Below are 72,089 nucleotides of genomic sequence, written 5' to 3' on the forward strand. Positions count from 1 at the left end.
AGCCAATTCTCGTCTAAATTCCATTTTCACCTTTTAAATAATGTTTTAATAGTAACTTCGGTAAAAATTTAAATAGTTTTAAATATACATAATAATTATATATTTTGAATATATATTACCAATCTTGATGAAAGATCTTGTGGTTCTTTCGATGGTAGAACCGTAGAAGTCTTTGATTTCTTTAGTCGAAAACAAAGGTCGATTGTTTTCATTTGGAGCCGTTAACATGGCATTTATGAGACCACCGGTGCTTGTCCCAGCAATTACATCAAAATAGTCTGCTATTCTTGCACCCTCATCATTTGCCAGTTCTTGAAAAAATAAATCATAAATAAATATTGTGATGGTCAACGCTATAAGTTTTAGTGGTTGCTTAATCAAATCTTAAACAGTTAGTAATGTTTTCGAACATTGTAAACCAAAAGCAATCTTAGAACAATCAGAATGAAACCAAACTTTGGCTTCACTTTGGTTTCACGGTTTAATATTATTACAAAGATTAAAAAACAAATACACAATGCCTAAAAAGTTAATAAAAAACCCTAACACAAACCAAACTTAAAAAACCATTTTTAGACCTAAAAACACCAGAGAATATAACCTAAAATTATCCATCCAAAATACAACAAATAGACCTAGATTTACACACAGCAAAATATAGCCTAATAAATAACCAAAACCCTAATTTTTCGAATCAAAGAGCAGCAGGATACCCACACGCAGAACACCGGCTCTTCTGCAAATGTCACGTAGCAGGATACGACACATAAGTAAGAATTTTTTTGAATCAGTGTGAGAAATTGAGAGGACTTACGGTGGTGGTTGTTCCGAGCGGTTGTGGTGGTTGCGAACGGCGGTGGTGGCTGCAATTGGGGTCTCCGAGTCTCCGGTGAAAGGCTAGATCTGAATGGAGAATGCATTGAGATTTGTTTATCGATCTGATGTTAATGAGAAAGGTAGATCTTGAATCTCCTTGGATAAAAACCCTAGATCCAGATCTGGAACCTCTAGAGAGAGAGAGAGAGAGGAGCAGGGAAGCGGGATTTTGAAATGTTTTGAAATGAATGTGAACTGATGTATCCTTGTGTTTTTTTTAAGTGGAAGGGTATAAGTGGAAAGTGATGTTTTCTGATGTTTAAAAGACTTGTACATTATGCTTTAGGGGTGTTTTAAGGGAATTTCAATGACCTTAAGAAGTCCTTTGGATATGCTTATTAATATATTATAGATAAAATATCCTCTGTTTTTTCATTACAAAATTATGGTATAACTGTGAGATTTTGCACATCCACCATAAAAACTCACCATCCAGCGCCGCCCACTCCCAACCCAAATAATCACATCCTCGATTTTCTAATCACAAACAGAATTTCAGATGGAGTTGCCAGATCTGATGATTCAGAACCACCATAAAGTTTCCAGTCGTTCATCACCACATCGGAAAACTCACCTCCGCCGCCTTTCATCACCCCGACGTCCATCAAACCCACATCCGAAAACTCACCATAAAACCTGCCTTCCTTCAAACCCACATCAGAAACACCATTAAACACGTCCATTACCATATCAAATCACCATCAAACCCGTCATCCATTAAACCCACATTGGAAAACTCATCGTCGTTCATCACCATCAATCCCATCGTACCACCACTTCCTCTGCCATTCATCACCACCAATAGTAGTTGTTGTATTGTTTTGTTAAGAGAGAGAAAGTTAAAGGTTGTGTTTTTAGAGAGAGAGAGAGGGGAGACTTTGAGGAGGGAGTGCTGGGAGTAGATTAGTTGAAAGAGATAAGGAAGAGATAGAAAGAGATGTAGAAGAGATAGAGTGAGGATGTGTGTTTGTTTGTGTGTATATATAATTATAAAATGGGTAATTTAACTTGTAAATACATTGTGCATTATTGACTTGTACATTTGGTGTAATTGACCAAAATGCCCTTAGAGTTAACAGACATTCTGGACGGTGTTAGAAATTTGGACTCAAATGGTTAAGAAAAGTGGCTATAGGAACTCAGGGCGTTAAATATTTTGATTTTGGACTTAGGTGGTTAAAACACTCAAAACACAAGTACTCAAAAAGTAATTTACCCTATTTTAAATATCACACTCACAATATATGGTTGAAGAGATGTGAATGCGCTAGGAAACCATAAAAATATAAGCATTTTTTTGTAACTTTTGTGTCCCAAAGAGAAAAAAAATTGGATTGGGAATCAAACCAGGTTTTGAAACTGAAATGGACCTAGTATTAAACCTGTTTGGACCTCACCCAACTTGTATGGTTTAAATTGAGTTGTAATCATATACTTTATAACCGGTTTAAACCCCATTTTAGTTAAAGACTGGTTTCAATAATGTTTGACCCAACATGACCTAGTTCTTACCCGAATCCGATTTAAGCTCACTAGCTCAAGTTGGGTTGAATTGTCTCCCGAATCATTTAGTAATTTGTCTATAAGACCATAGGTTGTGGTTTAACATTCCACCTCCATGTAAAACTATTACGTTAGCACCACATTATATTTGACATTGTTTCTACTTTCTTTCACTGCAGGGGGTGTGGTTTCACTTTCCATTGTCACATAATATTTTTTTTAAAATACAAAGTTTTATTTTTAACAATTAGTAAAACAAAATTGAAAACATTACATGAATGTATTAAAAAATGTTATGTAAAGTAAGTAAAATACATTACATAATAAACATAATAAAAACAATACATAGATGTTGAAAGAAAGTTTGAGATCATAAGAAAATTTGAATTTGATTGTAGTGTATAGCATGGCTTAAATTCTGGTTGAGCGGATATATATAAAGTGTAAAGGTAATTTAGTAAATATATATATATGGGAAAGATCCACTAAAAAGTGGTTTTTGCCTAAGTAGTCTAAGGAGGATTGTGATAATGACATGTGGCACTCCTAATAAGTAGGAATGAAGGGCATTTTGGTCCTTATAAATAGGAGTAAAAATGACATGTGGCAACCCTTTTGTTTTTTTAAAAATACAACAAAAAAATCTAGTACAAAAAAATTTAGCACAAAAAATCTAGTACAAAAAATATAGCACAAAAAATGTAGTACAAAAAAATATAGCACAAAAAATCTAATACAAAAAATATAGCTCAAAAAAATCTAGTACAAAAAAATATGGCACAACAAAATTCAGCAAAAAATGTAATACAAAAAAATCCAGCACAAAAATTGAGAAAAAACGATTTAAGACAAAAAAATTTAGCACAAAAAATTTAGTACAAAAATATAGTATAAAATCCAGCACAAAAAAATGTTATACAACATAGAAATACAAAACTTTTTAGTGGGTTTTTTTAGTCTTCATATTTAGCAATATGGTACTCAAATTAAAGATAAAAAGACGCTCGATTTTACGGTGAAATTTTTATGAAAAAATAATGTCGTATAAAAAAGTTATGAACGTTTAAAAAATGGGGGTAGAATATGCACGTGCCTTGCATGTGGAGAGAGAAAGTCCATAAATAGGATTTTCCCAATATATCCTTCCACTTCTCATTTCTCCTACACTTTCATCTTAACCATTGATTTGAAAAATGAATGACTAAGATTACTTCACATCCTACTTAGGTAAAATAAACTTTTTATTTGATCTTACCCCTATATATATATATATATATATATATATATATATATATATATATATATATATATATATATATACAGGATCAGGAGAGAACGCCTCAAAATGTGAGAACGATTCTCAGCCACAAGATCTTAGTGGTTTGTGGCTGAGATTGATGCGGTGACATTTTTGTAAATAATAGGGGTCTTGGAACTACCAGGAGGGGGTAACATAGGAAGATCCAAACAAAGATGCACATGTTAATCACATGCCATTTTCCCCCATCATATTTGAACGACAATAACTTTTTTATACGTGATTATTTTTCGAAAAAAAATTACACTATAAAACTCAGCGTTTTTTTATCTTTGCAACGAGTATACTGTTGGTATACTTTCGAAAAAAAATTAACTGGGTTTTATGGCGTTTTAGACTAGGTATTTTCATGGCGTTTCTGAACTAAGTGTTTTTATGGCGTTTTAACTAGGTATTTTCATGGCGTTTTTCTGAACTGGGTGTTTTATGGCATTTTCAAGTGAGTTTTTTCATGGCTTTTTTCTGAACTGGGTGTTTTATGGCGTTTTACAGTACAAATTATGATTTTTCTAAGCTCAAGAAATATTAATTTAGGCGGTTAGACACATAAACCGCACAAAAATGGTTTTTTTGAGCTGTTGTAAATTATATCTAAAAAAATAGTTTTTTTTGTTATGGCGTTTTAACTTTTAACTAGAAGCTGGCTCAAAAAATGGTTTTTTTGAGCTGTTGTAATTTATAACTCAAAAAAATAGTTTTTTTTTTGTTATGGCGTTTTAACTGGGAGCTATATGTCTTAAAAAATGGTTTTTTTAGCTTTTGTAAATTATAGCTCAAAAAAATAACTTTTGAGTGTTTTATGGCGTTAAAAAAATGGTTTTTTGAGCTGTTGTAAATTATAGCTCAAAAAAATAGCTTTTCTAAATTGGGTGTTTTTATGGCGTTTTATTTGAACACGCAGTTGATGTGAGTGTGTTTTTTGACAATATTACCCTTTAGTGTAATTTAAAATCAATGGCACATGTCACCACCAAAATCGTTCTCACCGTACGTTCTCACACTTTTCTTAATCCTGACCATATATATATATATATATATATATATATATATAGGATGAGGATCATTACAGAACACTAATTATTGGGAGAACATAAAGAACAACTCTAAATCACTAAATTTTTGGATTTAAGGTTCATATTTCTTAAATTTTATGTTTCTTGCATTCATATGTGTATTATATGAACACAAAAAATCATATATTATTCCCTACACAGAGTCTACATACATGTAGGTAATTTAGCCTACAGATAACCTACATGTGTGTAGGTTATTTAAACACTGAAGATTTTTCATATTTTCTTTTAAATTCTAGTGTGAGATATAATAAATCGTACATTTATAACATTTTCTTTTACTTTTTAGCTTTTTAGGATTGAAAAATTGAGTGAGTCATTTTGTTCTGAGTGTTCTCACAATATTTAGTGTTTTGCATAGAACTTTCCCCTATATATATATATATATATATATATATATATATATAGGGAGTCGCTAAAATGAAAACCACCCCCAGTTGTAAGAACCATGAGAATCAGTCTCCACCAATCAGGTTTTGACAACAGAAAGGGTAATTCATTTTTCACCTGTTTTGTCTCCTCTCTCTCTTGTTTGTCCCTCTTTCCGGTGATAGTTACCCCACCCCTCGGTTCCCCTCTTTCCGACGACAACCACCAGCCAAACACTCCTCCTCCCTCTATGGTGGCGGCGCGTGATGCCAGTGGTGGAGTTTACCGGCCGGCCACCCACACCCCGGTGGTTGAAAATCACGGCGACGACGATGAGGGTTTGTGTGATATAAGAAGTGGGGTTCCTTTTTCTGTATTTTGGGGATTTTGTGATATAAGAAGTGGGGGTTCTTTTTCTGGTTTTTGATCCGGTCGTTAGTAAGTGGTTGGTCGGCGCCGAAACACGTTGGTGGGAGGTGGTTGGTCGGCGGTGGTGGCGGGGAAGGGGGTGGGTGATCTGATGGCTCGGGGGAGAGAGGCTGTGGGTGATCTGCCATCTCCGGTAACATGTTTTGATTTTCTTTTAATCTCTGTTGTTGGTTTATTTCTTTGAATCTGTGGGTGATCTGCAACCCCATCTCTGGCCCTGTGTTTTTGGTGGTGGTTTCGATGATGCAGGTGTGTTTGTTGTTGATTTTTGGTTCTGATCTTTTTTCCTTTTTTTATGTTGATTTTTGGTTCTGATCTTTGTAGGGAGGTCGTGGTCGGTGGCGTGAATTTTTGCTGGCAACTGTTTTTGGTAACTGGTTTCGGTGATGTGATCTTGTTGGGGGTTTGATTCTGTTGAATATGGTGCTTTTTGAATCTGTTCAATCTGTTTGAATCTGTTGAATGTGTTTTGAATGATGTTCATCAGGTGCTTTTGAATGTTTGAATATGTGGGTTTTGATCCGTTTTGGATTTTTGGGGCGTGATGATGCAAAAAAAAACCTCGTATATTTTGATGACGAGGTCGCGGCAAGGATGGTGGAGGGTAGGTTTTTTGAACCTGCAACCCTACTTTTGCAGCCTCTGATTATCGGAAAATCTGAGGCAAAACATCGTTTTTTTTAAGATTCCACTCATTTTTTTTATTTTTGTTTGTTGGGTTTTTATTTTTTTGAGGCATTGATGATGACAACAATATATCTGAGACACCTCCCGAGTTTGCGATTTCTGGTGCGTTCATTTTTGCGTAAAAAAATTTTTGTAAAAAAAAAATTAAACTGTAAACATTTTAACGTAAACCGTAAACTTTTTTAACGTAAAACGTAAAACGTAAAAAGTAAAAAGTAAAAACTTCTACGTAAAACGTAAAACGTAAAAAGTAAAAACTTCTACGTAAAACGTAAAACGTAAAAAGTAAAAAGTTTTAACGTAAAACGTAAAAAGTTTAACGTAAAACTTAAAATGTAAAAAGTCTAAACAGGTTAACGAAAAACATAAAACGTAAAAAGTGTAAAAACGGCGCGTAAAACCGGGAAAAAAACGCACGTAAAAACCCGGTTGCAAAAAACGGCGTGAAAAAAACGGGGCGTAAAAAAAACGGCGCGTAAAATGGGCCGTATGAACGGCGCGTAAAAACGGGACATAAAAACGGGACGCTAAAACGGCGCGTTAAAACGGGACGTAAAACGGCTTTGTAAAAAACGTGACGTAAAAAACGACGCGGAAAAAAACGACGCCTAAAACCGGGCAAAAAAAAACGGCACTGAAAAACTACGGTCGCAAAAAACGGCGTGAAAAAACGGAGCGTAAAACGGGTCGTAAAAAACGCGCGTAAAAAACGGGTGGTAAAAAAACACGCGTAAAATTTTTTATAAAAAAATTTGATTTCAAAATTTTTGTTTAATAAAGAAATCTGATTTAGAACAAAAATAATTAATGTAATAGGACAAATTTGTAATAAAAAACAATAAACTTAGTAAGACAAAAAAAACAAAATTACTTAAATACCCTTTTAGATTAAAATATTAAAGACATAATAAGACAAAAAAAAATTAATATTACTTTTATCTACTTTTAATCTCATCCATCCATTTTTAAGATCTAACGGCCAGAAAGTGATTCCCACGGTTCTTACAACTGGAGGTGGTTTTCATTTTAGCGATCCTCTATATATATATATATATATATATATATATATATATATATATATATATATAGGGGGAGGTTCATTTGAGAAGAAAATTAAATTGAGAAGAAATAGAACAAAGGGTATAATTGTAAAACATTAAATAATTTTTCTCTCATCTCATTTATTATTATCTTTGATTAATTAATTAGTCATAAAGACTATCATCCTCCACACTAAAAATTTTGCCTACACACATTAAAATTCACCCTACACGTTTTGAAATTTATCCTACAAATATTGAAATTTATCCTACATAGCTCGTAAACCATCCTACACACCTCGTAATTTATCCTACACTCTAATTTAATTTTTTCTTCTTTGAAAAAATATATTTTTTTTGAAAATAAGTTATAAATTTAATGTAGTTAGTTATTTATGAGGAAGACTACCAATTAATGATTTATCTAAGTTTACCAATATGCCCTTACACTAATATTAAATACAAAAATTAAATGAAGTAAAATGAAGCATTCTTATTGGTTAAAATTTCTTCTTTTTTATTCTTAAAAAAAATTTCTTCTCATTTGAACCCTCCACTATATATATATATATATATATATATATATATATATATATATATATATATATATATATATATATATATATATATACATACATACTTGTCAAAAATCATGGTATAGAACATAATCACATCTCAGAATACCCAAACTAAAGAGTTTCCCCATTTATTCAACAAATATTAAAAGATGATTATAATGAACATAATTCAGAATGAATAAGGGTGCTACTTTCTACACCCCCCCTATTTACTTTTTTCACCCCCCTCCTCTCACATACTTACAGGTGGGGCCTGCGTGGGACCGACAATTTTCCTCTCACAAGGGGGGTGTAATCAGGAAGGAGGGGGGGTGTGTATAGAATGGGCCATGAATAACTCTCTCAACTCTCACAACCATAAGATCCCTTTCAACGCATATAGAAGATTCCTCACACGGAGAACAAATAAACATACTTTTTGTTTGAACGGCCAGATAAAAATTATTTTATTCATTGTAGCAAGATGCTACCACCATACATACATAAAGTTAACACCAATACATCAAAAGATTACATATACCACTTATCCACCAACGTTGAATCTACTTCAATCTTCCCATGTTAATGCCGCCATCTAGCCCGGTTCTTCACTCATAAGTACGCTATTGCTTTAATTTCATCTAGAATCATTGTAGAATTCGGCTCTGTTTGTTCGAACACGTCCTCGTTCCTCGTCTTCCATATACTTCAAATTGTTACCAACATAACCGCATACAACGCTTTTTTCTTCCTGCTTGAACCCGAACTAATCTCGTGTAACGTGAGTAAATCCTTTATGTCGAATGCTATGATCGGAGTAATCATACACCAACCCGCAATATTCTGCTATTTGTGCAAATTGACATGAAACAAAAATATAATCACTAGTCTCATCGTAATTTCCAAACAAAACACACGATCGACTCTGCATCGGTATACTCCGAGCTGCTAAAGCACACTTAGTTGGCAGTTGTTCCATCTCCGACCTCCATGCTACAATTCCTACCTTTTCGGGACCCAATTATTCCATTCAAAAACTCTATCAGGACGCACGCGATTAACCGATCCCGATATCTTCTTAACACTCGCAACATTAAAATTACCCGACCCCTCATACTTCCAATACCACTTATCAGTACCGAAAATCGTAGCCATCCCACCAATCAAGCCCATAAGTTGCTGCAATTGGGTATTTTAGGCCCAGGCCCACCGAAACTCCAAACCTGTCTCGCTAGTCCCCATTCGGTCAAGCACCATACAATCTTTATATTTTCCTACTTTAAATAAGTCCGGGAACTTTAAATAGAATGGAACCGGATCAGCCCAACTATCTAACCAAAAAGAAATGTTTTTACCGTTTTCCAGAACCGCTGACGAAGCATTACTCAGATCAATATCGGCGTCTAATAATAAATTCCGAATACTAGAGATATTTTTCCAAGGCCCGGCGACAGATACTTTTGTTGGAATATCTTTCCATCCTCTTGAGTTGTGATATATTGCCCAAACTATACGTCTCCACAATCCTTTTTTTTCCGTTTTAAGTCTCCACCACCATTTTGCCAACATTGCTAAATTTGCATCCCTTAGTGTGTGACAATTGTCAAATTTGCATGCATTCGTACAATTATTAAACAATGATTAGTGCTTAATGACTGTGTTGAATTACAATTAATTACTCGAGTTGCTTTTTGATTATTGCCATATACATACATGTGCATCATATATTGCAAATGACATATCATTACTGCATACAAACTTTGTTGATTCGAATGATGCACGAAGCATAGGCAGCACAGTTATCAGACAAATCAGAAAAATGCTGACAGAGTTCAGTAAATAGACAGACATTGTATTAAGACACAGTATGAGCCAGAAACCAAGTACTACACTAGTATAGTGTGTAGGAACGCAAGGATCATAAATCTGCCTTCCTAGTGATAATTTAAGTGCCGGAAAGTGCCTAAAACTCACATAAACTGCAGAATTCTACAGAAAATCAGCAAATTCAGCATTTAAACACACTTATATCATGCAGAAATATGGTTAAATGGTCCTGAATGCTTCCCTAAGTGTCGGGAATTGAAACTGTCATAAATGGGTACATAAAGCACACGAAACTACATAGTTTAGCACCTTAACGAACCGGTAACCAACCGGACACTACCCGAAACATCAAATTTCCACTAGAAGCATTGTTTAAAATTATCAAGCTAGTTATGATCCCCGAACATTATAACACACTATATAAATATCTAATAACTAAATCCCTAACTAGACACTTGAAATCTAACTATTAACTAACTAATTAGTTGAAACCTAGCCTATACCCCCCCCCCACCTAGTTCACGGCCCATGATGTGGGTCCCACTATTGATTTTATTTGTTATAAAAATAGATCATGTTTCCTCTTTATTAGGCATAAGAACCAATGGACTTGAGGAGTTGAAGTTTATCAGTTAAACCTTAGGTTCATTACCTTCATTTTATCACAAGTTCACCACACCAACACACTTCTCTCCTTCCTCCTCCCCATAGCTACGGCCGAACACCACCCCCACTCCATCATCATCATCATCATCATTCATCTTACATACATTCCACACATATACAAGGGTGTTAGAAGGTGCACAAGGAAGCTAGGAGCTTTCGGAAGTTCAAGGACCTTCACCATTTGCGTTTATCCTCTTCTTTTCTTCTCTTGATCATCCCTAGCCTTGAGCTAGTGGTAAGAACACTAATATCTTAATTTTACATTTATTTAAGTGGTTAAAAGATGATACATGATGTTAATCTTGAAGAACACTAAGAATCAAGAGAATGAAACATGAACATAAGCTTAAATCATGAAGAAATCATGTTGTTTAGTGTTATTATGATACTTGATGATTGATTGTTTATGAAAATGATGAAGATCATCATATGATCTTGCTAGATCATGATTAAAAACATAATCTAGTAAGATGAGAGGATGAAAATGTTAAAGATCCATAGATCATCCTCAGATAAATCATGAACTTGAAAGAATATATTGTTTTCTTGTAAAATGATGATTAAAGTGAGTTATAAGTCTTGTAGATCTAAGATTTCAAGGATGATTTTTCAAGAAATCAAGTTAAAAATACAAAGTTTACTTAATCTTGGTTCTTAAAGAAATCAACCACGTTTTTAGAGGTTAAACAAGTGTAGAAACACATATGTAACAAGAAAAATCCAAGAAGAAACATTTTTAGAAAATGTGATTATAAGTTGTAAAGAACTAACTTCTCTAAAAATGAAGATTTTAAAAAATCAACCACACTTTAAATGGTAACAAGACTTACTAAATACACTAGTAAGTTACTACACATTTTTATAAATTTTCAAGTTCATGAAGTGCTAGTTTATGCTTGTTTTTGGCATGATTGGTAAGTGTAGATTGTTTATTGTTGATTGTTGATTGATTGTGTTGATTTACAAAAGAAAATGATATGCCTTGAAGGCATGGAAACCTCCATTTTTAGGGGAAACTATGGCAAAATTTTTCTAAAAATTAAACACTTAGAAAAATGTTTCTAAACAAATATTTTTACAAGTATATTTCAAACCATGGATTTTCACATAAAGTTGCCATAAATTTTGTTACAAAAATTATAAATATTGGAGGTTGGTTTTTATAAATAAAAGTGACTAAATATGTATTTAGGAAAATATATATTTAGATGTCACCATGTGTGAGATTATTTCTAAATTATGTGTATTAGTTATATTATTTTAGAACTTGAAATAATATAACTCATCAAAATACCAAAAACTTACAATCCAAAATAATACCAAAATCCCAAGAATATGAATATACAAATTATACCCAAATTATAGGTGAAACCGAACAAAGGAATATAACTTACAAAATATTCCGGAAATTTAGTCATAAGTATATTTTGGTAATAAGTATTTTGGACACCAAGAGAACAAAAATATGATTTTTACAAGTATTACAAAACATATCATATTTTGACAAGGAGAAATATATTATTTTTGGCAAGTAAATATATATATATATATATATATATATATATATATATATATATATATTTTTCTTGAAATTATTAGAAGATATATTATTTTGGGAGAAAACATATATTTTCTTGAACAAACATGAAATACAATATTTTTGGGGTGAAAGATATATTTTCTTAAATAAACTTGAAATATATTATTTTTGGATGAAAACGGAATTTATATATATTTTATAAGTTAGATTTGGAAATATATTATTTTTGAAATTTGCATGAAAATACAATTATTTTTGCCAAAAGGAAAAATTATAAATAATTTTTCTAAGTAATATTTCTCAAAATATATATTTTGGAAATATATATTGATGTATTTTTATTAAAGATACTATTCTGGAAAAGTTAATACAGAAATTAAGTATAAGGATACCTAATAAACACAATAAAAATACGTATTTTTGTACGTATAAATACACTTCGGAATACAACACCAATACTTGGCAAAAATATACAAGTATAAGAATATGAATGCAAATACACCCATCCTTGGGAAGGATATACATGTATAAATACTTGAAAAGTATCAAGTTAAAATATATTGTTTTAACTATTATTCTAAAAGTTTAATAAATATAATTTAAGTTAAAATATTTTATTATTTTAACAAATAATTATATAACTTGGAATAATATTGAAGACTCAAAGAAACGTAACTCAAAGACACTAATTAATACTAAGTCAAGGCACGACCCGCTCGTCTAATAGATCATAATACATTGTAGGTAGTCGTGTACACCCGAAGGAGCTTTGAGTTACAGTTGATTACGAAGAACGCAAAACCGTGAGTTCATGTCCCCTTTTTCTTTTAACTGTTTTCAGTTTTATAACTTTGGGGGTGAAGTACATGTTACAAGCTGTTTACAAACGTTCATATGTGGTATGGTTAGCTAAGGAAAGGTACTGCTAGATCATGTGAATGGTGGGTACAACGCTTAAGACCATTAATCCTCGTAGTAGGACCAAGGGACATGAGTGATAGATCTATTTGGGTGTAGCGAGCCCACACCCATGCGGACCGGGGTTTGGCCCATGAGGTGACTATGTTCACAAACTGAAGCCCGGTGCAAAATCTGCTAGGTTTGAGTCTTCCTGCATCACGTCACACATATTAATGGCCTTGCAAACCATTAATGATCTGTTTTCCGTGTTTGCTTTCATACCAGGATTTTACGAATACATATTTACTTACAATGATTACAAAGTTTATTCGAGCTCACACACTAAACACATGAACTCGCTCAACTTTTGTTGATGTTTTTAAACTACATGTATTTCAGGAAACTAAGAATGGATCTGGCGGGCGTTGAAGGTTTCAAGTGTTGTTAGAAATAAAAGATGTCATCCGGTGTCGAATGGTTTGGAGTGTGTATCCTATCCTGGATAGGATACATATTTCAAAGCCTAGTTTTAATTAGTGTCTTTTGAAAAGTCCTTATGGAACTTAAAATCTGTCGGTGTTGTATTCTGAATAAGAAGTCTGTGTTGTGGGAGTTAAAACAATGTTGCATGTAATGTTCTAAAACTTTTCTATGGATGAACATCTTGGTTTTATCATATAGTTGTTTGTTATGGTTGGATGCAATGATATTAAGCAAGTCACACTAAATCACGCTTCCTCAAAAGTCAGGGTGTGACATAGTGAGCCGAAACCCAACCCCGTATTTGACCGGAGCAATAGTTTTATCCCATGCCACCCAATTCATTCTAGCTTTTTCTTCCGACCCTCCCCAAAAGAACACCCTTCTGATTCTGTCTAGTGATTCCAAGACTTTTATTGGCGCTTTAAATAATGAAAAATAATATGTAGGTAGGGAATTCAATACTGATTTTATTAGTGTTATCCGTCCACCATATGATGGTGTTTTTGTTTTCCATAGTGAAGCCTACTTTTAAATATGTCGATCACCGACTTCCAATTTTTTGCAAGGTTCATATTAGCACATACTGACAGACCAATATGTTTAAATGGAAACGTACCTTTTTTACACTTCAACATATTTGCCATATCTTGTATCTCCTGATCATTCACCCTGATCCCATAAATACTACACTTCGCCAAATTTACTCTTAACCCCGAAGCCAAATAAAAACATCTCAACAACCGCCTTAGATTGCTTATATTTGACTCAGACCACTCTCCAATAAACATTACGTCATCAGCATACAACAAATGAGATAGTGACGGGCCTTCATTAGAAAACTTTATCCCATTAAACAGTCCCACCAAAACGGTTTTCTTCATAATTCCAGACAATGCTTCCATTACTATAACAAACAAAAATGGGGACAACGGATCACCCTGACGCAGCCCACGAGAGCAATCGAATTCTCTAGTCGGTGACCCATTAACCAAAACCGACGCTCTAGCAGAGTATAGTGTTGCCATTACCCATGCTCGCCATTTACTCGGGAAGTTCATTTGAGCCATAATCGAATCTAGAAACGTCCAATTAACCGAATCATAGGCCTTATTGATATCTACTTTGAAGTACATCCCCCTCCGTTTAGTCTTCTTTAACCAACTCAATACTTCATTAATCACTAGTGGTCCATCCATGATATTTCTTCCAGCCAAAAACGCCGATTGTTGTTCCGAAATTAAATTCCCCAATACCCCTTTGAGCCGATTCACAAGCACCTTTGAAATCACTTTATTTACCACACCAATTAGGCTTATTGGCCTAAAATCTATTGGGCGAACCGGATCCTTTAGAAAAATAAACATATTAGAACTATAAAAGAAAAATACCACATAATATTAACTCATTAATATGTATAATAATAACACTTATGACATGTTACTTTTAATACCCCCTTCCTACAGATCAATGATTAAACAAATTTGAAAGATTTGATTTTTCACAAAATGGTTCATGTTTTAGAATAGACAAGCCTTTAGTTAATAAGTGTGCTACTTGTTCCTTTGAACTTATGCCCACTGTCTAAATAACACCTTTGGCAATTTTATCCTTTAGAAAGAACAAATCCAACTCAAAATGCTTAGTTCAATCATGAAACATTGGGTTCGCTACAATTGACAATGCAACCGCACTATCACAATATAGTTGAACAGGTAACTGAATCACAACACCCAGTTCACCTATTAGATTAACAAGCCACATTATTTCACATGCCATTGCACGCAAAGCCCTTGAAATAATGGTTTTTTTTTATTTTTGCTTTTCCAAGATACCAAGTTGTTTTCCAAGAACACAACAAAATCAGTAACGAACTTTCTAGATTCAACATATTTCCCCAATCTGAATCACCAAACCCTTTCAACACTAAACTATCACTCCTATTGAATATCACACCATTTCCAGGTGCCTTTTCCAAATACCTTAAGAGCCTGAATGCTAAAATTAAATGTCATTCTGAAGGACTATGCATAAACTGACTCAAGAAATGCACAGTATATGCAATGTCAAACCTAGTTTGTGAAAGATATATCAGTTTACCAATCAATTTTTGGTAAAAGGTTATATTAGTCAAGGTTTGACATTTGCTTTTACCCAAATTAGACCATACGGTGTGGAGAGGCTTGAAAATTAAGCGTGGTTTGACACATGAACGACACGAACGCGCGTTAGTAAAGTGGCGTGATACATAAAACGGATTTGATAAATAACAAGTTACTTTGTGAAATGATACAGAGAAAATTAACATGAATCATTGTAACATCCAAGGCAAATCCCAGATCGGTTGTGGCCTAGAGATATTCTTGGTTCATAAAAAATGTCATGCTTCTTAAAAGACCAACACGTTTTGGGCTCATTGGCTGTGGAGCACATGAAAACTCTATAGTTAAGCATGCTCAACTGTGAGTAGTACCGGGATGAGTGATCTTCGGGAAAGTCTCCATCGTGGCAACCAAAAACAATCCGTAAGTTCCGTATTAGCAACCCATCAGGAGAAAGCAGACAATATTGGTGGTACAAGAAACCGTATGTGACAAATGGTGTCAGAACCACTCTTGTATCATTCGGGATGGTGAGGACATACCTCATTAAGGACAACGAGTCCCGGGGGGGGGATTGGAACAATACACAAAAGAATAACCAACGTATTTTGGCGCGTTGGTTGTGGAGTATTGAAAAGTTCCACAGTTAAGTGTGCTCAATTCAGAGTGGTACCAGGTTGGGTGACCTCCTGTGAAGTCTCCACCGCGGAAACCAAAAAACAAATTCGTGAGGTCCTGGATGGGCAACCCATCGGGGTCAAAACCGACAATATTGATGATATGAGAGGCTGGATGTGTACACTGTTGAGTGAGCATTATATCACGAAAATGTCTGACTTATTCAAATATGGCATATATAACTATACTTAGTACCATAATTAGACTAAAACAATTTTAACACAACACTGGTGCCGAAAAGGCTGCATGTGTGATTATTCAATGTATCATTAGGGGTGTTCAAAAAAATTCGGATCCGAAACCGAATCCGAAATAACCAAAAATCCCTATCCGAAATTTCGGATATCCGAAAATCGGATAATCCGAATTTTCGGAATCGGATTCGGATATGAATTTCAAAAATTTCGGTTAATCCGATTATCCGATATCCGAAACCTAATTATTTTTTTTTATAAATATATATAGTATATGAGCATTATATTAAGTTTGAAGTATTATAAAAATTAGTAAAAAAAGTAGTAAATAATTGTACTCGTGTGAATTTATGATTGTTTTTTGTTTTAAATTTTGGAAATTTAGAAAATCGAATATAAGTTTAGTTTTAATCTATACACGAAACGCATTTTTTGATTTTTTTTTATAAATTCGGATATCCGTTTGGATATCCGAATCCGTATCTGAAATTTCGATCGGATATCCGAAATTTCAGATACGGATTCGGATATCAATATTCACTATCCGAAATTTTCGGATATCCGGTTTCAGATATCCGAGAACCGGATAATCCGATCTTGAACACCCCTATGTATCATACATTCAAGTGTGTTGGTGAACACCGAATGAAATTTGATTTTAGGTGCATTATGATATTTCTTATACACTGAAACTCGCTAAAACTTCTTTGACGCAGGGGCGGACCTATGGGTATCCCAGGGGTAGCCCGGGATACCCCTCAACTTTCCCGACGAAGTGTATGATTTTCTCTTCTCCGTTGCTTTATGTAATGGATACCTTTGAGCATATCCACGAAACCGTGGAAGAATAGTAAAACTGAAAGATAAGAGATCAAAGATGGATAGCATTATGGTGGATTTTGTGTTTTCCGGCAAGGAACTGTTAACAGGGTAAGCATTGAGAAGATGACCTATTATTTTAAATTTTAATTATATATTAATGTTTTGGAAAAAGGCAGTACAGAAGAAAGTTTCTGACAGCACGCATTGCTTTATGTACTTTATAGTTTATTTATTGTTTATTAATTTTTTTATAATGAATGTTTGTGTTAATTTTACACCATAAGACCATGTGTAGTGGTAACTTGTTATAATGCCCCCACCATGGGGCATTATCCGACACGTGGCAATCCAGTCAGCATGGGGCATTATAGCATAAAGTGGTGTAGTGGTGATAATGCCCAAATAATGCCCCTTCCAATTATTAAACAAAAAAAAAAAAAGCAAACACATGGATGGATGGTGATTGGCTAGTCAAAGTTGTCATACAAATGCTCACCATTGATTGGTTCAACAAACATATGCACAGCGTTTTAATTGAAACGCCCAACCAATTTTTTTTTCAAATATAACGCCTCAAAACGCCTAGTGTAGTGGGGGAGGGGGCGTTTTGGGGCGTTTTTTTTTCAATTTTTTTTTTAAAAATAACGTCCCACTACGGGTGGTCTAATAAACTAATAAAGTTTTTGTATAATAAAAAAATACATTATATAAATGTACTGCTTTGACGTGTAGGTATGGCATGAATGCATCGGTATTATGCTAACGTATGTTTTTGAGCATGTATTTTTAGGAATTCATAAGTGAGAACTAGTATAATTTCTCACTGACTTGATATACATAAAGATGAAACCCAGAAAATCACGTCCAAATGAAACAAAATTATCTCAAAAACAACGCAGGTACAATCAAATTTCATTATTTAGATTTGTAAAAAAAACAAACAGAATCAACAATTGAGATTTTGGAGTAATGAGTGAAGAAAAATACCTGTTGATCGGGAAAGAAGTTGATGAAGCGTATGGGATTGTTGTGGAAAACGTTGGGAAATTAGATTTTGTGGTAAAATTGGATTGCGGCCTCCGATATTTCTTCTAAGCCTCGTCTAAGTACCGTTTCAAATCGAACCGTTTCGACCCGTACCGTTTCGAACCGAACCGTTTCGACGCGTACCGTTTTGACGTGTACAGTTTCGACGCGAACCGTTTCGACGTGAACCGTTTCGACGCGAACCGTTTCGACACGACCCGTTTCAACCCGTACCGTTTCGAACTGAACAAAATTGCCCCCTGATGTACAATCTCTTTAAAAACATTTTTAACCAACCCGACCCGAAACCCGTTCCGACCCGAACCCCTTTCGAGCCGAATCCGTTTTAACCCGAACCAAAACAACCCCTTTTTTAATTGCACTATTTTGACCCAAACCCGTTTTGACTTATGACTCAACCCGACCCGTTTGCCAGGTCTAGTGAGAACTATAAAGATCCCTTTAACGGTGCGTAGAAGGCTTGACTAAGTGGAGGAATAGTGGAACGTCAAGATTTGATAAATCATCATGACATACTCCAGTTAGGATATGATGAAATCCTAAGTGACTCCATATATCATTTTAATTTTGATAAATTTGGTGTAATATTCAAAGTAGATTTATTGGTTGTATTACTATGCTACTAGGTTATAACATCGTGTATTACACGATGTAAGTAACTAAACAATTAAATAGTTAATAATGAAAATTTAACAATGATAAAAACGATATTTTTAAGACGTTTTTCTGATATCCAAACAAAATTGTGATATGTATGATCGAAACTTGTGATATTTGTCAAGTTTATAAATATGAAAGTATTTGAACCATCAATTAGAAGACAAAGTGTATCATTGACTTTCTCACGAGTTTTACTAGTCATGTGAACATACATTTAATAACCCGAGTTTTATTTACATAATAGTGGTCTTAATTTATTAGTTCTAAAAAAATGTTGAAATGTCTGGATTAAGCATATAGCAGTTAGCCAATTAGATAAACTTATAGGTACAAATTAATATTTAAATTAATTAGATAAGTATAAATTATCGGATATAACTTTAAAATTTAAATATCTGTACGTGAGTTGCATCTTTAAAAGATAGTTGTTTTTGGATAAATTTATTAGTATGATAAATGTAGTTATTATTCTTCTTGCATTTTAAATAGTTATTTGTAATTTATTAATTTGAAATACTAAGTCATATTTTCTGCTCATTTCAAGAAAAATCACAGATGGTAAACATGATACGAATAATTAAATTAAGCTTAAAATAATAGTGTTTATTTCTATCATGTGATTAGTGCAAGCATAGTAAAATTTCCCATGTATTAGAACATTAACTAACTATAATACAATTACCAAAAGACGATTTTAACTTTTGACTCTTTTTTTAATCTTTCTTGAGTTTTCTTTTTCTTTTTTTTTTAGTTTTTGTTTTTTTCTTATACTTTTATCCTTTAACTTTAACATTTTTTATACAGTTAGTAGTACTTACTTTCAAATGTCTTATAACTTATTTTTAAATCAAATTCCGTCTATTTTATTATTTAACCACGTGTGTTATTATGCAAGCAAAAAACATACGAGTATGATGAATTTTTTTTATTCGTATTATATATGATTAAAGTCATATATTTTATGGAACTTTATCCGTATCCATAATTTCTTAAATGTTTGAACTATATATTAAATTTTATAATTTAAATTAAATAATAATTATCTATAATTAAGGGTGGTCTAGAAAAATAACAAGTGTCCTTTATTGGTTTCTTTTATTATATAGTATACATTCTAAAAGAATGAAAGATAATGTGGCACTATGTGAGGGGGGGAGGGTTAGGGGAGTGGGGGACTATGGGAAACCTATTAAATTCTATCGAATGGTAGAGAATTGTTATGTGTGATCAATTGTACTATATAAACCTTGTGAAATATAACATATTTAGGATAGGTAATGTAAATGATGAAAATTCGAAGTTTGTATACCAACTTCTTTAAACTAGTAAAAAGTAGGGGTGTTCAAGATCGGATTATCCGGTTTTCGGATATCCGAAAACTGGATATCCGAAAAAAAATTCGGATAGTGAATATTGATATCCGAATCCGTATCCGAAATTTCGGATATCCGATTTTCGGATATCCGAAATTTCAGATACAGATTCGGATATCCAAACGGATATCCGAATTTATAAAAAAAAATCAAAAAATCTGTTTCGTGTATAGATTAAAACTAAACTTATATTTGATTTTCCAAATTTCCAACATTTAAAACTAAAAACAATCATAAATTCACATCAATACAATTATTTACTACTTTTTTACTAATTTTTACAATACTTCAAACTAAATATAATGCTTATATACTATATATATTTATAAAAAATAATTAGTTTTCGGATATCGGATAATCGGATTATCTGAAATTTTTGAAATTCATATCCGAATCCGAATCCGAAAATTCGGATTATCCGGTTTTCGGATATCCGAATTTTCGGATACGGATTTTCGGATATTTCGGATTCGGTTTCGGATCCGGATTTTTTTGAACACCCCTAGTAAAAACCATTAAGTTTACAAATTGATTAACTTGGATATAAGTTTTGTGATGTCAAATAAAAATCGTAAATACAAGCCCAAAACAATTTCCTTTGAGCCCCATCAACCATCACGATCTAACAACAGTTTCATTATCTAACATTCTACATTGATGCGTTTGTTGCCTTGTCCGGCTCTACATGGGAACAAACAGACAATACATGTCCGGACTTCACTGATGCGAGCCCTCGTCCAATTTGTTTCGTCTGGGAATGCATACTTACGTTTGTATTAATTGTAATGTGAGTGATAACGTGGAGTGTAAGGTGTAGGTTTGTTGAGGTTGAAAAAACTAAGGGGGCGTTTGGTTCGCAGAATGATTTGGAATTGCAATTTGTATAGGAATTAGAATTTGAAGGAATTGGATTTGGAATCTAAGGCGGTGTTTGCTTTGCGGAATTATTTGGAATTGGAATTGGAATTTGTATAGGAATTAAAATTTGAAGGAGTTGGATTTGAAATTTAAACATTCCAATTGGAATTGGAAATTGTTGGAATTGGAATCTCAATTCCATTCTTGTTGTGTTTGGTTGTCAAATGAATTGGAATCCATCACCCCAACACCCACAACCACCAGTTCAGGTCAAAACGGTATGGGTCGAAATGGTTCACGCCGAAACGGTTCGAGTCGAAGCGGTTCGATTCGAACCGGTACTGGTCGAAACGGTTCGCGTCGAAACGGTTCGATTCGAAATGGTACGCGTCGAAACGTTACGGGTTGAAACCATTCGCGTCGAAACGATATGAGTCGAAACTATTCGCGTCGAAACGGTACGGGTCGAAACGGTACGGGTCGAAACGGTTCGCGTCGAAATGGTTCGATTTGAAACGGTACGGGTCGAAACGGTTCGCATCGAAACGGTTCGGATCGAAACGGCACGGGTCGAAACGGTACGCGTCAAAACGGTACGGGTCGAAACCGTTCGGGTCGAAACCAGTATGGGTCGAAACGGTACGGGTTGAAACGGTGCGGGTCGAAACGGTCGAAGATTCCAATGAATTTACTTTAATTCCTTCACATTTAGTAAGGATTTTAAATTCCTTTAGTTAAAGGAATTTGATGGAATTCATGCCTAATTCTAGTTCCAATTTCATTGTCAACCAAACACATGAAGATTGGAATTGGGATTTCAATTCTATCAAATTTTGTGAACTAAACATCTTAAGTGATGGAATTCAAATTCCATTTCTCTTAAATTCCATTCAATTCCTGTGAACCAAACGCCTTGCATTTTAATAAATTTGGAATCGGGTAAATTACTTTTTGAGTCCCCGTGTTTTGGGGGTTTTAACCACTTAAGTCCAAAATCAAAATGTTTAACGCCCTTACTCCCTCTAGCCACTTTTCTTAACCATTTGAGTCCAAATTTCTAACTTTGTTTAAATTTTCTGTTAGCTTTTCATTAAAAGAATAAAATGTCACCGCCTATTATTATTATTATTATTATTATTATTATTATTATTATTATTATTATTATTATTATTATTATTAGTATTATTATTATTAATTGTTAATAATACATAACCTCTGTTATCATCAATCGACACCGTTTACCCTACCGTTGCCACCTAACCTCTGCAAGAAACTCAAACCCCCAATCGCATCACCTCCATCTCCCACAGTTAACTTCGAAAAAGACGCATCTACATTACTCCTTAACCTCCTAGCAACCACACTAACACCTCTCAAAGCACCAATCTTTTTCACAGGCTTTACTAACTCTAAATCAACAAAACTAGTTTAATACCCGTCCGATGGACGGGGTATTTTAATGTCATAGTAACACAACTATTCTTTTCTTTGCGTTCACCCTAGACAATACATTATATGTTTCAAATAGTGCATTGGTATGAAAGACTGAAAGTAATTCAAACATCAATTCAAGCCAACCATTGACACAACTAAAAATGATTGTCTCAAACTAAACTATTTGACCCGTTAACAAACCCACCAAATCAACTATACAACTCTCATATCTTCCTAGTGACACAACACACAGTTATTCAATCAGTTTCACCAAAAGCAATCAAAATCAGTCCGTAATCGAGCGAATTAATCTGAAACTTATCCAGTTTTTAACCAAAAATCACTCCGAAGCTGATTTAAAATCAACCGAATATCACTGAACTTTCTTGAAAAACAACTGATTCAGATTTGTTTTCAATTCTTTCTCTATCTTCAAGAAACCTGCAAATCTTATCAAATTCTCAGCAAGTTGTTAACTGTTTAAACAATTTGTAAATGATTATCACACTTGCATTTATAACACTTGCATTGAATCAATATGATCACACTGAACAAAGAAAGTGGTTGAATCCATGAAAACTGTTCAGAACACTTTGATTATCACACTAAATCAACCCGAATCTCATCAAAAATCAATCAAATCTGTTCAGAATTATAAAAATCTTAACCATCAATCACCGATTCAAAACGAGAATCTCAAACGATACACCGAATCTTTAACCGAAACAGTTAGATTTTATTCGAAACAAACTAAAACGGGTTGAAACTCGTTTGAAACACGTTAAAAATCAATCTAGTTCTTCGCTCAGATGCAAGTTTTGAAGATTCAATTTACGAAGCTGATGCAAGAACTATATACACTATCAAGTCAACAACACCATTTTATGTAACTCAGATCTTCAAATTAAATCTAATTTCTATGGTATTTGTTATTCAGATCTTGATTCTTACAAAAACAAACTTATTATGATATATAACAACATTATGATCAATATACTATTTTTGTTCAGGTTTCATCCGTTATATCAAACAGAAACTGTTGAAATCAATATAAATTGTTCGAAAAGTCTGAAATATGATCAGAATGTTTGAACTTTCAACTGAAAATCACCAAAGCCTAATCGAATCAACCGAAAATCAATCGAAATCAGTCCGAGTTCACCGAAACATGACTGAATTATTCCAGAATAGATATTAACAATTTGAAAGCTTGAAAACTGATGTAAATGGTCCGAAAAACAGATAATCAAACTGAAAATCAATCGTTTCAATATGAAATTCAATAAAAAACTATTCGAAATCAATACTATTCGCTCTAATTTCGAATAAAGCTCTCAACTTCGCATGGACTATAACAACGATCATCTCAACAAAAAAACATGTCTAACAGTTTCATATAATCACATTATGAACAAATTTCAACCGTATTAATCAGTTTTTATCCTTAAAAACAACCCTTAATCAGTCTGAAAATCAACGAAATCTGACTGAAATACATGAACGACACCTCGAAAGACACCGAAAGTCGTCCGCTTCAATCACGATTACTGCCAAACAATACAAGACCTCCAACCAAACAGAAGGTACAGGACACCAAAACAGAAAATTGCATAGCCCCAAAAATATTAAATCTCCTCCAGTCTTCCCATGTAAGACCCGCCTTCTTTTGCCCTGTCTTTAACCCACGTGTAGCTCAACACCTTGGACTCTTCCACGATTCTAGACAACGACAGGGGTTTGTTATTAAATAACAAATTATTTCGCACATTCCAAATGCACCAAATAGCCATCAAAATAACAGAATGGAAAACTTTTGTCTTCTTTTTACATCCATTGAAATACTTATGCAAACCCAAGAGATCTTTGAGATTAAATGCAAAGAATGGTGAAAAACCACACCATTGGCTTAATACCTACCAATCATCCTGGCTGATTTCCATATCTCAATGAGGTAACGCCCAACGGTTTGTCTCTTTTCCAAATCCGCATCCTTTTTGTCTTTTTAAGAAATCAAACCAATCCGCTATCCAGATTTTGACTTTGAAACCAGCTGAAGTAAGTTTATTAAAACTTGGTGTCTTCATAACACCCTGTTCAGCAAACTGGATATGGTTAATTAGTTATACACATACAACATGTTATAGTTATGGCGATTAATGATCATAGAGGTAGTGCATGAATCACAATAATAATCAGCTAAAGTTAATCCTACAAATCCAATGTAAATGAAAAGTTACCAAATGCGGGAGTATATTATATGCTTCAATAACTGCTGCTAAAAGACCCTAATAGTGAACAGAGCATGAGTACACAAACCAATCCACTAGCCAATAAATTAAGGTATACTTTCAAAGGTACTCAAGCTGTTGCAAAGTCTTTAACTTCATTGTAATCTTCAGGATTGACATGATTGAATTCATGTAGAACCTACAACAAAATGCTTACATAAGACCCTTTGTTTGTATAATACATCCTCCATAAACAAAATACCGCCGAAATAACTTAAAGAGTGTAATAAATGTAAATACCCTTTTAGAGAGAAAAAAAATAATAAATAAAAATAACAACGGTGTTACAAAAGCATACCATGCAACGATAACAAACGTGAACTCGAGGGGCATTCTCCTTAGATGTAAGAACAATTCTTCATGAATACACTTATCACCAAAAAATATCACCAAAGTCTCGGCAATGATGCTACATAATAAAAAGCAAGTGTCTTCCCCAGACCTAAACCCGAAAAACAACACAGCTGCAGACAAACTGTTCAGCTCCACCTAGGCATATGATCGAACACCTGGCATGCAAATAACATTCAAACAAAAAAAAAACAATTTCTTTAACAGCTTAAACTTTGATGACCTAGTAAAACAAAACATAAAATCTGAACATCAATAAACAGTATCATTTGCACATCAACGAACACATATCACTTACAGAAATTTAAATAACCAATCGATTGTAAAATCAACAATGAAGAACACAAAGAGCCTAAACGAAACTTAGATAACAAATAAATAAAACGACACAACACCACCTACCTCTATTAACGCCACCGCCATACCTAGAATTACCAGTGACCAGAGAAGTCTGTAAAGAAGAACATGTGAGGGCTGCGAATGAATAACAATCGAGGGATTCAAAGAGGAATCGATGCTTTAAATCGACAAATTTGATGTTGCGATGACATAGATGCCTGGATTTGGTGACGAAATTGATGCTTCAGTTTCACTTTTCAAAGTGCAACGCAGAGATAAAGAGTGATGGAGGCGAATGGGGGCAAAATTGGAGGTTTGAGATTTGCTATTATAGAGAGGGTACATGGAAGTTACAGAAAACGTGTGGAGTACGTGGGAGAAATATAATCACAAACCGTTCGAAACTGCTTCATTTGAGGAGAGAGAATGCTAAACCTCCATGAACTTAAAAAGGAAGTGTACATGGAAGTTACAGGAACGTGGGGAGGAGAAGACGTGGGAAAGATTAAATCAGATAACCGTTCAAAACTTCCTCATTTTAGGAGAGAGAGTATAACTTCTTGAGTTTAAAGGGCCAAGATCAAAAGTTGATGAGTTTAGATGGCTAGGATTATCCTAAAAGTTGGTTAGACTTAATGGGTTCCATAAATATATATAATGTATAAACCCATCTGACACCACTAAAACTTTCTCAATTTCACCAAACACATGTATAGATTCTACTGCAAAATCACTAACCACAATATGCCTCACAAATTTAAGATTTTGTTGATTACCCTCATCACCAACATTTCCATTATCACTACTACTACTACAATCTGGATGTTGAAGATTAAGTAAAAGGAGTTTATCAGAAAAAGTGCCGACGTAAATTACGGTTTCTGAAGAATTGGGGGAAAACAGAGCTAAAGATCGAATTGAGGCTGAAGATGGGTTGAATTCTACAAAGGGTTCGAGGATTGTGCGAGATTTGAGGTGGGATTTAGACATGGATGCAGGGCCGGTCGTGAGAATTTAAGTACCTTGTACCAGCCGAAGAAAAAGCCCTTGGACCTTAACGAATTATATAAAAAAACAATTTTACCGTAATATCTCTGACCCATGATGGTATTTTCACTTTGTATGACATTTTAGTGAATAGTAGTATTTTTTACTCAAAATTATTAGGTGTAACATAATTTAATTTTATGCGATCCGATATTTTAAAACTGTATATATCTCTAATTTTTATATAAATAAGAGTTTGTTTATATTTTAAAACTGTATATATCTCTAATTTTTATATAAATAAGAGTTTGTTTATATAAAATTTTAGGTTTTTTTTGGAAGTATTTTATTTACGAAAACATGATAAATCAAAATTAAATTCTTTCAATTAACTTTTTTTACGAAAAAATATTATATTATTACGAAATCAGAATTTTACAAAATTAATTCACTATGTATTAAATAAACATTTCAGAAATCCATGTAACAATAAGTTTTGTTTACTAAAAATACTAAAAAAATTATTAAACAAACATTTTGGAAATCCATATAACAATAAATGAGACTTTTGCAGCTTTGAAAAATTATAACAATACATGAGACCTTTTCAGCTTTGCAAAATTATAACAACTAGAATTACGGCCCGCCGCAATACGGCGGGGATTCTTTAGTTATAACTAAGTCGATTTAAGACGCGCATGTTATGTTGAACCTGTCAAACGGGAAAAAATAGACGATGTAAAAACGTTCACCCACACACGCACGTTGCGTCGTGTTAACTCGTAAAATTTAGAACGAAACGTAAAAACGTTAAACCAAAGACGCACGTTCCGATGTGTTAAGTCACCAAATTTAGAACGAAGTATAAAGCGACAAATTTGCGGAAAAACAAAAACTATAAAGGACCAACGCTGAAAATAAAAAAAAGTTGTGAGGATAGATTGCAAAAGATAAAAAGTTTTATGTTAAAAGTAAAAAAAAAACAAATAGTTTTGGGTTAAAAGTAATTTATGAAATACTTTCGGGTGAAAAGTAAAAAAATTATTTTTTTTAAAAACCCCCTCAAAGCCAAGGTTTTAACAAGCATAACCATTTTTTTGTTTAAAAAACCCTCAAAGCCAAGATTACCACAAATACGTAAAAAAAAATCAAAGTGGTTAAATTGCAAAAGATGGAAACTTTTGAATTAGAAGTGAAAAATCAAATTAATCAAAGTGGTTAAATCGTATAAGATAGAAACTTTTGAATTAGAAGTGAAAAATCAAATTAATCAAAAGGGTTAAATTACCAAAGATTAAAACTTTAAACTTAAATTGTCAAATATTAAAACTTTAGGGTTAAAAGGAAACAAAGATTAAACTTTAAACTTAAATTGTTAAAGATAAAAACTTTAGGGTTAAAAAGGAAAATTCTAGTTAATCAAAGTGGTTAAATCATATAAGATAGAAACTTTTGAATTAGAAGTGAAAAATCAAATTAATCAAAAGGGTTAAATTACCAAAGATTAAAACTTTAAACTTAAATTGTCAAATATTAAAACTTTAGTGTTAAAAGGAAACAAAGATTAAACTTTAAACTTAAATTGTTAAAGATAAAAACTTTAGGGTTAAAAAGGAAACTTCTAGTTTTTTTTTTTTTTTTTGAAAAACTCCTAAGCACATGTTACAACACATGTATGCATATTCAACTTGCTTATTTATATGTAATAACTAGCAGGGTGCCCGCGCGATGCGGCGGGGATGACACTTTGCATTGTGACACTTGTTTCAGGTAGATTTCTTATTCGTATAATATTTATGATAACATTATTGTGGTGGATATATGTCATAAGTTTACACATATGTAAAAGTTTTGTTTTTTCTTATAAAAATTAATAATCAAAAGACAAAAAATAAAAGATAAGTTGTTGTAATTGTAAAGTTTGTTTATTTTATTGGTTAAATTATAAAGTATAATTTTATTCTTTAAAGTTCATAACTTTTTTCTATATATCCACATAGTACCCATCCAATAAACTTTAAGTTTAAAATTTTCGTTTTTATAAAAATAAAAAATAGTATTTGACTCGTAAGTACATTTTAGAGCTTTAACTTAAATTGTTAAATTTCGGTTTTTTACAAATATAAAAAAATTATATGTTTATAAAATTTCAATAACTGTTTTTATAAAAAAATTAAGGATAATAAGATTTTATATCTTTATTAACTTTATATCATATTAAGTTCAAATTTTTAGTTCCTAACTAATCTTATCTATATGAGTCTACTTTTAACTAATAATCCCTAAAAATATGCAATACAATCTACTACTATGTATCTAGTCAAGTTGGTAAATAATTATTTTAGAACTGACTAATATTATCTATAACAATATAGTTGAACTTATAATTCCTAAAAATTTGCAACCCAGTTTAGAATTTATCAGTTTTTTAGTTTAGCTTTAAAGTTTATTACTTTATTACTTTATATTTAAGAAATGCAAATTATTAGATTAAGAGTAAACTGCCATTTTGGTCCCTGTGGTTTGGTCAATTTTGCCACTTTAGTCCAAAACTCAAACTTTTTGCATCTGGGTCCCTATGGTTTCAGTTTTATTGCCATTTTGGTCCAAAAATGAAATCAGATCATATTTGTCTTATAAAATCCTGTTATTTTGTCATTTTCTGTAGGGGCAAAATGATCATTTCTTTTTTATAAATAAATACCATATTTTATAAGACAAATATGGCCTGATTTGCCGCTGAGGAAAATGACAAAACTGCTGGATTTTATAAGAAAAGTATGACTTGATTTCATTTTTGGACCAAAATGGCAATAAAACTGAAACCACAGGGACCCAGATGCAAAAGGTTTGAGTTTTGGACTAAAGTGGCAAAAGTAACCAAACCTTAGGGACCAAAATGGCAGTTTACTCTTAGATTAATATCCAATAATAACTGCAATATTTTATAATTTCAGCTTGACTATATTTAACTGCAATATCTATTTATTGCAACTTTAGGATATTAACTTATATAAGTTCAGCTGACTTGTAAATTTAGGATATTAACTTTATTTTGAACTTTATTAGTATGGTTAATAACTGCATTATATTAACACCAAAGATAAAGTTCAAATATAAAATAAACTTTATTCATACGTCTTGGTCAAACATAACAACTGAAAATGAAAAAAATAATATAAAAACACTTGATAGATTTCATATTAGACTGCATGAAATCTGTTCCGCTTCTGAATTGACACTCGACATATTTTTAATTGGGTTTTCTGGTTTGTGCTTGAATCGGCAGTATCTTCTAATTCCTCTTCTTTGTCATTGTCCTCAGAATCGTCTAAATTAATAATCTCACTCCATTTCCATTAAGAGAGCCTCTTGGATCTCTTCCTTTGAGTCTCAAACTTTCGATCCCTATGAATGACAAAAATTAAATACAAAAGTTAAAAAAAAGATTTAAATAAACCTTAAAATTACATCTTCACTAAATTCACATTGAAGATTAAATTTGTATGGACTAAACATTGCACCATAAGAAATAATATCAATACTTTTATCACCATCATCCTGCAATAAAACACACATATAATAACATAACGAACATGTTAATATGAAAGATATACGCAAAAATAATACTTAAAAACCAGCAAAATCAATACCTAAAACCAGCAAAATCAATACCTTAGAAGCTTGTTCGACAAATGTGTTGTTTAAATTGGCATGTTCATCATGCAACTGAATCTGAAAAATCAAATAAGTTAACATTCACATAAAAGTAAATAAAAGAAAAAAAATATTCACTGCTGCGATATAACAAAACCGACCTTTCGCAACAATTGAATTCAGATCTGGATCCATATTTTTGAACTTTGTTTAGCAATAGATATAGGAGTGTCCTACTATATTTATAGTAGTAACTATAGAAATGCATTAGGGTTTAATTTTAGATTTTCCACCCCTTTATTTAGGAAGTTTGTTGTGGTTAGTTTTAAGTTTTTATAAGATATATCTAAGTATAGATATTAGGCAGTTTTAATAAAATAAAATGTGACAGAAAATATCTTCATTTTATGTTACGATACTTTTAATTCCTTTTGTTTTTGCTTGCATAGATGGAGCCCATTTTTGTAGATTAGGCACATTAGATCACAAGTATTAATTACTTGTACATTAACGCATAATCGACTTGTACCTTTTAATTTGTGCGTCGATATTGAACAAGACAACTACCGAAACGTCGACAAAAATGTGTAGGTCGTCATGCTATCTTTGAATTTTTTTTAAACAATATATTTTATAAGATATGTCAAGAATACGTAAAAAAATGATAAGTTTGTTATGGATGAGTGAATTGTAACTAATTATCTATAATTTTGTTAAAACCTTAGGGATTTAAGTGTAATAATTTTAGGGGCTAAAAAATAAATAATGTTTAAAAGACCAAACTACCCTCATTTTAGGGGTCTTTCTATAAATAAAGAGGGGGAAAAGTTCTTATTTTTTGGGTATCTTAAAATGCCCCTCCCTCATGCATTATAATATAGTATAGATAAGGAAAAATGAAAGGAGGCAGATTCGAACCTGGGCCTTACGAAAATTGAAGGTAGCGCCTTAACCACCAAGCCAAACATTACTTTGGCTTAAAAAAGGTTCGAAATGTATATATATATATATATATAAAATATAGCTTTTTTAAATTTAGTGCCCTTAGAAAAAAAATGGGCCTTGGCCGGGGGTGCGGCTCGCCCACCCCTAGGGCCGGCCCTGCATGGATGAGTCTTTGGGGTTAAAGCTTCGAACTTTCCGCCATTGATGGTTGAGAAAGATGAAGAAGATGATGAACTGATGGTGGTGTTTATCGATGCGATGCAGATGAGGTGTTCATCGAAGATAACAGAGGTTATGTATTATTAACAATTAACAATAATAATAATGATAATAATAATAATAATAATAATAATAATAATAATAATAATAATAATAATAATAATATGTAGTGGCATTTTAGTCTTTTAATGAAAAGCTAACAGAAAATTCAAACAGAGTTAGAAATTTGGACTTGAATGGTTAAGAAAAGTGACTATAGGGACTCAGCACGTTAAACATTTTGATTTTGAACTTAAGGGTGAACGGGGCGCTTTGCGGGGAGGGGTTCGGTGAGGCGAGTCCCCGAGCGGGAACACCGCCGCCGACCCCTCAGGGAGGCTAAGCGGGGAGTGGGGAGCGGCATTGGTTCACCGCACATCAAATTGATTTTTTGAACGATATTTACTTAATAAAAAAAATAAAAAAACAAAGTCATTCAAGAGAGGAGTGCCGCCATCAAATTGAGGGTGTAGGGGGAGTTGACGTGGCGCGTACTGATTGGCTGGAGGTAAGAGAGGTCACTCCCCACTTATAGGAATGCCCCTTACACCCTAAGTGATTAAAACTGCTAAAACACAGTAATTTAGCCTTTGGAATCTTTTGTGTCAAACTAGGATGGAGATTAATAAAAATTTGTTGATATAGAAGCTTCCAAGTACACAGGGTTAAAGTGATCCAAATGAACACCCAACCAGTTTGTAATTTTTCTTCATGTTAGGTTTCTGAAACATTTTAAATTTTAAAAAACACAACCGCATTTCATAAATTAATATTTTTCCACAGCCAGATGATTAAATCATGACCTATAAAAACTCCAAGTCAACAGTCAAAGTCAATCCTCATCTAGAAGAATATAACACCTTAGAAAAGTCTTCATCCATTTCACACGTCACAACTTGAAATCCGTGCACGCCATGTTTCCACATTCACATCTGAATCTATAAAACCATAAAACATCACACACACTATCTTCACTCACTCTTCAACAATATGGAGATCCCATATCTACTCACCACCACCCTCCTCCTCCTCCTCTTCACCACCCTCTACCTCCTCCTCCGCCGCCGCTCCTCCACCCTCCCACCTACCATCTTCCCCTCCCTCCCCATAATCGGCCATCTCTACCTCCTCAAACCACCACTCTACCGAACTCTAGCCAAACTCTCCGCTAAACACGGCCCAATCCTCCGTCTCCAATTGGGTTTTCGACGTGTTCTTATCGTCTCCTCCCCTTCGGCTGCTGAAGAGTGTTTTACTAGAAACGATATCGTCTTCGCCAACCGCCCCAAGATGTTGTTTGGGAAAATTATTGGTGTTAATTATACTAGCCTGGCCTGGTCCCCGTATGGAGACAATTGGCGTAATTTACGCCGTATTGCCTCCATTGAGATCTTGTCCATTCATCGCCTTAACGAGTTCCATGATATTCGTGTTGAGGAAACTAGACTTCTGATCCAGAAACTGCTGTCCGCTTGCAACTCGGGTTCTTCTCAGGTGAGTTTGATTTAGCTAAGATATTATAATTGCCTTTGTTTTCTTCGTGGCCCATGGGTTGGCAACGTGGGTGACCACCCATGTGGAGATGTAAAAAAACCGGTTTATAACTCACCCACTCACCCACTTCATAACAAGAATTCGGTTTAGACATGACTCAATCCGTTAGTTCGTAGTCTCGTTCTTTAAAACCGGGTTGGATTTGATCCAATTTGAAAAACATGTCACAAAATCGGTTCTTTTTTTTTTTTTTTAATCCCAAACGGTTGTGAATCCGACCCCAAACAATTTGATTGGTCCAAACATTTTTCTTTGTAAACCGGTATTTTACAAAATAATTTTTATTTTTTGGTTCACCAACATGGTTCGGTTTATACCCTGAATGTTTTCAGAAAACAAACCGAATTTGTACACCTTTAAACCCAGGGTCTAAAGTTTTAAGTTTTTTTTTTTTTTTAAATATAGTTTATATTATTATATTCAAAACAAAAGGCTATAAAATTAAATCCTAATAATTAAATTCTTAAACCAATATATGGCTTCTTCTTTTTTTTTTTTACTTTTCTTTTGAACATCATTCTGCCACCAGTAGAATCATTTAATCATATCCATCTATACTAGACAATAATGCCTATACACAAATTCATAAGAAAACCCAATAAATCTCGAAAAATCTCTGTTATGAGAATCGAACACAGGACCTAACAGTCCTAAAAATTTATCCCATTACTTAGATACCACCAGGCTATAATATCTTTTTTTTTTTTTAAATTAACCTGATATCCAATAACCTATCTACTTTGACCTATTCACACTCATTTTTTCATTTAACCGAAACAACACTACACAACCAACTAGTTTGACCTAAAAATCATTTTACATTTAACCCAAACAACTCTACACTTTTTCATTTAACCCAAACAACACTACATAACCAACTAGTTTGACCTAAAAATCATTTTACATTTAACCCAAACAACTCTAAACTACAGGGTCGTTCCAACATTTTTGAAGGCCCTAAGCAAACTACAAAGATGGACCCTTTGAGGCTATGTCCATTGGTGATCCAATCCAACCCAACCATTTATCAAAAAATTAATATCTCTTTCTTCCACCTACACAACGCAACCCTACTCAATTTTTAACACACATTCACAACTCATTCTAACCTAAAATATATGTTTTTGAATGAACTCGGTTTTTAAAAAAAATTATATTGGAATGTTCAAAAAAAAAAAAAAAAGAAATACCATGTATTTAGTTTTTGATTAATTATAAGTTATAAGTTTAAATATTATAAGTTATTTGCTTAATTATATCATTAGGGGTATTAGTTTGGGTTGCAACCAATCTACCAACCTCGTTGTTAACTTTGGTTGGTATAAATTTCTTTTCTAATTTTTTTAATTACTCAAACTTTTGTCTTATTGGTGACCAACCTAACATTAGGTCACTAATGAAGATTGCCTGAATGGGTATAAAGAAAACAATGGTTCTGCTTTCTTCCTTCTAAGTTTTAGTCGCAAACACAGTATCAAAATTCAAAGATTCAAAGTTTCAATTAGGAATTTTGGGAGAACAATGATTAAGTGAATCGTAATATAAAGAGATTTACTATAAAAAATAGCTGTTAACCAACCTGGATTATCATTGCAACACCATTAATTTCCCCTAATTTCACGTCTGATTTTCCCCAAGTAGTGACACCATTGAACAAAATGGGCATGTGCGACATTACAGTAAGTGAGAATAACGATGGCGGCCTAAATTAAATACGAATTGCATATTGGTTGGAATCAGACTCTTTTATTTAAAAATTGGTTATTCATTTGGGCCTAATACATAACATACATGCTATATAAAGATTTTTAAAATATTTGAAGTCTCTGTTTTTTAGAGTCGCTAGACCGTTGCCTAGATTTAGATGCCTTACGTCCCTGCAACACTACACAAACAAACTGAAACCCATAAATATAAGGCCGATTTTTTACTAGAACACATGAACATAGATGCCCATAACTTTAAAGGTTTTTTTCTCTGCACATGGTCATTAATTAATAAACTCTAGCTTCGTTTCGTCTCAGGTGACAATGAAGTTTTCGTTTTACGAACTAACATTGAATGTGATGATGAGGATGATCTCCGGTAAGAGGTACTTTGGGGGCGATAATCCGGAGTTGGAAGAGGAAGGGAAGCGGTTCCGGGATATGCTGGATGAGACGTTTGTGCTCGCCGGAGCTTCTAACGTCGGCGATTACTTGCCGGTGTTGAGTTGGTTGGGGGTGAAGGGTTTGGAGAAGAAGTTGATTAAGTTGCAGGAAAAAAGAGATGTTTTCTTTCAGGGGTTAATTGATCAACTTAGGAAATCTAAAGGGACTGAAGATGTAAATAAGAGAAAGACAATGATTGAACTGCTTTTATCGTTGCAAGAGACAGAACCGGAGTACTACACTGATGCGATGATTCGAAGCTTTGTGCTGGTAAGATTATTTTTTCTCAAATTTTAATTTTATTATTCCATTAAAAACGATATATTGTATATATATATATGTGTGGTCGCTCGGGGAACAAAAGTGAAAGTACATAATTGTAATGTTATTTTACTAATTTCGTGAAAATAATGTTAAAAGAGGGAGATGGTTAATCATGCATCATATGGTGACGTTGATAACTGAAAGACAAGGGAGTACATTCACTAATTGGCCTTTGTCTTAATTGCCGAGTGTTATGTGCCTTATGTCCAAGGCTTGATACAAAACTACCATCGAGTCGGGGGTCTCACTGGATGCAGCCTGTCTATTCCTACGAGGTAGGGGTAAGGTTGTCTACATCTTACCCTCCTGATACTCTACCTTAGCTTTGCTATTGGTGGGATTTACTGAGTATGATGATGATGATCATGGCCGGCGCTGAAGGTGGGCGGGGAGGACCACCGGCCAGGGCCCGATATCTCGAAGGACACACTATTTTTTAAAAATCTCCGATATGTATATGTAAAAATAAATAAATTAATAGGGTATACCCATACAAACACCAACATATGTACACTTACAAAATTATTTTTATGGTTTAGATTAGGTATTAGCCCATTGGTATTAGGTTTAGTGAGCCCAATACCCAATTAAGTTAAGGCGTAAGGACACATTTTTTCGAACTCAAACAAGGTACGTGAATTCTTAGGGTCAGCCGTGATGATGATGATATATAATTTTGGTTCTGTAATATCATATATGATGCAAAGTAGTTTCTTAAAATAAAATATTAGTAAAAACATGTTGGATGGGTTAGCCCAACGAGGTGTTTACCCACCACCTACCCTGTCAACCCAGTGGTAGATTCATTAATTTTTTTTACTAAGTTTCTTTGGGTAGATTTTCACTAATTCTCACTAATCTTTTCCAAATTATAAAAGGATTCCACTAATTTTTTTTTAATTTTTTTTCAAACCGAAGGGGTTTCTGAGAACTCTAAAACACCCATGGATCCGCCACTGAGTCAACAACCTAATGGTTATTCACAATGAATGATGATTGTATTCAGGTTTTATTAGCAGCAGGCAGTGATACATCGGCTGGAACCATGGAATGGGTTATGTCACTTTTGCTAAACCACCCACAAGTTTTAAAAAAGGCACAAAACGAAATCGATACGGTTATCGGCAACAATCGTCTAGTTGACGAGTCGGACATACCCAACTTACCTTACCTTCGTTGCATCATAAACGAGACGTTACGATTGTATCCTGCGGGCCCGTTACTAGTTCCACACGAGGCGTCAAGTGATTGTGTTGTTGGCGGCTACAACGTCCCGCGTGGAACAATGTTGATTGTTAACCAATGGGCCATACATCATGACCCGAAGGTGTGGGATGAACCAGAAACTTTCAATCCAGAAAGGTTTGAAGGGTTAGAAGGGACACGAGACGGGTTTAAGTTATTGCCATTTGGGTCTGGAAGGAGGAGTTGTCCTGGGGAAGGGTTAGCGGTTCGAATGCTTGGGATGACTTTAGGGTCAATTATTCAATGCTTCGATTGGGAACGAACGAGTGAAGAGTTGGTTGATATGACTGAAGGTCCTGGGCTAACCATGCCTAAGGCTATACCATTGGTAGCTAAGTGCAAACCTCGTGTGGAGATGACGAATCTACTGTCCGACCTGTGAGTCGGTTGCTGGTTCTTTTGAGATAATGTTTGGTCATATGATGGGTCTTTTTTTTTTTTTTTTGCTGTTTCTAGCCTTGTTCTTTGGATTTTGAATACCGGTATTTGTATGATTATATATAGTATTAATTAAAGTTGAAATCCTTACGTAGCATATCCGGGCCCTTGCAAACACATAATGTTGTTGGATCGAATACGAATAACCGATTATAAGGGCAATGTTGTTTGTGTCAAGTGCATTCAAGTTTTCAAAAATAAATTAGGTAGCGTTGGTATGGGTGGATTAGGCAACGTTAGAATGGACAATTGTGAGTGAACGAAAAAAGAGATATTTGGTTAGTTAATGAAATGAATCAGTTATTACCAGGGGCGGACTCACATAGAGTGGGTCGGGGTCTCCGTACCCCAATGTAGGGCTGTAAACGAACCGAACGAACACGAACAAGGCCTTGTTCGTGTTCGCTCGTTAAGGAAATAAATGTGTTCACGGACGGTTCATGAACACTTACCGAACGAAACTTTTTGTTCGCGTTCGTTCATTAAGGATATGAGCGTGTTCGCGAACGGTTCACGAACACAAACGAACACAACTAAATTTGGCGAATGCGATGAAGGATAAAGAAAGATGGCCCAGAGAGTAGCACTCGAACTTGAATCCCTTATTGTGGAACGGAGGTCGATTGTATTCGTGGATGTAAATAATGAGAAATGAAAGGGAAAGTGGGTTTCATAGTTTAATTGTTAGGGAAATAAAATAAATAAAAGTTTAATAATATAAAAAGTACAAATAAAATATAAGAAAGTACAAAGATCTTCAATTAAAACACAAACATACGAACCTAAACGAACGCAAATCACCGTATGTTCACGAACACGTTCACGAACACCTTATCAAACGTTCACGAACACAATCGAACGAACGAGATCTCTGTTCATGTTCGTTCATTTAACTAATCGAACAAAATTTCTTATTCATGTTCGTTCGTTTATTAAACGAACGAACATAAACGAACTTCCCGCCGAACGGTTCACGAACTGTTCGCTGAACGTTCAGTTCGTTTACAGCCCTACCCCAATGTTTTTAAAAAAATTAGTAGATTCGGTATATTAAATTGTATAAGTACCCCATAAATACAACTAGGTGGACACTATAGAAAGAAAAGGAAACCTGATATAGTGGTAAGTCCCTTTTTTTTTACCAACAAGAGGTCATGTGTTCAATCCTTGTATAGTTTGTTTTTCCTTTTTTCTTTTTTTTTTTTAAATCTAGTTCAAACGTCGCTATGACCTGACCTGAATGAGGACCAACCAAAAATTTTAACGTTTTGTTATGAAAATTTTGAACACCGAAGAAAATGGACCCCATTGAAAAAAATTCTGAATCCGCCACTGCTTATTACACAAGAAATCATATTTCTTCTGAACACCTCAAATTCATTCATCCACATCCCTTGTTTTTTTTTTTCATTTTATTCCCTCTTTCACCTTTTATCGCCAACACCAACCTTCGACCACCAGCTGAATGCACCACCCGCCAGCACCCGTCACCGTCGCCAACCACCACCCGCCGCCGCTAACAACATATTCCCTGTGGAAACGACCTTATTTACCCGTACTATTATAGGTATATAAGTCATAAAATACTTATTCCTTATTAGCCCTAAGTCATAAAATACTTTTTTTTATTAGCCCACGACTGCTACATCAGTTGCCCCGCTAAATTACTTCATGTCTTTGCAATTTAGGGTTTAGTGCTTCATGCAATTACGCTTCACTCTTCGCTCTTCAACCGCAACCCGCATAGCTCACGACCATCGCAATTCGCAACGACGCCGTCTGACTAGTCAATAATTTTATAATTGTATTTTTTTAACTTATATGTATCTTGAGTGAATGACAATTGATCGTGAAAACGAACAATGTTTTGAGTGAAACAATTTTGAATCAAACAATCGTGACATTTAAATTCGAAGTCCTTGTATTAAAATTTAACCTAAAATTGACGCCGAACAAAAACAAGCAAAACCTAGTTGCTCGGTTGTAAACCAAGCGAGTTCGAGCAACATTTTCGGCTTGTTTCCTTAAATTCGAATAGAGCCGAGCCGCTCGGTTTCAATTCGAGCAGAGTATGAGCAGACGCGCGCTCGGTTCGGCTTAGCTCATGAACAACCCTAATCACCTCAGTGTTTGCTGTCGGGTGCCTTGGATTTTCGCTTTCTCTGTTAGGCATATCTTGGAGGTTCGTAATGTGGCTAAGTTGGGGGAGTGGGAGAAGGTGGCGTTTAAAGGAACTGAGATTATTGTTTGTTGGAGGATTTAGAATGCTAGATGATGTGCAATAAGTAGTTCAAATAAATAAACTAAAATAAACCTAAATTTAGACTCAAGTAATAATAATCTAGACTCTCTAATTTGACTAAAATACTCACCGGCAAGTGAACCGGTCCACTCTAGCAAAGAAAAGCAAGTCCGGATGTCGAACCCACAAGGACTCTAATTAATCACGTTAAAGACTTTATTTAGACTTGACACTGACACGACTTAACTATTGTTGTGTTTTAGGGGGGGGGGGGTTTACTAAAATCCTAGAATTGAAATTAAAATAAAACTAGACTATGAAACGAACAAGAACTAAGGTTTAATTCAAATGAGATTAACGATTACCTAGGCTTGAATCCAGTTTAACTAGGAATGGATTTCTAATGATACTACTGTGGTATGGAATCGGGATCGTAAAGTACTAAACCCTAAGGTATTTGTAGGATCGTTTGACGACCTAACGAGTCGATCAGAAGAGTGCTCAGACTGAATCAGAGGCGGAATTCATTGATTCAGTCTTTGTTTAGCTTGATTTCACTAATTTGTCTCTGTTTATAGCACTTTATAACAATTTACAAGCTCTGGAGACGATTTGGCAGGGCTTCGCCGTACCATACAAGACCCCAACTCCCTCCTTCTAGATTCGCTCATGTGACCCTTATATAGGGCATGGAGGTTCGCTTATGTGTCATATGTACATATGAGCGGACCTCATATGTACATATAAGCGGATCTCCTCACCAATGTCCATATGAGCGGACCTCCACTCTAATTACATACATTCTCATATTTTCTCGTACAATATGCCCTAATCTAACATTCTAAGACTAAGACTTGATCCAAGACGAAATCAACAGATGTAGTACACCAACAAACTCCCCCTCAGATGTTGATGGAGTCGTTCATCAAGTCTTTGGCAACTTCATGTCTGTACTTCTTCAGTCTTGATCAGTCTCTGAGCTTCTCTTTACCTATCTTGGACTCGAACGAGGATGTAGTCGACAGACTACTGCACTAACAAACTCCCCCTTGGATGTTGACGGAATCTTTAGTGAGAGTCTTCAACATGACAGCTTCAATCTTGATCGGTCTTCTTCAGGAATTTCTCCTGGAATCATGTACCCGGATCTTTCTCTGGCTCTAACTCTCGTCAGACTCCCCCTGTCATCATGCTGGGATCGCTGTCTGGAATTTGTTATCACCTTTGAAATTATATCCTGGTCTTTTTCTCTGTTCAGCTCAAACACCTACACAAATCTCAAACACTATTAAGAACAAACAATATTGTGATTCATCTAAATGAATCAACTAATCATTTGAGAAAACTATGAAGAACAATTTGCAGGTTAATTTTCAATTTTAAACTTCAAGTTAATGAACCATTTAGACATTTCAAAATCTTCACATTTTCACACATTTTCTCTCCCAAATCACAAGTTCAACATGTTAAGCACTTGAAATGTTGAAAATCAGCTTTTCACAATCAGTTGTCGAAAATCTTTTTGGAGTTTTTAAATTTCATACAAAAATACAATATTTTTGGATTTTTGAATAAGATGAAATACTGAAATGAACTATATACAAACACTATTTTTGAGAGATTGTGCAAGAGGATCATATCAGTTTTTGAGACACATCACCAACACCGTTGATCTTGATTAATCAGTATATTTTAAAACAAATTTACTTCTGATTGTCAGTATTTTTGTCCACTTAAACCTCTACACAAGTTTTCAATTGATCCAAGATATGTATTTAATGTTTTAGCACTTAAACTTATTCGAGTGTCCAACCTCTTGAATATACTCCCGTATCCAGATCCCAATGTTCATTCTTACAGGTGAGTATACTACACATGATATCTGTATATAATTTAAGGGGTATGCGAGGACTGAGGGAAAATCGGACCCCTCACCTAAGAACACCTCTAACAACCTACCCTTCTCTCCCTCTCTAATTTAGACGAAATAATGACGGGAAAATCGGACCCCTCACCTAAGAACACATACTCTAAGTGGGATGGGAGAACTTTTAGTTCTAGTGGGGCGGGTTTCTCTAAGGGTGTACTCTCAAACTCGCTTTTTACTTCGCTCAACTCTAGCCCTTCGGGGGGTACTCGGTCTCTTCTACTTCCTCACTCTCACTCACAACCTCCTCTACCTTCTCAACTACCTCATCTAACTTACTCTCAACTAAATCGGCTCCACTAATATAGTCAAAGCAATGGTCAACACACGATAAGAAAGACTCTATGAAATAGACCGAATGACAAGGACTACTAAGATTATCGGAACCACTAGGGTGTTCCATGGAGCGTGCTATCTCGAAAGTAACTCTCTCCTCACCAACTTGGAGTGTGATTTTACCGTCGAAGACATCGATGATAGCCTTGGCGGTACACAGGAATGGGCGTCCTAGAATGATAGGAACCTTCTCATCGGCTTCCATATCAAGAACGACAAAGTCTACGGGAAAGACGAATTTATCCACTTTAACTAGAAGGTTTTCGATTATGCCACGTGGATACTTCACTGATCTATCGGCTAGAGACAAAGACATACGTGTAGGGGATAACTCTCCTAGACCTAACCTCTCGTACATGGAATATGGCATTAGGTTTATACTTGCTCCTAAATCGGTTAGGGCCCTACACTCGGTATCACTCCTAAACAAACATGGAATGGGCAAAAGGCCCGGATCCGTCAATTTTTCCGGGACCTTGTTCAAGACTACGGCGGAGCACCCTCCACTAAGGGGAATGTTAGAAACCTCTCCTAACCTATCCTTACGTTTTAGAAGGTCCTTTAAAAATTTTGGATATTTAGGCATCGATTGGAGGGCTTCTATGAAAGGAAGGTTGATTCTAAGCTGCTTAAAGATTTCTAAAAATTTCCCGTACTCTTTGGAATAAGTTTGGTTTTTAAGACGGGCGCCTCCATTTGAACCTCTTCATCTACGGGATCCTCATCTTCTATCTCAACACTCTCGGGTCTCACCACCTCTCCTAAGGTCCTACCACTACGAGTCGAAATTGCCTTCAAAGTGCAAGATGGGTTGGGCTTTGTATTTCCCAAAAATTGACAGGGAGGTCGTTCTTGCAACTGGCATGCAATATCCCCAACTTGCCTTTGAAGGTCTAAGAAATTTGAATGGTTATTCTTTAGGAATGTAGCGTGTTCTTCTAAGGTACGTTGGGTAGCCTGATCCTTAACCACTAGCTGGGTAAGAAGGTCCTCTATCCTAGATAGACTACTATTTGACCCCTCATTCCTAGGTTGAACCTCTTGGTTTGACCCCTCACCTCTAAACTGTGCACCTGAACCTGAACTAGCAAATTGACCTGTTTGACCCGAACCCCCACTAGAATAGAAACCTGCCCCCCTGCTTTGATATTGACCTGATGGAAAACCAGGGGGTTACCTGAAGAGCGATAATTATTAGCACGCCAATTAGAGTTACTATTGCTAAACGGGTTAGTTTGACCCTTATTTTGACCTGCTATATACTCTACCTATTCTAGGGTAAGTGTTGGGCAATCTACGGTGTCATGACCACCTCTACAAACTTCGCACCTATCGACCTTCTTCTTAATTTCTAGCAACTCTTTGGTGATATAGTCAAGTTGAGATGCTACCTTTGAGTCCGAGACGACTTGGTTTACTCCTCGAGAAGATGAGGAAGTAGTCACAGGATTGGAATTCCTGCTGGTAGCACTATGATCTATATCAGCATGAGCGAAGCTCTCAAAGAGATCATTGCAGTCGGCCACAGTTTTCTTTCCCATTAGATGGCCTCCTGCAGATGTGTCGAATCGGGCCTTACACTCAGGGGCGAGACCATTGTAAAAATTTTCTACTAAAGCCCAATCCGAAAGCCCATGTTGGGAACAATGCGAGAGTAAAGTTTGAAACCTCTCCCAAGCTAAGTGATATGGTTCGTCAGGCTCCATTCTGAATGAATGGATCTGATCTCGAAGGCGAGAGGCCTTCGCAGGTGGAAAATACTTAGCAAGGAAGGCATCTCTAAGTCCAACCCAAGTGGTATAAGTACCTGCTGGCTGCGAATCGAGCCATGTGGCCGCGCGGCCAGCAAGCGAAAATGGGAAGACTTGGAGATAGCGGGCATCAAGATTAACACCTTCGATGCCGAAGGTGCTACACAGACGGGTGAGACGGTTGATATGTGCAGGCGCATCCTCATCATCACGACCGTGAAACTGACAAGAGTTGTTAATGGCAGTCATGATGTATGAGGGAATTTGCCAGGACTTGTCATTGTTGATTTCAGGGATAGTAATGGGTGAGTTTGCGGTAAAACCCACGGTGGAGTGTTGGTGGACAGTTTGGTTTTCGTCCATTTGGTGAACTGGTGGTGGACTAGGTGGACGGGAAGGTGGTGGGGTGTTGTGGGGTAACGACTTCGGGGTGAAGTCAAAGTTCGGTGGTTTAGATTGTAGTGTAGAGTCAGAAGGGGCTGTTGATGAAGTTGAAGATTTTCTAACCTGTAAACTGGGTGTGGAGAAGGAAGACTTGTCGATCGGCGGCTTCATAGGTCCCTGAGAACGCGTGTGGGGCATGAACTGCAAAACCGAGAACAAACAAGTAAGACGACTCCAACAAAAGACTCTAAAAATAAAAAGACACTAAAATTACTTGGACTCATACGACTCAAAAACACACAAATAGCACGGATAGATATCAGTTGAAATCCAAACAAAGTAATTAACGCAATTGCCAAGAATCCCCAGCAACGGCGCCAAAAACTTGATGTGCAATAAGTAGTTCAAATAAATAAACTAAAATAAACCTAAATTTAGACTAAAGTAGTTATAATCTAGACTCTCTAACTTGACTAAACTACTCACCGGCAAGTGAACCGGTCGACTCTAGCAAAGAAAAGCAAGTCCGGATGTCGAACCCACAAGGACTCTAATTAATCACGTTAAAGACTTTATTTAGACTTGACACTGACACGACTTAACTATTGTTGTGTTTTAAGGGTGGGGGGGGTTACTAAAATCCTAGAATTGAAATTAAAATAAATCTAGACTATGAAACGAACAAGAACAAAGGTTTAATTCAAATGAGATTAACGACTACCTAGGCTTGAATCCAGTTTAACTAGGAATGGATTTCTAATGATACTATTGTGGTATGGAATCGGGATCGTAAAGTACTAAACCCTAAGGTATTTCATGCTAAGACTTCCCGACCCTTCTCAGGAAGAAACCTAGGAAACCCTACAAGGCTGTTGTGAACACCGATTGTTAGACTTCCTCTCAGTCCTCTAACGTCTCTAAAAGTACCCTAATACGACTATCTACCTCTCAGCGCGACAATCTAAGGCAATCCTAGATTCTAACTTGGTTTAATAGACTCAGATGCAATTAGGGAACTAAAACCGACTTCTCTCAAAACCTATCTTAGCTTTATATTACACTGAGACCTACTAACTAACTCGAGCCTCTCAGCGACAAGTTAAGCAGAATACCTAATTCTAAGGCTATCGGCCGATTTACCCAAGGATTACCCGAACTCGCAAAGATACGAATAATCAACACAAATTTATTATGTGAAAGACATCCACCAAAATCTATGTGAAACAGTAAATAATCAACAATCAAAATTAAATACGCACATGCACCAAATCAGAAGTTCTAGAATCATTTACTTTCAAAGATCAATCCATAACAAACAATAGAAACCGTTAAAAATCCAAAATTGATTAAACTATCATCTAACCTAGGTAGTAACGAAGGTTTTAGCCTGAAAACATGATGTCTAAAAAAACAAAACAAGTTCAAAACAAGAATTTATCGTAAAAGTATCGAAACAAGAAAATAACGAAAACCGGGAGATAAGACCCGAACAATCTTCTTTCCTATGCTCCGTGCTTCAACCGGATGATTCCCGCAAGCCAAAATACTCCGAAAACCGTAAAATCAGCTCTGAAAATCGCCTAGGGTTTCTTGAATTCGTAACTTATGATTAATGATGATTATCTTCATGATTATATATGAAACCCTAGTAAATAACGAATTTGGGCCGTCATACCACCCCGTCGCGTTGCGCGACGGGTATCAGCACATGTGGTGGCGCGACGCCACCATGTATAAAATCAGATTTTGTTTGTTGATTGTTGGTGCTGCGCGACCATGTAAGGATATAGCCGTGGCGCGATGCCACGACTGTTTTTTCACAGAATGTTGGGTCCAAAATTCAGCTCTAACATCCCAAAACTCTTCAAAATTATTCTAACTCTTTTAAGCTTATTCCGGGACTTGGTGTTTCCGCATTGTAGCTCGTTTTCACTCCTTTTTAGTAACTTTTAGGACCAAGACCTGGAAAAATGCAAATATATCAATATCACGCAATTCTAAGTAAAACTAATCTATAAATAACGGAAAATTGTACAAACTATACACGAATAAAGGATGTATTTTGCAATACATCACTAGAAATGGTAAAATTTTCTCGAGGAAGGATGTGAAGGCTAAGGAGATTATTGAAGATGTAAAGTTTTTATGCTAAGGAGATTATTGCTCCCCTGTTTTTGTGGGGATGATGTTTGTTTGTGTTTTTATAATGGTTAACTTTCGGAAAAAAAAACACCATTTTATTTTTTCCTCCTAAAATAAATTATTATTCTCCTCTCAAATGAACCTCATTGTAGGTGAGTTTACCCACACGAATTCTTAAGGTTGTGAAGAAAATATGTTCTCATTGTGGAATACTACGCTTAAACCTTCTCGAGTTACAATTTTAGAGTAGAAAATAATTAGAAGAAAAAAATTATCATACTACATAAATGGGTCCTGTGGTTTATACCTAGTTTCGCCTTTAGGTACGAATTTTATTTTTTTAACAGGTTTAGGGTTGATGGTTTCAATTTTGTAACACCTTTGGGTACTAACACCAAAATTATTAATATAATGACTAAAATACCCTTCTATTCTTTTTAATTTTATCAATGTAACACCTTTGGGTACTAACACCTAATTTTATTTAAGTTTAAATCAATTTTATAAAATCTATTTTTTTTATTTTCATCTTTTTATTATATCTCTTAATTAACTTAAAATCTATTTATTTTTTTGTATAAATTATAAAAGTCAGAAAACGTCCGCTCCATTTTTATTTATTAATAATATTACTAAATAATACTAGATAAATATCTGACTAATATTATGAATATATAAAAACTCTTTAAAATATAAATTAAATAATGAAACAAATGATATAATAAGTATCTATTAAAATCCATAGCAATCTTGAAAACACATGAATATAATATCTAAAAATTAGTTAAATTAATATATCAAGATATGTAGCATAATCGAGAAAAACTGTTTAAAAATAACTACAACTAATTTAATACATTTTGTAGTAAAATCGTAAAAATGTATAATCTAATCTGAGTTGTTTGTCACGATCAATTACTTGGCACATTTTGAGATGGTGTGATTAAACCATGACGTCTCTATTTTATTTGTGTATCTCTGTGCTTAGGAAACACTTTAGTTCTGATGAGATACAGTCTTTTATTATTATTGTTATTGGTTTTATATTATCTAATACCATATATTTAAAATTACAAAAATTAAAACTAAGTTTTATATATTAAACAAGTTTAATACACGGTGTTTTAACCTAATATCTTAAATTCTTAATATAATTAACTCTAGTAATTTATTTGCACATTACCAACTATTATTATACCTATTGATTTTTTAATTATTTAAGATTTTGAGCAACTTCTATCGTGTTAAATTATTTATCATTTCTTAAAAAAATATATATAAATATTACTTATAAAAAATAAATAGATTTTATGTTAATTAAGAGATATAATAAAAAGATGAAAATAGAAAAACAGATTTTGTAAAATTGAGAGATATAATAAAAAGATGAAAATAAAGAAATAGATTTTGTTAAATTGATTTAAATTTAAAGGAAATTAGGTGTTAGTACCCAAAGGTGTTACATTAATAAAATAAAAAAGAATGGAAGGGTATTTTAGTCGTTATATTGATAATTTTGGTGTTAGTACCGAAAGGTGTTACAAAATTGAAACCATAAAACCTTAACCTGTTAGAAAAAAAGTTAGTACCTAAAGGCGAAACTAGGTATAAACCACAGAACCCATTTATGTAATTAACTCTTTTTTTTTTTCACTTACTATATTTATCTTAAATACTCAACTCTAATTAATACATCATTCATGATTGAATATACAATTAAAATCAACAAAATCATATGCGATTTTCTACAAAACTTCTGCTACAATATCTATCAAGTAAACGCCTTCTGTTCCTCTCGCTGTACTGTTATACACAAGTGGAAAGAAAGACAAATATAGGTAAGTCCTTTATTTTTTTTTTCTTAACTTAGTAGTTGTTGGTAATCATACTATGTTGAATTTAAAATCCTGTTCAAATTAATCATGTCCAGTCTGACCAAAGTTGTTAATTGAACACAATAAGTATAATAGTCCTAACACATGTCCATGTGAAGAAAATGTGTGTGCGCTAACACTAACACACATGTTTAATTAGGGTAGTAAATAAAACCGAACCAAACCAGAACTTTGTTCATATTCATTCATTTCAACTTAATTGGACAAATAAACACTTCATAAACACATAACCACACGAAATTTTGTATTTATGTTCTTTGTTAAGGAATTTATTATCGTGTTTGTTTAAGTTAGTTCATTAATTCAATAAATAAACATAAACAGACACCAATGAACATATAGCAAGTTGAGAACAAAAGTAACATTTTTAATCCCAAACGTTATACGTATATTAATTAGTTGATCGTGTTGTTCGTTTTCACCCCATATTTACCTCTATTACCATTTTTTAATTAATTTTTTTACAATTAAGTAAGTTTACCTTTAAAGTAAATAAATGACAAATGGATCTCTCATAGCATAAAAAGTAAGTTTGTTTGTTTGTTTTTTTTTTTTGTGAATATTGATTTTTAATGTTTTGAGTTGAATTATAATGACAAATGAATATTGATAAAGTCTATACTTCTTTTATGACAAATGGATCAAATGCATATGCTATTATGCTCGTATAATATTCTCCATTTTTTTATTTCAAAAAGAAATCAAAATGAATCAAGAGAAAATCATAATTGATCTTCTGCAAAACATTTCCAACAATCGTGGAAAGTCACTAAACACTTAATAATCATCATAGTACGAATCCTCGTCTATCAAGTCAACCCCTCATGTTCCTCTTCTTGTCTATATAACCACAACAATATTCCACCGTTAACACCATCAACCAAAAGCTTCAAAAATGGAGATTCCTTATCTATACATCTCCCTCCTTTTACTTGTAGCAACATGTATCTTCACATCCCACATTCGCCGTAAATCCTCAAACCACCCACCAACTGTCTTCCCCACACTCCCCATAATCGGCCATCTTTACCTTCTCAAACCACCACTCTACCGAACCCTAGCCAAAATCTCCGCCAAACACGGCCCAATCCTTGGTCTTCAATTAGGTTTCCGACGTGTCCTCGTGGTCTCCTCCCCTTCTGCCGCCGAAGAGTGCTTCACCAAAAACGACATCATTTTCGCCAATCGTCCGAAGATGTTGTTTGGAAAAATCATAGGTGTCAATTACACCAGCCTCGCGTGGGCGTCATATGGAGACAACTGGCGCAACCTCCGCCGCATTGCCTCCATCGAGATCTTATCGGCCCACCGACTCAACGAGTTCCATGACATACGTGTCGAAGAAACTAGACTTCTGATACAAAGACTATTATTCAGCTCGAGCTCGGCTTCGTCTCAGGTAAGTTTGTAGGGCTCATTTTGGATTATCATTTAGCTCGTTTAGCTAGATAACTTAATTAGTTTGTCTGTTTATTTATTTTTTTCTTTGTTTTCATTGTCACGGCAAGCCCATGGGCGCCGAGGACTCATTTACCCGCTGTCTACAGATTTTAAATATTTAAGTATTTATTTTATATGTAACTTTTTTTGCTCGTCTACCCACTATTCTTATGTAATTTGCCCTGTTAATTGGAATAAAACAACATTTAATTAACTTTTTTTAAATAAAATACTATAAAAGTTAAAACCTAGTAGGATTTTTAAACACATGAAAGATAACAAAAGTAGAAACCTATGAATTTCGGTCATTCTCAAACCCGATAACCTGAATTCACAATGATGGCCATTTTTCATCTTTACATATTTGTCAATTAACAAGCTATGGATTCACTTCATCTTAGGTGAGAATGAAGTTTGCGTTTTACGAACTGACGTTGAATGTGATGATGAGGATGATCTCCGGTAAGAGGTACTTTGGCAGCGATAATTTGGAGTTGGAGGAGGAAGGTAGGCGGTTCCGGGAGATACTGGATGAGTCGTTTGTGCTGGCCGGAGCTTCTAACGTAGGCGATTACTTGCCGTTGTTGAGTTGGTTGGGTGTGAAGAGTTTGGAGAAGAAGTTGATTAAGTTGCAGGATAAAAGAGATGTGTTCTTTCAGGGGTTGATTGAGCAACTTAGGAAATCTAAAGGGGCTGAAGATGTAAATAAGAGAAAGACCATGATTGAACTGTTGTTATCGTTGCAAGAGTCGGAACCTGAGTACTACACTGATGCAATGATTCGAAACTTTGTGCTGGTAAGATCTTTTTTACTCAAATTTTAATTTCAATATTGCATTAGAAAATTATAATTATAATTGAATATTAAGTTGAAAATCACGTTAATAGTATATATATATTGAAAAATCTCAAATTTTATGCACAAATGTGATTTCCAAATCATGATCGATGAGTGGTTATTGTATTCAGGTTTTATTAGCTGCAGGGACTGATACATCGGCTGGAACCATGGAATGGGTTATGTCACTTTTGCTAAACCACCCACAAGTTTTAAAAAAGGCACAAAACGAAATCGATAGTGTTATCGGCAATAATCGTCTAGTTGACGAGTCGGACATACCCAACTTACCTTACCTTCGTTGCATCATAAACGAGACATTACGATTGTTTCCTGCCGGCCCTTTACTGATTCCGCACGAGGCATCAAGTGACTGTGTTGTTGGTGGCTACAACATCCCTCGTGGGACAATGCTGATTATTAACCAATGGGCCATACATCATGACACTAGTACATAATTGAGCAAAAGATGCTATGGGTGTTTTCAAAAGATGCGGTTCCCCTCTCCAACCGCATCTTATAGATGTTTTATAAAAGATTTGTTTGTTTTGAAAAAAAAGCATTAGACAAAAGATGTGGTTTTTATGTAACCGCATCTTAAGGGTGTTTTAAAAAAGCTCAAGAGCCAAAAGATGCGGTCCTAGAACCGCATCTCTTGATATAACAGTAATAAATAAAACCTAATAATAAAAAATAGTATTATGTAAATTCTATGATTAATAAATAAAAACTATTTATAAAGATAAGTATATACTAATATGATTGATTTTGTTATTCATGATATTAGATAACAAAATATAAAAAAAAGGTATCCTTATATTAATTTACAACATAACTGAGAAACAAGAGATTAACGGTGACGACATTTATACTTGACTTTCCTTCCCAAAATCCAAAACGCTTCCAGTTAAATGTTAAGTGTTGGTATCGGTGATGAACTAACATGATACCATCTAAACCATATCAATATCAATTAGGTTACGACTGAACATCGTTACGCGTATCAATACAAACACTCGCGCGTAGCGCGGGCTAATTCACTAGTTGATAATTAATAATAATAAACAGATATTTTTCTTAGGATAACCAAATTAGGGACAGTGGTGCTCAACTAAGGTTGTTCATGTTCCATTATTGTCAACGAAGGGCGTTTAGGGTGATCAATGGTCCACTAGGATGGTTAATGGGCCACTTAGGGTCAGTGTTAGTTAACTCGTTCGATTTCTAACCAATGATTTTAATGGTACTTTTTTTTAACGACATTTTTTTTATTCCCTACTGTCTATGAGACTTGAACCCAAAACCTCCTCCTCTCATAAAGTGTTTAAAGGCTTTGCGTTTGGCAGTAGACCACCACCCCATTGGTGGCCAATGGTACTTAATCAGAGTTAATACTTGTCCCAAAGGGTTAATAATAGTCAATTAGGGTCAAAGTTACTTAATGGTTAACATTAAGGTTTAATATTGGTAACTAACTATCAAGGATGATCATATAAGGTTAATAACAATCAACATTGGTTAAGTAATCACTAAACACCTTAGGGACTCAATAAAAGTTGGGATTATTTAAAATAGGCGGGTAAAATCAACAGGCTTGTCGGGGACTCAATTGCAACATATATAATACTACAGGGTTCCTATTGAAAGGCAAACTGGTCATTTAACCTTAAAAGTAAACTCGGTTAGTGAGGGGTGACTCAGATGCAAGCACTTTTTATTACTCTGGGACTCAAGAGTAAAAAAAGGATTTTGAGAACTCGACATACTCCTGAGCAGAATGATCAGTGACGCAAATTGCATTTAACTCTATTGTTATATAAGTTTTTGTTTTATTTTTATAATAAACATTTTATTATTCTTACATTTTTTAATTAAACAAAAAAAAAAAACTTTTGATTTTTATATCCCGCCTCAACAATTTCATTATCCCTCCAAAAGTTCCCAAATACTCAAATACCCCATGTTTCTCTCAAAAATTCAGTCTTCCCCCCAAAATCTTTGTTTCCATCACACACTCATTCTCATTTCCCCCTCATGGAAGGCTTTTAAATGTGGAAGCGTCGGCAAGATCGAGATGCAGGTTAACTACCCACTGCGATCTCTGTTTGTTGTGTGGGTCAGTGCTGATAGTCGCTGATGTTTTTGTAACCGAACAACGAGTGAACGGTGGTTAGGGTTGAACATTCGTAAGTAATTCTTAGTGCTAAACTCGAAATTGATTTCTGATTTGTGATCTAATATGCAGGTAGAAATTACAGGTCCCGTTGATACCTGTTCTATAAAAATCTATCAAATAGATGATTTAGTGTTTACTGTTTAGTCGGTTAAGGTGGACATATTTATCACCCGTTAAAAAGATGTTTTCTAATGAAGTGATTTAACTGTTGTAGGGACGAAATAAAGGGTGTCTTGTGTGCAAGAAGAAGATGGCAACTCCTCTCTCAAAACACTTTCTGGATCTTGTCCTGCCCCATTTAGAAATCTTTTGGAATATGTTGTTAATTTGAAGTTTGATAAAGAGCCTTCTTATGCAAAACTTTCGTTTGATCTTCTGAAAGTAGTTATTTTTCCTAATTACATGTCAAATTGTGTGTTAATTTGTTGGCCTGTTATATGGTATTTGTAGGTTTATGAAAAGAGCTCACATCATAGTACTTTGGTTGTTTGTTTGAAGTTGTGAAAATGAAGCTCTCTAACGGAAGGTCTGTTCTTTTTACTTTAATCATATATGCAATCAACAATTGAACTGCCATGCTTCATTTCCATTTTGGGTTAGATTTCAACATGTTATTTTTGTTACTGCACATGTGATTTCTTATTTCTATGCACTTCTTATATTCACATACTTGCCATATACTTGCCCCTCGGCCTATGTATGACCTCATCGTAGAACATGTATCTTCCGAATTGGTTTGTTCACTTTTTCTTCTCGTATCCTATGGCCATATATATAAAAATAAAAGTTCACACAATTGTCATATTACTGGTTATCTTACATTCATATGCTTTGAATCCTCTTTTCTCTTACTAGAAATGTCAAAATGAGTGGTTCGAGTGTGTGTCAAACATGTAACTTTTTTAGTATGGGTTACGGGTCATGGTCGGTTGGGCTGACTATTCACTTTTTTAGTCCATTTCTTTTAACGTTTCAATAGTTCAGGTGTTAAAGATGAATACTAAAACTGTTGTTCATCTATAGATTTGAATATGATTGATGAATTTGTACGTGATACTTGTGAATTTGGCTATGATGAAAGGTTGATGGATAAGCCAAATAGTACAGAATAGAAGTCTTCCTCCATGGAAATGCAGTATATATATATTATAAACTTGGAGGATGATGGTGGGGACATGGTGCTACTCCTACACTAACTATTTTTTTCTCATAGTGTTATGGTGAGTTATGAAAAAATAGAACACTCAATTCCATTGTTCTCAATAGGGTAATAGGGTGTGAATATGTGATAACGTATTCAATTGTAAAAATTAAGAAAGTTGGCCACTTCAACGGAGTAAAAAATGATATGCTTTGAATTCGTGTTTGTTTTTGATAGTTTGTCTATGAATATGGCTGATAGTTTAGAGACGGCGGCTTCCGGTATGGCATGGCCCGGTTCGTGTTGCTATACAACTGGAATTTGATTTTCACAGGGCCATCTACAACCTCAACACTTTTTTGGTTAGTTGAATGAACTTTTTCTCTTCTACGATTCCGGTTGTAAGTATGGATTAAAGACATTGGTTTGGGTTGAAAGTATGAAGATGTCTGTCGGTTCGGTTCAGGAAGTTATTGTATATTACTTTCATCTTTAGAGTTATATGTATTATTGTGTTATTGGAAAACTTTTGTAATATTGTGTTACTTTGAAACCTTTGTATTTTGTAATCTTGGGTCATATTATATTGGTTCTAATTTAATTTTGTTCTTTTTTGTATATTTTATTTTAATTTTTACACAATTTATTAATTATGGGAATTTATTAACAATATATATACATATATATATTATTTTACTCTAAACACCAATAGATGCGGTTCTAGAACCCCATCTCTTGAGTATATTAGGAAAATGAGTTTTTTTGATAATATATCAAAAGATGCGGTTCTAGAACCGCATCTCTTGTAACCGCATCTTTTGGCATATAGCTAAAAGATGCCTTGCCATAAGATGCGGGTCTAAAACCGCATCTCATAGCCAATTTAACCGCATCTTTTGATCAAATTTGTACTAGTGTGACCCGAAGGTGTGGAATGAACCAGAAACGTTCAAACCTGAAAGGTTTGAAGGGTTAGAAGGGACACGACACGGGTTTAAGTTATTGCCATTTGGGTCTGGAAGGAGGAGTTGTCCAGGGGAAGGGTTGGCGGTTCGAATGCTTGGAATGGCTTTAGGGTCAATTATTCAATGCTTTGATTGGGAACGGACGAGTGAAGAGTTGGTTGATATGACCGAAGGTCCTGGACTCAACATGCCTAAGGCAATACCGTTGGTAGCCAAGTGCAAACCACGGAAACATATGACGAATCTACTATCCGAGCTATGAGTTGATTGAGGTTTTATTTGAAAACAAGGTGGTGATATGATGGTTCCTAGTCTTGTTAAAGATTTTGAATTCATGTATTCGTATGATTATATAGCATTAATAAAAATTAGAAACCTTACATAGCATATACAGATGCAACATATAGTGTAGACTGATTAATGTCCTTGGTCATGGATTTTGTGGACATGCAAATATAGAGATTTGTTTGTTGAGGTGAAACTAATGTATTCATGATTGGATTGGACCCGGATAACCGTTTTAACAATTTATATTGCTAATGTTAGGGTGTTCACGAGTCGAGTCGAATCGAGTAGACCTTTGCCCGTTTATAAACCGAACCGAGCGGAGCGGCTCGTTTAAAACCGAGCCTCTAATCAAGCGAGCATTTTTCGAGCAATAAATATTCTGAGTGAGCGTCGAGCGAAGTTCAAGCGATTTGGACAACCGTATCGCCCGATTTAAATTTGCTGAGAGAGAACGTGACAATGTTTGGTCTCAAGTTTTTATGTCTTTAAAAGCATGCACATTTCATTGTATAATATTTTTCTTAAGAAAAACAATGGTGTGGCTGATGAGGCGATGTTCATATTGCGCGAACAGTTACGTTGAGAGTAGGAGACGATCGACTTAGGGTAACGACATGAAACATTGAGGCGATGATCAACCTGTCGTTTATTGGTTTAGGGTTTAACTTTTAAATTTGATATTAATTTTTTTTATTGGCGTGCTTGGGCTAGTACATATAGATATAGTTGTAAATTTGTATATACTATATAGTGGACCAAAATCTAATACAATGGTATATATAAAACTATAAATTTAATTTATATTAAAGTATATATGTATGTGTAATGTGTGTACATATAGGTGTGTGTGTGTATATTTATGTATAATTTATATTTGTGTATATACATGTTTATATATGTATGTCTATATGTATATATATACTAATTAAAAATAATAATTCGAGCCGAACCGAGCCAAGCGGACCTTTGCTCATGCTTGGCTCGCTTACAAACTGAACCGAACAGAGCGGCTCGTTTCCAATCGAGCTTAAATCGAACGAGCATTTTCCAAGCTGTAGGTCCACCCGGAGGATCGAGTAACCTCTATTCCTGTTTTCCGACAAACCCGAGAGTGCGGAATCTGTTAATGCACTTTAGGTGATAAGTGCATGTCTCCCATTTTGTAGGGTCTTTATTGTACATATATTGAAAGATAGTCCTAGCTTTATCCTTGGACATTTTGTCCAAGGTTTAGGATAGACTTTTGTCTGAGTTTTGTTTAGGACAAAAGTCAGAGTTTTGCTTTGTGTAGTTTCTTTGTCCGGGCTTTCTAGTTTGTCTTGAAAGTCCGGGGTTTGCCTTGTATTTATACCTTTATGTGGAATAGACAAGGTGGCGATTCTGTGTGAAATTCTGTGCACCTAACCCTAATCATTGTGTGTGTTTTATCTGGCGGCTGCTTTGTGTGAGTGACGTCATTTATCTTCCTCATCAAGAATACTCAGTGTATTCTTGATTTCTCTCACAAATCTTTGCATTCTAGTGTTTCATCTACAGTGGTTAATCATCAGGTGGATTCCGCACACCTGTTGGTGGCTTTAGCTGAGTGAGATCTTGGATTAGGAGGCCTTACAAGTGGTATCAGAGCAGTGTGCTCATACTACTGTAGGTGTTTCTTAGTTTGAAGGTTTTTGTGAGAAAAGTTCAAACTTTGATAGGGTTTAGTGAGTGTTTAGTGAGTTTTTGTATTTTATTCATGATTCTTCATTCATATCTAGTGATTTGATGATTGATTTTGAGTAGTTCGGTGATTTTTAGTGTTGTTCTTCATCTGGGTTTTACAGGGGTTTTGGTTCTTGTTCATACAGTGTTAAAGGTTGAAAAGGATTCCTAAGTTTGATCTTTGGAAGCTTTGTCCGTGGTTTAAATTCTGTGTTTGTGTCTCCGGGGTATTGTTGAACCAGTGTGAAGTCACATTGGGGAGATAGTCCGGAGATTGGTTCTTCTGAGTTTTGAGATACTCTTACCTGTTCTGAGTTTCAAATCTCTGTCCGAATTTTAACTTTATTATTAGTCCGAATTTTGGTTTAGTGCAAACTTTACCTACCTAGTCCGAGTTTCTTTGGGTCTGGGGTTTAGGTTTTGCTAGACATATTTACACTAGTCCAAATTTTGGTTTAGTCCGAACTTCAACCTTTTATTTATTATTATTAAGTTTAACTTTTGTTTATTAGTGTTAGAGTCCGAACTTTACTTTGTGTCCGAATTTTAACATCAATCCGAATTTCAACATCAGTCCAAATTTTAACATCAGTCCGAATTTTAACATCTGTCCGAATTTCAACATCAGTCCGAATTTTAACATCAGTCCGAATTTTAACATCAGTCCGTATCTTAGGAGTCAGAATTTTATAATATATTAGGAGTCCGAATTTTTAACTTGTTTTTTAGAGTCTGAAATTTTCCTGGAGTCCGAGTTTTCCTTTGTTAGGGAGTCCGAATATTTTTTTGTGTCCTTTATTAGGTGGTCTGAGTTTAAATTCTTAACAGTGTAGTGTCCGAGTTTTTCTGTTTGTGTTTTATTTCAGGTTTTTGTGATCCGGGTTCCACACTCTGATTAAAGCTCAGACATTTCACTCCGTGTTTTCTCTCCGAGTTTGGACTTAGAAAAACTCTTCAGTGACACAATTCTTGCTTGGTAACCTACTGTTGTTTTCTGAAATAGCAAACAACAATCTGACTGCAATGGTGCAAAACCTCAAGCACAATGCTGAGGTAGGGAGTAACGACAAACCTCCTTTGTTGATAAACGAGCTTGATTTTCCTGAGTGGAAGGAGCGTTTCGAAAGGTATGTACGAGCAAAAGACATCAAAATCTGGTTGTGTATCGTTAAAGGATGTGGAGCTACTCCAGTACGTACGTTGACGATTGATACGTATTTGGCACTCACTGACGACCAGAAGAAATTTTATGACTGTGAAGAGAAAGCTATGTCAATGATAACGATGGCAATGACACAATCTATACTTCATACATTCCGTAAGAGAAGTAGCTCAAAGGAATTGTGGGATAGTATGATCCAGCTATATGAAGGAAATGAAATGTACAAGAAGCGACGTCTCGAACGTTTGAAGACTCAATTTGTTGTGTTCAAGGCTTTAAGAAATGAATCATTTGATGACACAGTGAACCGGTTTTATCGTCTGTTGAGCGAACTTGATAGAAGTCAAGAGGGTATCTACACTGAATTTGAGAAGGTTGAGAAGTTTCTGAATTGTCTTTCCAGAGAATGGAATATGTACACTGCTTTGATTAGAGAGGGTGTTCTCTATGAGGAGCTTTCATTGGAAGAAGCTGTCCAAAAACTGAGGGGTTATGCGTGGAATATGGAAGATCAAGCATCTGATTTCGAGAAGATCCAAGATCCTCAGTTATATAAGGCTTCGAAACCAACGGATAAGGGTAGTAATAGTGGAGTCGGTGTTGCCTTGTATTCGGAGAATGAAGGTTCTGCAAGTGAACACGCCTTTATAAGCAACAATGACAGTTCAAGTGGAACAACCAATTCCAATCAAGGGATGTACTCTTCTAGTGAAGCTCAGAAATTTCAAGGAACAAGCTTGAACATTCCTAAGATAGATGCAAGTTGTTTTAAGTTGATTGAAGAAAACATGAGTCTTTTGGCGTCCTTTATGACAGCCTACGAGAACTTCTGTCTTGGAAAACTCGTTGAACCGTCAAGTCTCGATGAGGACTTTGATCAGATAGATCAAGACGAAATGGAAGAACTTGATCTACAACTCAACATGGCACTCTTAGTCCGTAGAGCGAAGAAGTTTCTGTTGAGAACGGGTAGGAAGTTCATAGGAGGTCAGACAAAGACTCGAATGGGAGTCGACATGTCAAAGGTAAAATGTTACAACTGCGGTATCTACGGGAATTTCGCACGGGATTGTCGAAAGCCGAAAATGGAAAGATCTGATAGAGACAACAACTTCCGAGGAAATAATTCAAGACCTCACAACAATGCATCAGCTGCTACCTCTAACTCGAGTGCTCGTTCAAGTGGGTCTGAAAATCTTACACCTTCGACAAACAATGCTATGGTGGCTCAACCTCTACAGAGTGTGACTGAGCCTTATGACTGGGGTTGTGCTTTGGAAGACATCTCAGGAGCTATTGTATCACAAGCATTTATAGCTGAAATTGTGAACGAAGAAGTGTATGAAGAGGTTGTCGAAGAGACTAGTATTGAGGAGCTTGCGGTTGTAGCTGAGGTTTTTGGGGAAGAGTTGGATTCGGGGAATGTTGCTGGGAATGAAGATCCCTCGATTGAAGAGACCGTTGAAAAGTCTAACAAGACAGAAGATGGAGAACAGGGAGAACGCTTTGAATTCAACATCTCCACAGCTGAAATGCAGCAATTTGCGGATGCTAAAAGATTGGAAGAAAACTCCATAGAAAATGAGACTTGTGCATTCATGGCTGGCATTGAGGTAAAATCATCTTCTGTAGATAAGCGATGTGCTAGATGTGTTGAGTTTGTTACCAAGATTGATAGATATGCACTTCATAACACAAACTTAATTGCAAATTTAGAAAAATCCAGAGAACTCATTGCTGTTTTGTCTAATTCGGATAAAGAACACCGAATTAAGATAAAAGCGCTGAAAAATGATATCTCTGAATTTGAGAGACTTGTGGCTCTGGGAAATCTTAAAAATCAGGAATTAAAATCTGAACTTGAAATGAATCAAAATTGTGTTTTGGAAAAGAACAAAATCATTTTGGAAAAAGATAATCTGATTTTAGATCTGCAACGAAAGATTGAAAAGTTCGGAGATTCATCCGAAGTGATGAATTTCTGTATTAACAGCCAACGTCTCAAAGAATCTGAGGAAGAAATGTTCGGCATCGGATATAGTAAGGTGCCTCCACCGGTAAACCATAACTATACATCGATGCCAAGCATTGATCCTGAATTGGCAAATTTTGTGCCAAAGACCCCTCTGACAGTTGAACCGCAAAGTGAGTCAGAATCTGAGCCAGATGAAGTTATTGACTCAGATCAGTCGAAGATGAGTGGAGTTTCAAAGAAAAATGAAGTAAATCTTGAAAACATTGAAAATTTGATAAGCAATAAGATTTTGGAAATGTTTAATCAAGTTCAAAATGTGAAGTCAAAACCAAAGTCACGTGGGAAATCTAAAAAGGCTTTGAAACATATCCCTAAAACTGAGTTTGTTAAAGGGGAGGATTTTGTCAAAGAAGAAGTAAAGATCGAAACTGGTTCCAACTCTCAGTTTGTGAACCAAATTTTGAAAAATTCCACCAACGACTCATCATCTTCGACCACTCATGAGGAACGTCCAAAGAATGCTGCAAAAATTCGCAAATGCTATAAGTGTCGTGGGAAAGGACACTTAGCAGCAGACTGTCCAGATGACAGGGGTAAATCTCTTGTTGATCCTGATCAAAAGAAACCTTTTGTTGAAAAACCACAAAATGAAGCAGTTAATGTTGAAAATAAAAATGGTAAAAATCAGAAGGTTGAGAAAAACAAAGTGATTAAACAAGAAGTAAAACCAGTTGTCAAACCAAATGTTAAATCACAACAAAATCAAGATCAGGAGGAGAAACCTGTTGTTATTAACCGTGGGGACAGATCGGAAAATACATCTCAAAGACATGATACTCGTGAGAAAACCCCTCACAGACGACAAAATTATGTTACATTCCAAACAGTTGAGAATGACCAACGCTCTGGAGGTTCGAACAACAACTATGTTAGACCTCATGCACAGAACAGATTCGTGAATGATCGAACTGCGTCACCCCCCCGATTTCCAAATCAAAGACCGCATTCGGATAATCATCCACGATCATTCTCAAGACGCGAAGATGCTCCTAGATTTGGTAGGAATTTTGAGCCACCCAGGAATCAAAATTACAGTTACCAAAACTATGGAAGCCGAGGGTATGGAAACTCTGGTTATACCAACAGATCGTCAACTCCGTATAATCCACGATTTGCGGGGACTCATTCCAACAATTTCCGAAATGGAAATGGTGGACTCAGAGGCGATGATGGTTATTTCAAAGAGTGTTCTTATGCTGACGAATTGGGACGACCCAAGACCATCATGGCTTGGGTCCCACACTCTAACTAAATTTTCTTGTTGGGGAGTGTAGGAGCAGCTGAAGAGGGCTATCTATATTTGGTATATCGATAGTGGCTGTTCCAGACACATGACAGGAAATAAAGAGTTATTGAACAATTTTCAACAAATTCATGGTGGTTATGTGAACTTTGCCGGTGAAAAGGGTGGATACATCACCGGTGAAGGCTCTGTGTCAAATGGAAAAATCACGCTGCATAAAGTGAACTACGTTGAAGAATTGAAGCATAACTTGATGTCGGTTTCTCAAATCTATGATAACAAGTACACGATGTTGTTCACTGATAAAGCTTGCTTCATTTTGCGTCCGGGATTTGTTGTTCCTGAAGATTGGATCGTTATGAGGGCTCCAAGGGTGAATAACACATATGTCATGGACATGCGCCCGTTGGTTAACTCGTCTGCTCCAGCGACATGTCTACTTTCGAAGGCGACTGAAGATCAATCGTATCTCTAGCATAGGAGAATGGGCCACGTGCATCTGCGAAAAATGAACCACTTAGTGAAAAACAACTTAGTGTTGGGGATTCCTTTACGTAGTTTCAATATGCACAACAAATGTGAATCATGTGAAAAAGGAAAAATCAAACGAAAGCTTCATAAACCGAAAACAGTTAACTCGATCCAAAAACCACTTGAATTGCTTCACATGGATCTTTTCGGCCCGATCCATGTTGCTAGCATTGGTGGGATGTCTTATTGCTTAGTTGTCACTGACGATTTCTCACGTTACTCATGGGTATTTTTCTTAAAAACAAAGGATCAAACTGCTGGTATTTTAAGAGACTTATTCAAACAACTTAAGAAAAATTATTCACTTCCTATTAAGAAAATCCGAAGTGACAACGACACTGAGTTTAAAAATCATTATATGGATGAGTTATGTCGGGAAATGGGAATAGTTCATCAGTTCAGCGCTCCATATGTTCCTCAACAGAACGGAGTTGCTGAACGGAAGAATCGTACCCTGATTGAGGCGACCCGCACTATGCTTTCTGAATCAAAATTGCCAATTTTCTTCTGGGCCGAGGCGGTAAACACTGCATGTTATGTGTTAAATCATGTGCTTACTGTCAAAAGAGAAGATAAAACGTGTTATGAATTGCTTGAAAACAGGAAACCGAACTTATCTGGTTTTCAGCCTTTTGGAATTAAGTGTGTTATCAAACGCACCAAAGATACTCCGAAAATGGGGGAAGTTGGTGAAGTTGGGTTCTTTTTGGGATATGCCAATGGAACTCCAAACAAACGCGTTTATAACATCAAGAAGCGAACAGTGGAGATCGTGTTTGATATAACTCCTTTGAGTTTCGATGCTCCACCGTCCGAATTCGGTCCCAAAAGTGGTTATGATTATGATAAATTATTTGATTCATTTGATCTTCCTGATGTTTCAGAAGAAGATTCGGAGGTTGTATACACACATCTTGTGAACAAAGATGAAGTGGATGCGAGCTGGAGAGCAAGTATTCCTACTAATGTGTCTTCGAATGTTCCAGTCGCTGATTCTTCGACCGTAAATGATGTTGTTGCTGAGCAGATCCCCAATGCAGCTGCTCAAACTACAAGTGGAGATTTGTACGTTGACTTTTCAGCATATCCGAATGTTAACACGTCTTCTGGAAATGATCAAGCTTCTAGTAGTAATGCAAATGCTGAGGGGGAGATTCAATCGAATTTGGGAAATAATCTTCAAGCTCCGGCAATCCCAGTTCCAAGAACAAATATTCATCATCCTGTTGATAATATTATTGGGAACCCAAATGCAAGAGTGCAGACACGAAGGAGTATTTCAGAGATGCAATGTCTGTTCTCTGCTATCAAGAAAGAAGAGATCTACAATCTTAGCCTGCATGAATGTTTTATCTCTCAAATAGAGCCGAAGAACTATCAAATGGCTCTGAAGGATAATTCTTGGTGTGAGGCGATGCAAGAAGAGTTAGCTCAGTTCGACAAGTTAAAGGTGTGGAATTTGGTCGATCTTCCAAAGGGCCAACATGCAATCAACACGAAATGGATTTTCAAGTGCAAAAAAGACGATTAGGGTGTCGTTGTCAGAAACAAAGCACGGTTGGTTGTTCAAGGCTTCAATCAAGAGGAAGGGATTGATTATACCGAAGTTTATGCACCGGTGGTAAGACTGGAAGCTATTCGTTTGTTTCTAGCCTTTGCTGCACACATGCGTATCAAAGTCTATCAGTTGGATGTGAAAAGCGCCTTCCTTTACGGGAAATTGTATGAAACTGTGTATGTGTCCCAACCACCGGGTTTCGAAGCTCCAGGGTTTGACAACAAGGTCTATCTGTTGGACAAGGCTCTCTACGGTCTCCATCAGGCCCCTCGAGCATGGTACGAGACGTTGTCAAAGCATCTATTGGAGCATGGGTTCTCGCGTGGTGCGATTGACTCCACAGTGTTCATTTTGAAGAAAGGGGGAGATTTTCTGATTGTGCAAATTTACGTTGATGACATAATTTTTGGTTCTTCAAATGAAGAATTGTGTCGTGAGTTCGAAGCGGTGATGAAGTGAAAATTTGAAATGAGCGCGATGGGCGAGTTATCCTTCTTTTTAGGTCTTCAAGTGAGTTAAGGAAAAACCGGGACGTACGTGCATCAAACAAAGTATGTCCATGAGATTCTCAAAAGATTTGGATTGGAAGATAGCTTACCCTATGACACGCCTCTCCCGACAAATCTCAAGCTTTCACCCGATAAGGAGAAAGATCCTGAAGTGGATCCGACTTTATATCGTGCAATGATAGGTTCTCTAATGTATCTTACTGCTTCACGACCAGATATTATGTTTTCTGTTTGTTTGTGTGCTAGGTACCAATCAACTCCGAAGGAGTCTCACTTGAAAGCAGTCAAGCGTATTTTCAGATATCTGAAAGGGACGCCTAAGCTTGGATTGTGGTATCCAGCTGAAGGTGGTCTGGATGAACAGAAAGTCAACATCTGGCGGCGCACAACTTCTTGGGAATCATCTTGTCTCTTGGCAATGCAAAAAGAAAGTTGCCGTTTCTCTATCCACGTGCGAGGCCGAGTACATTGCTGCTTCTAGCTGTTGTGCTCAGGTTTCGTGGATTCAGCAGCAAATGAGGGACTACGGTTTGAATTTTACTCGAACTCCTATCCTTGTCGATAACAACTCTGCCATTTCCATAACAAACAATCCAGTTAATCACTCACGCACTAAGCACATAGATGTTAGGTATCATTTTATTCGCGACTGTGCTGAGAAGGGTTTAATAGAAGTGGTTAGGGTAGACACCTTGGATAATCTTGCCGACCTGTTTACAAAAACGTTCGATCGGGCTAGATTTGAAAATCTGGTCCGAATGATTGGCATGATCAACCCAGAGTAAAATGCTTTCTAAACACGCATAGAAACTTTATTTTATCTTTTCTATACAGTTCTTACCGTTTTCGAAAAATTGAAAAACTCCAAAAATATTTTACTTAGTTGTAGGATAAATTTCAGAAAAATATAAAAACGTATGAAAAATTTAAAAATGAAGTCGTGTTGAGATATTAGGGAAATGATAGTACATCGGTTAGTCGTATCTGGTGCAGGACTATGGTTATATACATAAAATTAACCGTTAACTGTGACAGCTTCATTATACGTTGCTTCGGTAGGTTTTACGCGTAAATAAGAACCTGTCTTTGGTATATAAACATAATGAATTGCGTAACTTGTGTGGCACATCTCTCGGATATATGGTCTTGGTACCGTAATTTCGTTTGATAGATTGCCGAGGTTCTGAGATACGTGGTCTTTATGCTGTTTATCATCTGGGTATCATGGTTGTTTCTTTTACCGAAAATAACGGGGACGCAAGTCTAGATCTTCCATGATACCATACATACGTGTAAATATCCTTAATACATGATGCATTCGACCCAAATAAGTGATAAACAATCACATGTCCCACAAAATTATGCGGGAGTCAAGTTCGTCTCTTTGTCTGTACGATGGTACTAACCTGTTCACGGACTTGCTCATGTGCCCTTTGCATCTGAAACTCAAGTTCCTCCTCAATAAGTGATCCTATCACAAAGGGCTTGTTTTCAATTCCAAATAAGTGAGTATCTCACATTAGCTTATACGTCAAAAATAGATGATAAACAGTATACTCATCAGTAAGATGATCTCTCGTGCATTCCTTGATACGGGAGTATATTCTGAGGTGGGTAAACATAGTTACTGTCAGCTTAATACACTTAATTCCATATCTCGAAAACAGTGTTCGAAAGCTTGCTAAAACTTAAGTGGACCACAATACCATTGAACGTCTTGAAATGTCAATATCATTCTAAAAGATTAAAGCTAAATGCTATGGTTCTTGTGTCGGGTACTGACAGTAAAACCGATATGATTCCTTTGCTCCGATTTCACAAAAAGATATTCAGTGTAAATACGTTCGTAGGTTTAATCTCCATTTCAGTCAAAAATTGAAAAACCACAAAAAGATTTTGCTCTCTAGTTTCTATGTGCGAGTTATCTTTATTAAGTATACTCTAGGGTTGTGAAAATTATTTAAATAAGTTATTAAATGTTGGTTGTTTAATATTTCAATTGTTTACTCTGGGGTATTGGAATTTATTTTTTGGGATCCAGGTTTGGGCCGATGTCTCCGGGGTTAAGATTCTTAATCCGGTGTTAAGTGTTTCAGGTCTGGATCGTTCTCACAAGATGGAAGATTTGGAGAAGCTGTGTGCGTCTGGATCGTTCATCTCAAGATGGAAGATTTGGAGAAGGTGTGTGCGTCTGGATCGTGCATCTCAAGACTGGGGAAGCAGTGATTTCCGTGAAGAAAGTGTCGGTTGAGTTTGCTAAAGTTCTGGATCCGATTTGGCTTGCCAACCTAAGGGAAGCACATCTGAAGAAGCTTCGGCGCCTGCCTCTAAAATACAATGAAGAAGATCGTGTTCTAGCTGACCAGTTCATCAAGGTGGTTCAGTTCTGTGTGAAGAACAAGGTCTGGGCAGGAAGCAGCTTCTCGAAGAGAGTATGAAGATCTCAAGACCAATGAAGACCATGCACTGATCAAGGGGGAGTTTGTTAATGCACTTTAGGTGATAAGTGCATGTCTCCCATTTTGTAGGGTCTTTATTGTACATATATTGAAAGATAGTCCTAGCTTTATCCTTGGACATTTTGTCCAAGGTTTAGGATAGACTTTTGTCTGAGTTTTGTTTAGGACAAAAGTCAGAGTTTTGCTTTGTGTAGTTTCTTTGTCCGGGCTTTCTAGTTTGTCTTGAAAGTCCGGGGTTTGCCTTGTATTTATACCTTTATGTGGAATAGACAAGGTGGCGATTCTGTGTGAAATTCTGTGCACCTAACCCTAATCATTGTGTGTGTTTTGTCTGGCGGCTGCTTTGTGTGAGTGACGTCATTCATCTTCCTCATCAAGAATACTCAGTGTATTCTTGATTTCTCTCACAAATCTTTGCATTCTAGTGGTTCATCTACAGTGGTTAATCATCAGGTGGATTCCGCACACCTGTTGGTGGCTTTAGCTGAGTGAGATCTTGGATTAGGAGGCCTTACAGAATCCAAACGGGTAAGTTAAACCAAGTTACGAACACAAACACAAAGATTCACTGATTAACACGCAATGTATTAATACTCTGAAATGGTTACAATGCAATGTTTACAAGGTATCCTTATAAACTCTCGGTTGTGTGTGTGTGTTCTCTCTCAAATCTATTCAAACTTGCTTGTGTGTTTCTGTCTGTTGTCTGGGTATTTATACTAACACATCGACGAAATCAGGTGACTGACGAACTCACATCGACGAAATCCATCATCATTCACGAAATCCAGTGATTTCGTCACAAGGGGCTTTCATCACAAAGGGATTTCATAACAAGGAGATTCACCACATATGGGATTTCGCCAACAGTGTTTGGGCTTGGGCTTCAATATGTTGGGCCAAATAAACAGACAAAAAACACATAAGCTATACTAAATGCAAACTGCACACACGCAGTTGCATTGACACAAACGTTACAAAGTAAATCGCATACCGAGTCAAGACAGGAGGATGTCTTGACTACGGCCTTCACTTCGTAGCCGAGTCGAACCGAGCCGAGCCGTATCCACATAATATGTATCAACAAACTCCCCCTTGGATGCTGCTCGCGAGGTACGTAGTCTCGTTCTCCATCTCTTGATGGTTCTTTATTCTTGGAAAGGATCTTCAAAGTCTTCACGTGTTGTAAGTAGGAAGTGTATTAACAAACTCCCGCTTTCATTTAGGAAGTGTATCAATAAGCTCCCCCTTTGATTAAGCTCGTGAGTCTTTTGATTTTTGAAACTTGAGATCCTTGTAGTGTTGATGATTGATCAGCGGCAACTCGATCATCTTTATCATTTGAGTGCCTTCACATCGTGTCTTCATTCCGAAGCGTGTCATCGAACACGTTCTCCTCACCTTTAGCATCTGCACATGAAAGAAAGCTAAACACGTAATGAGAACAAATGCTTGGAATATAGTTAACATAAACACATGACACACATGTGACCATGAGATTCTCAAAAGATTTGGATTGGAAGATAGCTTACCCTATGACACGCCTCTCCCGACAAATCTCAAGCTTTCACCCGATAAGGAGAAAGATCCTGAAGTGGATCCGACTTTATATCGTGCAATGATAGGTTCTCTAATGTATCTTACTGCTTCACGACCAGATATTATGTTTTCTGTTTGTTTGTGTGCTAGGTACCAATCAACTCCGAAGGAGTCTCACTTGAAAGCAGTCAAGCGTATTTTCAGATATCTGAAAGGGACGCCTAAGCTTGGATTATGGTATCCAGCTGAAGGTGGTCTGGATGAACAGAAAGTCAACATCTGGCGGTGCACAACTTCTTGGGAATCATCTTGTCTCTTGGCAATGCAAAAAGAAAGTTGCCGTTTCTCTATCCACGTGCGAGGCCGAGTACATTGCTGCTTCTAGCTGTTGTGCTCAGGTTTCGTGGATTCAGCAGCAAATGAGGGACTACGGTTTGAATTTTACTCGAACTCCTATCCTTGTCGATAACAACTCTGCCATTTCCATAACAAACAATCCAGTTAATCACTCACGCACTAAGCACATAGATGTTAGGTATCATTTTATTCGCGACTGTGCTGAGAAGGGTTTAATAGAAGTGGTTAGGGTAGACACCTTGGATAATCTTGCCGACCTGTTTACAAAAACGTTCGATCGGGCTAGATTTGAAAATCTGGTCCGAATGATTGGCATGATCAACCCAGAGTAAAATGCTTTCTAAACACGCATAGAAACTTTATTTTATCTTTTCTATACAGTTCTTACCGTTTTCGAAAAATTGAAAAACTCCAAAAATATTTTACTTAGTTGTAGGATAAATTTCAGAAAAATACAAAAACATATGAAAAATTTAAAAATGAAGTCGTGCTGAGATATTAGGGAAATGATAGTACATCGGTTAGTCGTATCTGGTGCAGGACTATGGTTATATACATAAAATTAACCGTTAACTGTGACAGCTTCATTATACGTTGCTTCGGTAGGTTTTACGCGTAAATAAGAACCTGTCTTTGGTATATAAACATAATGAATTGCGTAACTTGTGTGGCACATCTCTCGGATATATGGTCTTGGTACCGTAATTTCGTTTGATAGATTGCCGAGGTTCTAAGATACGTGGTCTTTATGCTGTTTATCATCTGGGTATCATGGTTGTTTCTTTTACTGAAAATAACGGGGACGCAAGTCTAGATCTTCCATGATACCATACATACGTGTAAATATCCTTAATACATGATGCATTCGACCCAAATAAGTGATAAACAATCACATGTCCCACAAAATTATGCGGGAGTCAAGTTCGTCTCTTTGTCTGTACGATGGTACTAACCTGTTCACGGACTTGCTCATGTGCCCTTTGCATCTGAAACTCAAGTTCCTCCTCAATAAGTGATCCTATCACAAAGGGCTTGTTTTCAATTCCAAATAAGTGAGTATCTCACATTAGCTTATACGTCAAAAATAGATGATAAACAGTATACTCATCAGTAAGATGATCTCTCGTGCATTCCTTGATACGGGAGTATATTCTGAGGTGGGTAAACATAGTTACTGTCAGCTTAATACACTTAATTCCATATCTCGAAAACAGTGTTCGAAAGCTTGCTAAAACTTAAGTGGACCACAATACCATTGAACGTCTTGAAATGTCAATATCATTCTAAAAGATTAAAGCTAAATGCTATGGTTCTTGTGTCGGGTACTGACAGTAAAACCGATATGATTCCTTTGCTCCGATTTCACAAAAAGATATTCAGTGTAAATACGTTCGTAGGTTTAATCTCCATTTCAGTCAAAAATTGAAAAACCACAAAAAGATTTTGCTCTCTAGTTTCTATGTGCGAGTTATCTTTATTAAGTATACTCTAGGGTTGTGAAAATTATTTAAATAAGTTATTAAATGTTGGTTGTTTAATATTTCAATTGTTTACTCTGGGGTATTGGAATTTATTTTTTGGGATCCAGGTTTGGGCTGATGTCTCCGGGGTTAAGATTCTTAATCCGGTGTTAAGTGTTTCAGGTCTGGATCGTTCTCACAAGATGGAAGATTTGGAGAAGCTGTGTGCGTCTGGATCGTTCATCTCAAGATGGAAGATTTGGAGAAGGTGTGTGCGTCTGGATCGTGCATCTCAAGACTGGGGAAGCAGTGATTTCCGTGAAGAAAGTGTCGGTTGAGTTTGCTAAAGTTCTGGATCCGATTTGGCTTGCCAACCTAAGGGAAGCACATCTGAAGAAGCTTCGGCGCCTGCCTCTAAAATACAATGAAGAAGATCGTGTTCTAGCTGACCAGTTCATCAAGGTGGTTCAGTTCTGTGTGAAGAACAAGGTCTGGGCAGGAAGCAGCTTCTCGAAGAGAGTATGAAGATCTCAAGACCAATGAAGACCATGCACTGATCAAGGGGGAGTTTGTTAATGCACTTTAGGTGATAAGTGCATGTCTCCCATTTTGTAGGGTCTTTATTGTACATATATTGAAAGATAGTCCTAGCTTTATCCTTGGACATTTTGTCCAAGGTTTAGGATAGACTTTTGTCTGAGTTTTGTTTAGGACAAAAGTCAGAGTTTTGCTTTGTGTAGTTTCTTTGTCCGGGCTTTCTAGTTTGTCTTGAAAGTCCGGGGTTTGCCTTGTATTTATACCTTTATGTGGAATAGACAAGGTGGCGATTCTGTGTGAAATTCTGTGCACCTAACCCTAATCATTGTGTGTGTTTTGTCTGGCGGCTGCTTTGTGTGAGTGACGTCATTCATCTTCCTCATCAAGAATACTCAGTGTATTCTTGATTTCTCTCACAAATCTTTGCATTCTAGTGGTTCATCTACAGTGGTTAATCATCAGGTGGATTCCGCACACCTGTTGGTGGCTTTAGCTGAGTGAGATCTTGGATTAGGAGGCCTTACAGAATCCAAACGGGTAAGTTAAACCAAGTTACGAACACAAACACAAAGATTCACTGATTAACACGCAATGTATTAATACTCTGAAATGGTTACAATGCAATGTTTACAAGGTATCCTTATAAACTCTCGGTTGTGTGTGTGTGTTCTCTCTCAAATCTATTCAAACTTGCTTGTGTGTTTCTGTCTGTTGTCTGGGTATTTATACTAACACATCGACGAAATCAGGTGACTGACGAACTCACATCGACGAAATCCATCATCATTCACGAAATCCAGTGATTTCGTCACAAGGGGATTTCATCACAAAGGGATTTCATAACAAGGAGATTCACCACATATGGGATTTCGCCAACAGTGTTTGGGCTTGGGCTTCAATATGTTGGGCCAAATAAACAGACAAAAAACACATAAGCTATACTAAATGCAAACTGCACACACGCAGTTGCATTGACATAAACGTTACAAAGTAAATCGCATACCGAGTCAAGACAGGAGGATGTCTTGACTACGGCCTTCACTTCGTAGCCGAGTCGAACCGAGCCGAGCCGTATCCACATAATATGTATCAACAAACTCCCCCTTGGATGCTGCTCGCGAGGTACGTAGTCTCGTTCTCCATCTCTTGATGGTTCTTTATTCTCGGAAAGGATCTTCAAAGTCTTCACGTGTTGTAAGTAGGAAGTGTATTAACAAACTCCCGCTTTCATTTAGGAAGTGTATCAATAAGCTCCCCCTTTGATTAAGCTCGTGAGTCTTTTGATTTTTGAAACTTGAGATCCTTGTAGTGTTGATGATTGATCAGCGGCAACTCGATCATCTTTATCATTTGAGTGCCTTCACATCGTGTCTTCATTCCGAAGCGTGTCATCGAACACGTTCTCCTCACCTTTAGCATCTGCACATGAAAGAAAGCTAAACACGTAATGAGAACAAATGCTTGGAATATAGTTAACATAAACACATGACACACATGTGACCATGTTCAACTACCGTCCGACAGTTTGTTTGAAAAGTTAAAAGATTTTTCAACTTTGATTATTAACTTTCAAAACTTGCAAACTCTGACCGTTTATGAAGTTTCAGTCGTTTTGGTTTTTTCAATCAGATTTTAGGCAACGAAGACTTGAGTTCCAACATCGGTTAATCAAAACTAAAGTAGAAATAAAATCTTTTTTTGGCTTTTATAAAGTTTATATTAAAACACACCTAAAATCTTTTTGGTATTTTGAATATTTCAAACTTAAAGACTGAAAGCAGTAAATAAATATATATATACAGAGTTGCAGAAACTAAGAAAAGTAAATATATACAAACATTCTTTTTGCGAGTTCGAGGGTAAGAGAATCATATCAGTGTACGGTCATTCCAAAACGCTCTTGTTGTTCTTTTTGTTAACATTTAGATAAACATCCTATAACGATTATCGATATTGTTATCCACGTATGCTCAACTTATCATATGTAATCATGGCGAGGGGATACGTTAAGGTATGATTTATACTTACCGACCGGTGTTCATCCACATCACGACACATTCCCGTATCAAGGTATGCACGAGAGTTCATCTTACTGGTGAGTATACCATTTATCATCCGTTTGACCGTATATGAAGATGTGAGAAACTCACTTATTTTGATTTGAAAACAAGTCCTATGTGATAGAATCACTTATTGATGAGGAACTTGATTTTCAGATGCATGAAGGGCACAAGAGCAAGTCCATGAACAAGTCAGTACTAACGTACAACAAAGAGACAAACTTGACTCCCGGATAAATGTGATATATTTTCACTTATTTTGTGGACATGTGATTGTTTATCACGTATTGAGGTCGTATGCAGTATGTACACGTATATATTATATCATGGAAGATCTAGACTTCGTCTCCGTTATATTCGGTAAAAGAAACAGCCATGATACCCAGATGATAAACAGCATAAAGACCACATATCTCAGAACCTCGGCAATCTCTCAAACGAAAT

The 72,089-nt window shown here is 35.7% G+C and overlaps 4 protein-coding genes and 2 long non-coding RNA genes across 12 annotated transcripts in view; 3 read left to right on the forward strand and 3 right to left on the reverse strand.

The window, feature by feature from the left end:
* The window catches only part of LOC110915230, a 4,638-nt gene extending 3,571 nt beyond the window's left edge, over positions 1-1,067 (reverse strand). For 2 of the 5 annotated variants that reach the window (XR_004885363.1, XM_035986339.1), the window contains exons 1-2: positions 815-1,067; positions 120-311 (exon numbers count right to left, since the gene is read on the reverse strand). Coding sequence is in view for 4 of the 5 variants with exons in the window: in XM_035986339.1 (XP_035842232.1) it covers positions 120-311; positions 815-920 (298 nt within the window). In the remaining variant the exon portion in view is untranslated. The remainder of the gene's footprint in view (positions 1-119; positions 312-814) is intronic. The other 3 variants (XM_035986335.1, XM_035986337.1, XM_035986345.1) reach the window with 2 other exon arrangements.
* Positions 1,068-24,259: 23,192 nt separating this feature from the next.
* LOC118488914 lies at positions 24,260-25,159 on the reverse strand. The gene is made up of 3 exons (XR_004885364.1): positions 25,020-25,159; positions 24,671-24,860; positions 24,260-24,523 (listed from the first exon to the last, which is right to left on the reverse strand). It is a non-coding gene; the product is annotated as an uncharacterized LOC118488914 (long non-coding RNA).
* Positions 25,160-32,212: 7,053 nt separating this feature from the next.
* Positions 32,213-37,055, forward strand: LOC110915221 (cytochrome P450 81Q32). Its single transcript, XM_022159886.2, has 3 exons — positions 32,213-32,752; positions 34,837-35,232; positions 36,293-37,055. The coding sequence occupies exons 1-3, from the start codon at positions 32,249-32,251 to the stop codon at positions 36,911-36,913; spliced, it is 1,521 nt and encodes a 506-aa protein (XP_022015578.1). The 5' UTR covers positions 32,213-32,248; the 3' UTR covers positions 36,914-37,055.
* Positions 37,056-41,328: 4,273 nt separating this feature from the next.
* Positions 41,329-42,060, reverse strand: LOC110889447. The gene is made up of 2 exons (XM_022136980.1): positions 41,577-42,060; positions 41,329-41,423 (listed from the first exon to the last, which is right to left on the reverse strand). Exons 1-2 carry the CDS (start codon positions 42,058-42,060, stop codon positions 41,329-41,331), a joined length of 579 nt encoding a protein of 192 aa, XP_021992672.1.
* Positions 42,061-48,534: 6,474 nt separating this feature from the next.
* LOC110915199 (cytochrome P450 81Q32) lies at positions 48,535-54,496 on the forward strand. The gene is made up of 4 exons (XM_022159863.2): positions 48,535-49,045; positions 49,488-49,883; positions 50,056-50,366; positions 54,159-54,496. The coding sequence occupies exons 1-4, from the start codon at positions 48,542-48,544 to the stop codon at positions 54,466-54,468; spliced, it is 1,521 nt and encodes a 506-aa protein (XP_022015555.1). The 5' UTR covers positions 48,535-48,541; the 3' UTR covers positions 54,469-54,496.
* On the forward strand, positions 51,893-53,855 carry LOC110915210. 3 transcript variants are annotated; one of them, XR_002578817.2, is made up of 4 exons: positions 51,893-52,110; positions 52,315-52,626; positions 53,124-53,320; positions 53,479-53,855. It is a non-coding gene; the product is annotated as an uncharacterized LOC110915210 (long non-coding RNA). The 3 variants fall into 3 exon arrangements; XR_004885365.1 differs by having other exon boundaries at positions 51,895-52,110; positions 53,182-53,320; XR_002578818.2 differs by having other exon boundaries at positions 51,895-52,110; positions 53,182-53,320; positions 53,503-53,855.
* Positions 54,497-72,089: the final 17,593 nt, after the last annotated feature.

This window comes from Helianthus annuus, chromosome 2, assembly GCF_002127325.2.
Source record: "Helianthus annuus cultivar XRQ/B chromosome 2, HanXRQr2.0-SUNRISE, whole genome shotgun sequence".
Classification (NCBI taxonomy): domain Eukaryota; kingdom Viridiplantae; phylum Streptophyta; class Magnoliopsida; order Asterales; family Asteraceae; genus Helianthus; species Helianthus annuus.

Bases quoted from the DNA above. Each gene is read 5' to 3' on its own strand.
- LOC110915221 (XM_022159886.2), top strand. From the start codon at position 32,249: ATGGAGATCCCATATCTACTCACCACCACCCTCCTCCTCCTCCTCTTC. The intron at 32,753-34,836 runs GTGAGTTTGATT...GTTTCGTCTCAG, and splicing joins GCAACTCGGGTTCTTCTCAG to GTGACAATGAAGTTTTCGTT. The intron at 35,233-36,292 runs GTAAGATTATTT...GATTGTATTCAG, and splicing joins TGATTCGAAGCTTTGTGCTG to GTTTTATTAGCAGCAGGCAG.
- LOC110889447 (XM_022136980.1), bottom strand. From the start codon at position 42,060: ATGCCTAAATATCCAAAATTTTTAAAGGACCTTCTAAAACGTAAGGAT. The intron at 41,424-41,576 runs GTGAGGAGAGAG...GAGCCGATTTAG, and splicing joins TAAAATCACACTCCAAGTTG to TTGAGAGTAAGTTAGATGAG.
- LOC110915199 (XM_022159863.2), top strand. From the start codon at position 48,542: ATGGAGATTCCTTATCTATACATCTCCCTCCTTTTACTTGTAGCAACA. The intron at 49,884-50,055 runs GTAAGATCTTTT...TATTGTATTCAG, and splicing joins TGATTCGAAACTTTGTGCTG to GTTTTATTAGCTGCAGGGAC. The intron at 50,367-54,158 runs TGACACTAGTAC...TTTGTACTAGTG, and splicing joins AACCAATGGGCCATACATCA to TGACCCGAAGGTGTGGAATG.